The 72,089-nt window shown below is 38.4% G+C and overlaps 1 protein-coding gene across 6 annotated transcripts; it reads left to right on the top strand.

The window, feature by feature from the left end:
* The first annotated feature begins 17,786 nt into the window (after positions 1-17,786).
* On the top strand, positions 17,787-66,999 carry LOC139694891 (zinc finger protein 708-like). Of its 6 annotated transcripts, none has more exons than XM_071593392.1 (7): positions 17,787-17,833; positions 20,947-21,301; positions 46,077-46,247; positions 53,012-53,230; positions 54,594-54,818; positions 62,929-63,049; positions 65,999-66,999. In XM_071593392.1, the coding sequence occupies exons 2-7, from the start codon at positions 21,293-21,295 to the stop codon at positions 66,793-66,795; spliced, it is 1,542 nt and encodes a 513-aa protein (XP_071449493.1). In that variant the 5' UTR covers positions 17,787-17,833; positions 20,947-21,292; the 3' UTR covers positions 66,796-66,999. The 6 variants fall into 6 exon arrangements, with proteins under 6 accessions (XP_071449493.1, XP_071449492.1, XP_071449495.1 ...); XM_071593391.1 differs by having other exon boundaries at positions 17,798-18,298; XM_071593394.1 differs by lacking the exon at positions 46,077-46,247 and having other exon boundaries at positions 17,803-18,298; positions 53,015-53,230; positions 65,999-66,997.
* The last annotated feature ends 5,090 nt before the right edge of the window (positions 67,000-72,089 follow it).

Genomic DNA, 72,089 nt, shown 5'->3' with positions numbered 1-72,089 from the left:
TTACTATGATATGGTGTTCACTTAAACTTAACGGGAGTTAAATATCATAGTATGTGCCTCATGTTATAGCATGTTATGATTTTGACATCAGTTTTTTTTTTATATTCAAGTATAATATGAATTAGAAGGATTTCAATTTCCTTAGAGGTAGAATTATACATTAATTTTCAAAATACTGATTTGGAATAACTTTTCTATATTACTTTAATGCAAAAGATCTTATCTTAGATACCGGGATGATGTTTTTCTCAATTGTTCAAGCAATGCACCAACATTTCATTGGGAAGAATTGGATTTCATTTGAAATCTAACTACTGAAGATGTAACAACGATAAGTTAGTTAATTAAAAGGAAAATAGTGGACTGCAAGCACCCCTGCTAGCCCAGATATCAATGAGTATGATCTGATTGATATTTGTGTAAAGTGTGTTAGTTATGGGAGTACCTTCGAAGACATTGGGGAAAACCGAGGAGAAATTTTTAAAATAATACCTGGAATTTCCGTTCAAGTTTTAACTATCTAAGTTTCATTAAACCCAAATCCAGAAGCATTTCTGTTGGAGGTATTTGTTTTTGTCAAAAGTTTTAAAGAAAAAAAGGCTGCTGTCCAAATAATTTTTAATTTTAATAAAAAAATGTAATAATTTTTCCTTGAGCCGTAAATAATGCTTTACCGAACTGTTCTAAGAAAGAAATTAGGATGGGAATATTGATATTGTTGGGGTGGCTAAAGGGGAAAGGTAATCCATAGCCGGTGATCAGACACACATTCAAAATCGGAAGACGTTTACATTTACACAGACGGGGGATTTTGCCAAATAGGTTAATAAAGAAATTAATCCTATTGCCAAGAACTGTTTCCGGAAGAGTAACACTCACACTCGGGCATTAATGCTTCAAGTGGACGAGGACCCCGAGATAATGAAACAAATTTGTTGAAATAAGTGAAGGTTACAGAAGTTAAATATGAATTATGCAAGTATACAATGAGGAGAGCAGATTATATATGCTAAAACGTATATATTATCACTGCAAGGTCTTCAAACACCGACAAATTAACAATTAGATGCATACATTTGACTCAAAATAGTTTATATAAAGAACTCCATGCATCAACTATAAGTCAGCTCGCAGAAAACAATAATAAAGACCTAATATTAAAAACAGCGCACAAAACCATTGTAAAATTAATCGAAGGTTATATATTAGGAATTTGAATAGAAAATAGTATTTTACAACTCATGACTTTATTACCGCCTTCAACAGACCCTCGAACTTTTTATACAAACACTCAAAGGTACGTCCCTAAATAATTTTCACTCAAATTAAGTTAAGGATATGGTGGGAGTACGACAGATACGCATTACGAACACGATTATAATGGTTTGCCTTCATACCAGTTCAATGTTCACCGTCACTAAAACAATTAAACGATCTATTTTTGGAATGTTAGGCAAAAAGTCTTACGGGATTAGGTTTTCGTGGAAAACATTAAAGGCTGACGACAAGTGATCAACAGTTTTGAATTTACCCTTTGTTTTGCACATACTGCCAATAACCTGATGTATTTCGCTCGCGAGTTGGTGGTTTTTATGAGATTCTCTTATTCCAAGAAATTTGTGAATAATTTGGGCAGAATATAAGAGCTATCAAAAACTTTCAAACAAACGTTTTCCCTCTTCAGCAAAATAGTCGGGGATAGCATTTCGTCAAAAATATTTCTGGAGAAATTTTTATACATGCCTGATTACTCGCATTTTTTGACAATTTTGTGTGGATTTGAACATTTATTTTTATTGGTTACGTTGGAGCCAAGTATATGAAAAATGTACATTTACGTTTATGACATCTGCTTCAATTTATTTTTACGAAAATTTCTAAATGAATCATTAACAGAACTATCATCAGCACGGTTTCCTTTAATGCCACGTTTAGCTACACTGCAACACTATTTATTTAAAATTAATGGTATCTTTTAACTCGTACCTGAGAACAACTACAATTTTTAACTTTAAATTAACGACGATATGCCTTGCCGTTATTTCCAGCGGCTTTATTTTTCAGAGGTCGCCTAGTTGGGCTTACGCTCTGTGTCTGTGTGAAATATTCAGTTCCTATATCTTCCTGGAGCACCACCAGCGTCTTTTCAAATTTTAAATTTAAAATAAAATTACATCCAAACAAGCCATCCAAACCTCCAACCAAATACACTTTGATTTCTAGTACTGGCGACTAATACGAAATGAGTTCCTCAAATGTTTTCAGTCACTAGTTAAAGTTAGTGTTCCTTTTGTGCTATTCCATAACATAATCCATTTTGCGTGACACATACTTGGCATAGTCTTGTTATACTTATTTGTGAGGTTGAAGGTATTGCACTTAAATGTTTCCTTTCGTAATACGTATTAGGTTATCGCAACTTTCTTCCTTTATTATAGTCGATGTATCACCGGGGTTTTGGCAGAGGAACTGCTGGAACCTAAAAGGTGGGTAAGAAAGATGTGTCATTTGAGTTTTACTTTATGGATTATTTTTAAAATTGTAACCCCGGTATCTACATTATCTCCTACTTTTTTATTTCTTTATAAACGTGTGATTTCCTTCCTTTTCCATGTCTGTAACGCGGATGTTATCACTTCATAGTTGTGAGCCTCTGTTTAGTTGACGTGGAAGTTGTAACTGCATTTCATATACTTCTGTCTAGTGTTTGTGGTAACAGTAAACAGATGTTTTATTTTGAGGATCAAGTGAAAATAAGGTGAGTTGAAATATTTTTATGCCTTTTAATCTTATGGTAATGGAATTGTGCCAAGGTAATGTAATATTTACGATTATGATTATTTTTCCAAGCTTGCTTGGTGCGTAAAGCTGATAAATTAGTTATTGCAATGAGTGTGGCGTGCAAATGTAATTTGAAATAGTTGGAGGGTCTTTGTTTGATTCCCTGGCATATCTCTCTGCCTGTCATCTTAGCCTTGTGATTTTCTGGGGTACTATATGTCTTTCACGGAAACTATTGTCACGTGATCTTGGTTCATTGATCTATGTTCAGGTATTCATGCCACAAAGCAGTCACAGGAAGGAAGAAGTTGATAGGGTATGAGATCAGTTAAAAGAGGACATAATAAGGTGTGTATTCCACATTTGATGGTAATGGGAGATTGAAATGCGATGAAAGGCAAAGTAAAATATGATAATGAGGTGGGGCACTACAGGTTAGGCACGAGGAATGACCGTGGAGAGAAAGCAATTGACTTCAAGAGGAGAAAGTGGTTAGTCATCACTAACACTTGCTTTAGACACTACAAAAGACACGTAGGTATACATGAGAAATGCCAGGTGACTCAGAAAGTTATCAATTCGGGGTTATGTTTAGGCATAGATTTAAGAACAATGATCAATTTGCACAGCTTCCCGGGTGCAGATGCGGACTGATCACAATTTTGTAATTATTAAGGGTATAGCGTTTGATTCAGGAAGTTAAGGCAAGGCCGGGGGTTAGAAAATGGAATGTAGAAGCATTAAATGGAATGACAAGGAAGGATAATCAGCAGGGGATTGCGAAAATCATGGATTAGGGAAAAGAGCTGAGTAACATCGAGGAAAAATGGGAATATGTTTAAAAAAAGGATATCTAAAGCTGCAGAAGAAACTGTAGCAACTGTTAATTTGGAACATGACAAGGACACCATGGGTTTATGGATAGATAGATAGATAGATAGATAGTGGTCTTTATTTGGGCGAAATTGAGACCAAATGGTCCCTTCTTCCATTTAACCCATCGTCATATACATATTATATTAGCCATTAAACTTATAAATACAGTCATATGTACACATAAATACATATAGACAGACATCAATTCATTAACACAGATTTGCACATCGAAAAGAAAACAGTATATACATATATATAGACACACACATACACATACATACACATACACACACATACATACCTATATTAATACACATACCTACACATATACATACATATCCACACACACATACACATACACACATAAACATACATACATGCATTCATACACATGCATAAATACATACATAAGTACGCACATACACACCCATACATACATACATATACATATATAAATTAAGAATACTCCTTCAAATACTCAAATTAAATGACAGTGAAGATAGAGTACAATAAAATGAGGAAAGTCTAAGCAAAGAATGAGGTTTGTGGGAAAAGCTAGGGAGAGCGTGGCATTGCTCAACTAGTAAAAACCCACGCAGGAAAAACACCCACGAAGAGAAGTGGGGTGTGAAAAACCTGCGAAAACCCTATTAATTAGAGGAAAGATACATGTACATTGTAACAATCATTTTTACAGAGTATACATATTATTAAGTTACTGAAATTGAATTGGAGAAATTAAATACTTTGACAACACATGAGGAGTAATGAGAAGCGTGATGTTTCTAAAAATAATTATGCAAACTCCTACCGCTTGAGATGACAAAACAAAAAGCAGGGTAAAAAACAAAGTAGACACAGTGATCTGTATAACAGCTGAGTGGAATGACGGAGGGATACTGGTTAAGTTAAGTACCTGAGGAAAATGAACTTGTGAAGTGCTCTTCTAAATGTTGTTGTTGATGAAGAGTTTTTTATGTCATCTGGGAGAGAGTTCCACAGACGGCATGCTGTAACATGAAAAGATTTGTGATAGATTTCCGTGCGATGGTGTGGGACAAGAAGTTTATTATTACCCCTGGTATTTCTGTTGTGGATTGAGTTGATGAAGAGGAAGTTTTTGTATAGATATTTAGGTGTGTGCTTTGAAAGTATTCCGTAGAGAAGTGAAAGAATATGTAAATGCCTGCGGCCTTCCAGCTTTAACCAGGATATTCTATTAAATGAGTCGGAAATATGATCGTACTTCCTAAGATCACATATGAACCGCACACAGGAATTATGGGTCTTCTGGAGTTTGGTTTTTAGTTCGCCTGAAAGATCTTGGTATACTACATCACAGTAATCAAAGTGGGGTATGAGAAGAGTGGACACAAGAAGCATCTTTAAGGAGGGGGGAGCAGTGTGCTTTAACCTTTTCAGTGAATGCAGGGATGAGTTAATTTTTCTGCAGATAGCAATTGCATGATCAGTCCAAGATAATGTTTCATTTATGGTTAAGCCTAAATTATTTACTGTCCTTAGGTATGGTATGATAGATCCTTGCAATTTTAGTGGTGGTAGTTTATCAATACTTATTTTAGAATGTATTTTATGGTATCCAATTATGATGGACTGACTTTTGATTGGGTTTATTTTCAATAAATTTTTTATTCCCCATAGTGACAAAGCCGCTATATCTGCATTAATTTCGTTTATAATTGTAGGTAGGTCTTGAAGGCGGGAATGGTGATATATTTGTAAATCATCGGCATAAAGGTGATGATTGCAATTTAAAATGCATTTACTAATATCGTTTATGTACAGGGAAAAAAGCAAAGGTCCAAGAATGGATCCTTGTGGAACACCCCTGTGTATTTGAAGCCAGTTAGAGGATGAATTAGGTGTAGTGACACTTTGGAATCGGTTACTTAGGTATGAGCGAATCCACAGTAAAGACGAGGAAGAAAAATTCAGGTTTTGAAGTTTTGCTAAGAGAATATCTTTGTCAATAGAGTCGAAGGCTTTGGTAAAGTCTAGGAGAGTCATTATTGTTACCTCTTTGCGATCCATGGATAGTCGGATGTCATCTGTTATTTTAAGGAGAGCGGTAGCTGTGCTGTGAGAGGACCGAAAGCCAGATTGTAGAGGATCAAGTAAGTTATTTTCATTCAGAAACTTTGAAATTTGTTCGTGAATGAGTCTCTCGAATGCTTTTGATAAAGGAGGCAAGATGCTGATTGGTCTGTATTCAGCAATGTTAGTGGGTGTGGATTTTTTGGGGATGGGACGGACGAGGGCACGTTTCCAGAGGGAGGGATATGTTTCAGTTAAAATAGACCAATTAAAGATATGAGTTAAAACAGGAAGTACAATGGGAAGTAACTTTTGTATGAGAATAGCTGAAATTCCGTCAGCTCCATCTGAGGAGGACTTGATTTTTTTGAGGGCCTGGAGGACTTCCATTTGTGTGACGGGAGAAATTTTGAATGAGCTTCCAGCAGAAACTGGAGTTGGTTCAGAATTTTGCAAACTGTATATGTATTCATTTTTTGCATTAAAGTCGATTTCCGTCGGTGGGGTTGTGAATAAACGGTTTAGGTCGTCTGGAGAAATGTCAGCAGGTAGGGAGTGTTGATTTTTAGTTTTTCCAACACCAAGGTACTTCAAGCTTTTCCAAATATGTGACGGGGGCTCTTTAGATATTTGGAAGGCATATCTGATTTTGGAATTTCTAATGACTTGTTTAGTTTTGTTACGCAGTTTTTTGTAGATATTGAATACATTTTCGTTTTTATGTTTTTTAAACAGGCTATAGACTGCGTCACGCCTACGCATCAAGTATTTTATTTCATCTGTTATCCAAGGGGAGCGTGGTTTGGACAGTCGGATTTGTCTAAACGGTGCATGTTTGTCTCCTAGATCATTTAAGAACGTATTAAATAGTTCTACTTTTTTATCTATGTCGTTGATGAATTCTATAGACTGCCATGGAATGGTAGCCGCATCGGATACCAGGTATTTGTCATCTATGGACTTGAAATCGCGAGTAAGAATGAATTTCTGCTTAAATTTAGGACATCTAACTGAGTATGTTAAAAATAACACATTATGCATGGATATTCCTGGGGCAGAAAGTTGCCCATATGTTGTGATTTTGTCAGGGTTGGCTGTAATTATTGCATCAAGCCAAGTGGCTGATGAAGATGTATGATGGGTAGGTTCTAGGGGAAGTATACTAAGACCGAGGGATGACATAGAGCTAGTAATTGTTTTAGAGTCATGAGTTGAGGAAACAAAGTTGGCATTGAAGTCACCAGTAATAATAACATGGTCATAGTTCGGAATGAGGGAAGATAATGCTTCTTCCAAGTCGGAAAAATAACCTATCTTGGGTGGGCGGTAAACTATGCCTAAAAGAATTTTTTGTAGGTTGAAGGTTATCTCTAAGAATGCAAACTCGGGTCTTTTGCAGTAAATGGAAGAACTTTTTGATATAATTTTGAATGAGAGATCTTTTCTCACGTAGACACCTACGCCTCCACCACCCTTGCCGATACGATCATGTCGATAGAAGTTGTAGCCAGGAATGTCGATGGATGAGGTAGGCATATGAGGCTTAAGCCAAGTCTCAGCGATGGAAATTGCATGAACGTCATTGTCAGGTAGAAGTTGACACAATTCGTCAAGGTGCGCAGAGAGACTTTGGGCGTTGAGGTAAATTATTTGGAAAGAACGAGGGTGAGATCTAAAAATGCTGCATAAGGTTAATTGATTGTTAAAGAATTTACTTGGAGCCACGTATCGTTCACGTAGATCAATGGTTGCAGAGGAAAGTCTTCAAGACGTATTTTTACCTTCAAGTTGGAAAGAGACGAATTCCGGTGCCAGAGGATTTAGGGATCTGTGGTGGCTTTTAGGGAAGAATTCTGGTGCAAAAGGGTCTAAGGGCGAAAAGGTTTGGGAAAATCCGAACCGGTATTTTGTGGGTAGCTGGGTAAAATGTAATGACACAAGGTCATTATCGGGGAATTCAGTCGTGTATCGGCGGTGTTGAATATTTTTCAGAGGTATCTCGATCCCTACTTGAGGTGCTTTGTGGAGGGCACTTTGAGTGAGTACGCTGTCCGTCGGATGGGACGTTAAACTGCGGACCCCTTGGCGCCTTTCGTAAAGAGTAGGCTAATGCCGACGCCGGGTTTCTCTCCACCCTTCATCCTTTCCTGTCCATCTCCTATGGCGCAAATGACCTTAGCTGTCGGTCACCTCCCCTCAAAACTACTACTACTACTACGAGGGACAAGGATTAGCGATGTTACCTGTGGGGGTCAAGGTATTTTGAGTGGAAAGGAGTGGGAGAGCATCCTGCGGTGATGGTGTTACTGGCGGGGTATGGCCGAGGGTGTCCTGCCGTGGGGGTAAGGTAGTGGGTATGCGATAATGAGTTTGGGAATTTGGGAAGGCGTAATGGCTTACGGGTGACGACTGGGAAGTTATGTTTTTAGGAACCTGAGAGCCAAAAGAGGGGTTCATCATACTTCTTAGATAAATACTGGAAATAGCGAAGCTATCTAGATTAACACAAGCAGAAGCATAAGAGGAAAGAATTAAAAATATTAAAGATCTAAGTATTTACAAGATTAAAAGCATTGGTACGTTAATAGCGATACACTGTATTTGTTAAGGTAGTCTACGAGATTGTTCAGAAAAGCACTAGATGGGATAGGCGCTAAGCACTGCACTACGCAAAGACTAAACAATTGCGGGAAACAAGTAAATAAAGATCCTGCAAACTCAATTGAAAGGAAGGCACTATCAAGTGAGATATGGATAAGATGATTAGAAAGATAGATGAGAGAAGGAAATGGATGAATGTAAATACAGAGTTTGGAGAAATTAAGTACTAAGAGAGTTAAATAATAAATTAAGATGGGTGACAAATAAAGCAAAAGAAGCATGGTAGAAGGCGCAATGCGAGGGTATGGAAAGTTTGCAGAGGAAGGGTGAAATTGGTGCACTATACAAGAAGTTTAAAACAATATCAGGAAGTAAGAAGGGATGATCTGTGGTAACTGAACTGTGTAAAAAGGGCATTAAGGGAGATGAAACCAAATAATGCCAGTGGGCTGACAAAATTCCTGTGGAACTACTAAAAGGTTGAGGAAACTGTTGAAGGCTATATGGACTGATTCGTAGTATCTATGAGAAAGGAATCTGGCCTGAAGACTTTTTGACATCAGTGTCAACTCTCATTCCGGAAATAGTAAAGGCTATATTATGTCCAGACTACAGAACACCAAGTGAGATTTTGTTTCAGCTTAAATGGTTATCAGGATCATCAAAAAAAAGATGGAGATCAGGATTAATGATTAATCAATTAGGGAATGATCAGTTTGGGTTTAGGAAGGGCAGAAGCACCCACGTTGCCATTGCAGTAATGAGATCACTAATCGAGAGAAATATAGAATGCTAGGACATTTTGGCTGTTTTGTAGATTTCAAAAAGGTGTTTAACATAGTGGTTTGGGAAGCACTAATTAATGTATTGCAGGAAATAGGAATTAATTGGAGGGACAAGAGGCAAATTGGCAAATTGTAGATGTCTCAGATTTCTCAGTTGCGAGTGGGGAACTGGTAGTCTGGATGGGTAATGTTAGGAAGAGGTGTAAGGTAGAGGTGTAAGCTGTGCAACCTGTATGTAGAGGAATTGATTACAGAGGCATGGGAAGAACTGGAGAAAGAAATGAAAGTTGGAGGGGAATTCGTGAAACCAGTTAGGTTTGCTGATGAGCAAGCTTTAGTTTGTCAGTCAGCCAAGGGGTTGAAAGCATTGCTGAGTGAATTGAAAATTCAGTGCGATTGTTATAGTATGAAAATCAATGAAAATAAAACAAAGGTTATGTGATTTCCTGAAAGAAAAAGGATAAGGCTAACAAAATAGGAGGGCAAAAGCTAGAGCAGGTGAAACAGTTTAACGTATCTTGGAAGTGTTATGGACCAACCCGGTCAAAGGAGTAGGGACGTAAGGAGGAGAATTGCACTAGGCAAAGGGGCTTTCACAAGGAGGAGGGAGTTGATGATAGGGACGTTGAGTAAGGATATTAAGAAAAGACTTGTAAAAACTTTGATATGGAGCATGGCTATGTATGGCACGGAAACGTGGACATTGAAGCAGGAGGATAGACGTAGACTGGAGGCTTTTGAAATGTGGATGTGGAGAAGAATGGAGAAGGTGAAATGGACCAAGAAGAAAACAAATGGGGAAGTACTTGGTATGGTGGGGGAAGAGAGGGGTTTGTTGGGAGAAAGCCTATGGAGGCAGGAAAAGTGGATGAAGGAGGTATTGACCGGCAGTGGGATGTTGAAGACTGTAATTGAGGGGAGAATGTTAGGTAAACGGTGAAAGGGGAGGAACAGGATAAGGATATTGGGCGAAATGAAGTGAGGAAGGAAGCACACAGAGATAAAGAAGCACCTGATGCAGAGTAAGGATGTTAAGTTGTGTGTTTTGTTAGGAGAAACAAAATGCTTATTTGATAATTTTGATCATCTAAAACCCACTTTAACCGGTAGATTACTTAATAATTATAAGCAGCGTGTGACAAAAAAGACTTGAATTGTGGTTGATAAACAACTAGTTTTTCCACAATGACAATGCAGCAACTCCGCCGAATGCCAAAAAACACGGCTACCTTGCCCCATGCCCCTTGCTCACCTGACCTCACTCCGTGTGATTCCTTCTTGTTTTTGCAAATGAAGAGGGACATGAAAGAACAAGGTTTTGATGGCGTAAAGGCAGTAGATGGAATAAAAGAAGGCAGAAACTGTCTGGCATCACGACAGACAAGCGTTTGAAAAATGTTTCCAGGAAAGGAACCTCTTATTGGACAAATGTATTAAGTGTAACGGAGAGTACTTCGAAGGTGGGTAAGTTTGCTTGTATAAATAATTTAGTATGAGGGTAGGCTGAAAAATAATGCACACATGATTGTAGAGTGCAAGCCTAAACAAATAGCAAGATCAAGCAAATAGTGCATTGAAGTATGAATATTAAGTTTCAAAATCATATTGTTATATTGTTAATTTTCAACATAGTCACTGTTAAGGCTAGCACATTTCTCCTGAGGTGCAACAAGTTTTTTAATTCCGTCACTGAAAAACTTCCGACTTTTAATCGAGGACTTGACAGCTTTGTTTACCTCATCATGAGGTGTAATGATTACCCTTGAGGTATCTCTTGAATTGAGGAAAAAAGTAAAATCGCAAGGCACAAGAGCAGTGAAATAAGGAGTGTGTGGAATCAGTTCAAATTTCAGGTTTCGCAGAGCCTCTCCAGTCGTGCGCAAAGTGTGTGGACAAGCATTGTCATTGGTGCCCTATTGTTTAATAAGGAAGTAGGCATGTTCCTTGGATATTCCCATATGGATTGCTATATGGTTTTGAGTGATTCATTAGTCATTTGAATTTGAATAAAATCTTTGACGAGTTGGCAATGTTAATTGTGTCTGTGGCAGTGATCGGATGTCTGCTGCCTGGTTCATAACAATTATGGCTTTTCATGGCTTGCAGCCTCAAATTTGTACTATCCATCGATTTACATTAGACTTATCAACGGTATAGTCACCATCATCAGCCTTTATACAACGATATATCTTAGTAGGAGTCATTTTTTCAGCTGTTAAAAATTTGATAACAGCACGCTGTTTAACTCGCGTTGGCATAGCACTAAAACACGTCTCCATACTTCTGCTTCTCATATTATACTGGATAAATGTAATGACCTCAAACCTGCGCATGGGTTTTGAGGGGAAATATTACTTCCACATACCACTGGGAGAGCTTCTGAAAGTCATTTTGTTTGTGGTCCACCAGCATGTGTGCATTAGTTTTCAGCCTACCCTCATCTTTATCCATGGCTGAAAAGTGTGGGCACTGATCTCATTGGTGCATTTATATATGAGCCATATTTTGTGCCTATTTAGTTTAAATGCATATATTTTTTAAAATTATAAATATGCTTAATAATGCATCCATTAGTATATGGACAGTATTGATAGAGTGCTATGTTTCTTTTGCTTGGTTCATGGGCTGCAGCTGTCATGATGGATGAACTGAAGGTGTTGGAAGAGCTGATTGGAATGAAGTATACTCAGGGTGATGGTCGGCAGAGGAGGCATGTGCTACCGATGGATACTTGGCTGCGTGTCAATGAGGTATTGGACAAAGCAGGCACCACTAGACTAATGCGAGCTGTTCAGGATGGTCTATGGGCATGTGTGGACTTCCTATTGAGGTGCGGTGCCTATGTAAATGCTTGTGACAAGAAGGGGCAAAAAGCAATTGACTACTCATTGAGTGGAGATAGGCATGAAGTGACACTGCTTCTCCTCCAATGGGACTCTCACATTCCAGCACGATTTCCAGGAGGGGGGCTGGATCAAAGGCTTCAGAGAGCGATGCAGCAGAACGGTGAGGTAAGGCATTTCATCGAGGTGAGGAATGCATTCCATCATGTCCTGATGCATGAGCCCGTAGAAAGACTGAAGGAGATACTTGCCCCCATGTTGAGTTCCTGTGATAGTCCCCGACATTGGGTCAACTCGAGAGGACACTCTGCCCTTTACACAGCAGCAGAAAATGATATGTGCGATGCGTGGGCTTTTCTGAGGGCATCTGGGTTCATGTATGCCACCAGAGATGAAGAGGAAAGGGTCAGAGCCAAGGAATGCGATGATATGTTTGTCGATGCAATCGGGAACCACTTTGTAGAGCTACCTGGTTGTCACGTGCAAAAGATATTGGCCAAGTCTAAGATTTATCAGGTGGTGGATATGGATGAGGTCAGTTGCAGTAGGGAGGTTAACTGCATGCTCTCAGTCATTGATCGAGATGAGCTCACGTCAGGACTGCTGACTTGTCTACAGGACGATCCGTACTTGGAGATAATCTTCGACTTCTCCTCTGAAGATATACAGTGTATGAAACCCATGGGAAGATTGGGCAACATTTGGGGTCTGACGGACCTTCCAATGAACAGAATATACGTAACGGCAATGGAAAATGAAGAGTTTGATCGCTCAGACATTGTGGGGAATCTGGCTCATGAACTTGCGCACAAAACAATGGATGTTATCTTTGGAAACAATGGACTGCCTTATGGTAAAGAGGACGAGGACCTTAAAAAGGAATACAAGAGTGTAGTGGAGACAATTTTGTCTGTGGGACGTCTTAAAAGTTGTGACAAGATCATTTGCAATGCCTGCGTCAATCCAGGCTTGGTTGAATACGAGCTCATAGTACGAGTTCCCGAAATGATTTCAAAGTACAATGCGGCTGTTGATTTGGAAGGTGTGGCAGATTACAGTGGGATAGACCGATTGAAAGAACAAGCTCCGGAACTACTCGAATATTACATTGATCATGTTCTGGCTAGGATTAGAGGGTTTGTCCAAAAGAACCACACGGCAGGGCGATATGCCAAGAATACATGGTTGAGGGTACCATCTCTGCTGACTGATCACTATGCCAAGGATATTACCATCTGTGGTTCAATTTCGAGGCCTCAGTTTTCAAGGCACAACCGTCTGACATTGCTCAGAGTGTCAAACGTGAAGTTGGGAATCAGTCATTTACAGTCTTTACTCAAAGAAGTCACATTTGTTGACTGGAGTAGGTATTGGAGGCAGCGTGAACTATTTGTGAAATCGGTGCGCAGGAATGAAATACAAAAACTGGTGATAATTTGGGATGAGTCAAAGAAACCAAATCTCTGCAAGTCACGTCTGATGTGCAACAATGAGCTGTGCATTGGTACACAACTTGAGTGTGTCGAGCACAAGGTTATCCTACTTGTGCCAAAGAAGTATTCCGTTACCCAGAATTGCATCGACTATTCATGGCATGATTTGTCCAATTTAACCCAGAAGTGGATAAGGGAGAAAAAGTTGCATTTTGCTGGTAGGACGATGACGTTGAGCGAAGTTCTACATGGTGTTTCTGACATCAGTATGATGGAAGACAAGGTAGGTTTGTTTGAATCATTGCTGGGTCCAGATGAGTTGTCAGTGTTGATCAATGAAGATGCAGTACACATTGGAAGACTGTTGGAATCAACACGGAAACAGAGAGAGTTTGAACTCTTGCGCAAACACCCAGAGTGTTTGATTCCTCGCAACCTTAGGATAAGACGGTTGGAGTTCAACAGAGGCCTGATAAAGAGGAGGCCAAACGATGCTTTTGTTATCCGGAATGCCAAAAAGGATGATATTGAAGGGGCCGGGATCATTCAGGTACAACTGTGGAATGGGAAATGCATGTCAGATGATGTACGTTGCTTTTTGTTGAGCAGGGAACCAAGATCTGGGTGTGGGAATGATGTTTTCTGGGAAATATTTGAGATACTAAGGGAATGGAACTTGTTTAATGGACAAAATTGGCATTTTGTCCACTTCTTCTCATTAGAGAACAAGAAATTTGTCCACAATGGTTCCCTCAACTGTAGGAAAGGTGCTTTTCTGCAAGTAATTGGCTTTGAGCAGTCCTGTTTGAGTTTATTGGGATGTGATGGGAAGCAGGAAGGACAGAATGAGGTTCTTATAGTAGCTGATGCGCCTGGGAGTGGGAAGTCAGTTCTGGCAAACAAGACAGCATGTCAGGTGAGGAAGAGGCTGAGGACGGCATGGGTGGATGTCATTGAACTTCTCTTCTTCCAGAAGCAACTAAAGTTTTGGAGCCATCAGAATTTGGAGTGGGTGAGAGACCATGCTTTTGATTTCTTGTATGACCTGGTCAAGATGGGTGATACCCTGTTGGAGAGGAAGTTGTTCAATTTGTTTTGCCACTGTGGTGATAAAATGATCTTGTTCTTTGATGGTTTTGATGAGGTGTGTCCTGACTACCGAGAGACCATTATATTTCTCCTGAAGGCAATCGTGGATGGTAGTTGCGTAAAGGTCTGCCTCATGACAAGGCCTCACGAGGCACAAGACCTCGAGGACAGTCTAAGAACCCTTGCCTTTGAGTTTGTCCCATTTAACTATGAGGAGCAGATGAAGTTTTTTAACTTAGAGTGGAACGCCTCATTGAAATCATTGCCCTCAGAGGAACGGGTCGACAAAATCGAGCAGATGATCAAGTCAATGAAGGCTAGCCCCAGATTGAAGAGTAAAAATGGAATTTCTTCACTTATCGAGAGCCTTCACTTGTGCAAGACAACTGGCAGTGTTCTGCCAACTGTAGACTTCAGGGAGGTGGCTGAAGAATTAATTGAGGGTGGCATCGGTGTAGGAAATATTGATTTCCTGGAGAATCCACTCCAGGCCTGGATGCTTGCCAGCATTATATTTGAAGAAGGCTTCTCTTTGGGGGATTGTATGAGCTTGTTGGAGCTTTACAAACGATTTGTGGAAACTAAAATAAGTTTGTACAACAAGGAAAAAGACTTGTCTCATGGCTACGTGTCCGGAAGGGCAATGGGGAAACTGTTGGGTACGTCAGTGAACAAATTGCTGATGAAGCTATCTGCCTTCTATTTCCTTGAGGAAGAACAGTATGAGTTGGAAGAGGATGAGATGCATGTCATGCTGAGAGTCGGTTTAGTGGTCCAAGGGAAAAATGCTAACCGTTTTGTCCACAGGACATTTGGAGAGTATATGTTTTTACTCTGGCTTGTCAATAAGTGTGGAAAGCCCAAGGTGAGCAGGGTTTGGCTCTCAAGGGTGTTACTGGAGAAAAAATATGAGAAAGTTCGGCAGTTCATCGATGACCATTTGTTGATGGAAAATGAAATGTTGCCCGACACCAGTGAAAGTAAGAGGAAGCAAAAGGCATCCATCTTGAATCACACAGCATTTAGTTTGGAAGACCTTAAGGTATATCTACAGAAGTGCCTTTATATGTCAATACTGGAATGCCACGAGGGTATTCTCCAGTTTATAGTGAACAATTCTGGGGATATAATTGCTGATATTGTCTTTGGGAAAGTGGATTGGGATGTTAGGAGTTTGGAGTATCCGGTTCGGCATGAAAATAGGGATTGGAATGCTATTACATTCTGTGGAAGATGCCTTCAGGATAAGGAGGCCTTGAAGTATTCCAGACCAGAGCACCCTCTGTTTACGGAAGAGGAGGAAATTAGGGGGTCTATGGAGAAAGTTTATCTGTCTAGACATGCCGAACTTGATTACCTCATATTTCTTCTGAAACTCCTGCTGCTGTTAGAGAAATGTGGCTTAGTAAAGAATATTGGGGAACTTATTCGTAATGAGGGTTTGCAATGGATGGGTTTGGATATTGAGCAACTGTGGATAGAAGATGTGGGACGGGTGGAGTATGAAACCCTGTTAGAGTTCATCATTAGGAACCGCAGTGAATTGGCTAGTGTGGTTAAGGAGAGGCTATTTGATGAGCACAATGAAAAGATGTTGAACAATGCTGCCGTGTTTTCATTTGATAAAGTAGTAATGTTTTTAGAGTCAATTTTCAGTGATGTTGAACTTGAGGGTTTGGTTGTGAGGAACAATATATTCTTGAATTGTTGGACAAAAGTTTTTCAGTTATGTGGTCTTAAGGAAGTGAGGAGAATGTGGAGGTTTCTGGAAAGTAAGCTGATGGATAAGGAGGAAAGAAAGAAGATACTTAAGCAAAAGGATGGCCGTGCAAGAAATGCATTCTTCTCCGCTTGTATCAACTGGGGGAATGTGGATGTACTTCCATATGTTTGGTACTTGTGCCGGACAGAAATGAATAGACAGGAATGTCTCCAATACCTCCATGATAGCTTTAGGGGTTCAATGGATTGGAACATGTTAAAGACAGACCGTTTTCTAAAGTGTTTCATGGACATCCAGGCGGATGGTTTCCTGCTCGCAGATGAGGCAAACCATCTTTTGCTCACTAAAGGAGAATTTGGACAGTGCTTTTTATTAAACTTCAATGGAAAATACTCGCCTGACACACTCTTCCAATTCCAACAACTCCTTGCATCAGAAAAACTGGAAACTAAGACAATACTGCAGAACTTGAGAGGGTTATACTTTTGGCTGGCCCAGTCCTGTTTTGGCCACGATGAACGGCTGTTTACGGACAATAATTTCAACTCTGCAATTGAGCAAGACTTTGAGATCATTCAGTCTTCTTTGGAGTGCTTCCCTTTTGTTAATCCCATCCGAATAGATAGCAATAGTCTCCTCCAGGGTGTCTTAGATGAATACAGGAGTGGTATTAAATGTTTTCGCTTGAAGATGTTTCTTGTGCTGCTTAGAAATCAGATTCGTCTCGAAGACAGGTTTCTTAGGAGTGAAGAGCTTTTAAGACGTCTGAAGGAAGATTGGCCCTGGACCTTCAGGGAATTTCCTTTGTTTATATTCGAGCAGCCTGAAGAAGTGGAATCAAAGAGTTTTCTAATACCATACTTCTTTGCTGTTGTCGTGGAGTTTCTGCCAAAAGCAGATGTGATTGAGATTCTTCTTCATAGTCAGGGTTTCTGGGGGAACTCCTTCTATGATGCTGTGGTGAGGAGAGATTTACGATCATTTTACAGTTATTATGACATAGCCCGTTGGGCAATTGGGGAGGATTCCCTCTGGGCGGTCCATGGTGTACATACTGAGGTTGCAAGGATTTCTGTATGCAAAGCACTGCTGGCAAGTCAAGCAAAATACTCGTCCGAGTGAATAGGATTGAAGTTCACAGAGTTGGTGTTGGCATTGTGATTGATTGTTGCTGACTCTTTTGAGAAACGTTGAATTCTATTGAATTGATTGCATTGGTGCAGTGGCTAATGTACTGGCTTCCCACCTGCAAGGACCTGGGTTTGAATTCTGGAAATGGTAGATGTTTTTCAGTAATAAAAACTTTGTTGCAATTTTCCACAGTTAAAACTTTATTGCCGACCATGGTTTCGATACACTGTATCATCATCAGGTAAACTCAAAACATCACCACCTGATGGTGATACAGTGAATCGAAACCATGGTCGGCAATAAAGTTTTAACTGTGGAAAATTGCAACAAAGTTTTTATTATGTCTCGATTCCACAACATCACGCCTGACTCTTAATTTTTCGTATGTTTTTCAGTGATATCACGATCCATACTTGAGGTACTTTGTGTTGGAGAGAACTTTGACTGAGTACGACATCTGTCAGATGGGACGTTCAGCTGTTTGACCCCTTTGTGTCTTTTGTTATTAAAGAGTAGGTGGGTGTTGCCATCTTCGCCATTCCTTCTTTGCCATATCCATCCCCAATGGCATGCAAATTTTGCAAGCATGCATTAACCCTTTGCATGCATGCAAAATGCAGCTGTCATTTAGCCTCATCCCCAGATGACTACTGCTACTACAGGAATAAAAGTGGTTCAATAAAGCTTCCCTGGGGAAAACCTGAATTACGTATCAATGCAACAATTTCAGAGTGTAAAAATCATTCGCCTTGACCGGGATTCGAACCCAGATCCCTCAATGTCCGGTCGAATGCTTTAGCCAGTTAAGCTATCGAGGCATCCTCTTAAACTTGTTCGAAATAGCTGTCATTTTGGGACTTTTACTTAAATTGAGTTTTTGTACCTTAAATCAAGCAAGTGAAGAGATTTGCAATGACCATTGTGCAAGGAGTCTTCGCACAAGACAGTTTCATCTTGAGAAGCACAGGGAAATTTATTTATGTAAGTACTGGTTTTATTATTTTAAAAACTTGTTTTTTCCCTTCTTGATAATGTTTGTGTACGATTAGTTAGCCATAGAAAGAGAAAGAGATAGAAGTCCAAATAAAATTGATGTTCATTCCTTATATTATTTAATTGTTCTCAAATTAATGCCGATTTGATTCATTTTTTACTACAATATACTGTAACATGTTTTATCTTGAGTGAAAACACCTCTATGTACAATGTCCGTCCCAAAATTAACTAGAATAAACCTGGAGAAAACATTTGTTGCAAATCAAAGTACAAATATACTAAAACTCTTCAAAAACAGCACCTTTTGTGAATCAACATACCAATGCCATCAATGTCTTTGCCATGGATTTGGTACACTTCCTGTAAGGCATCAACGGGACCCTCATTCAAGGCATGTTGTCAGGGCCTCTGACATAATCTCAAGTGATCCAAATTGGTACTCAAACTGGGATTGTTCTTGGGTCATAGTCAAAGGTCCATGTCTTGTCACTAGTGACCACCTGTTTTGAGTAAAATTTGGGTCACTTTCACAGTGGTCCAGGTAGGCAAAGAGGGAAAGATTGCAGACACAAGCAACAGTCTTCTTTTGACATCGCTTTGGGGAGCATCTGGGCAAAATACACCTCTCATTGGCTAAAAAGCCATCTTCTGTAAGGAGAATGCAATGCGCCGTGGTTTATTGTGGAATATATGCAGCACTCTTCTTCTGCTATCACATCTGCTGATGATTTCTGTGGGTCAATCAATTGGAATAGAGCAGCAAGTTTTCATCACACTGTAGTGTTGCATTATTCATCATCCTCAACCTCCTCTCTGCCCTCCCAAAGAGATATCCTGACATGCAGAAGCAGAAAACCATCACTGGGGACGTTTCTCATTCACATCTCAGCATCCTTAATATCATGGTCTTGGTCTATGAACCCAATTTGCAAAATCTTAAATGCACAATTCAATGGCATATCATTGTTCCACTGAAAGTGGCATTGTGAATTGATGATGTGAACGTGGAATTTTGTTCTAGTTCTTGAAGAAATTAAAAGTTGATGTCCGCCCATTGTGTGGGCTTTGCTAGATCAGATTTGCTCACACCTTGTTTTTGCTTTTCAATGATTCAATGTTTTTGGCGGTACTTCAAATGTAATGAAAATGTGACAAAGCGTTATCCTTACATAAATTTGCAGAACATGTAACCACTGCTGTGTTAGGTAGATGCTTGCTTTATGTACAACACAATAGTTTCACATGCTTTTCGCATTTCTCCTACTGTGCTAGAAGATTGTTGATTTCCTGTTATCTCCTCAGACAAACTGTCCTATGCCACTTCTTTTTATGAAATACAATGCGACTCCACAAACTCTTCAAGAGTTACCTTTTCAATGTTCTTGAAGAGAGTGCAAATGGTTGATGTTCACGGATTGTATTTGTGCAAGGGATCAGCTCTTTGCTTACACCTTGCTGTTGTCAATGAATGATTTCACTTTAATTTCTACAGTTATTTTTATTCTCTCATTAGTATCTTCTTGCGGCTTTTTCTTTGGGGATATTGTTAAAATTATTTGTAAAATACGGTGGTAGGCTGAAAACTGATGCACACCTGCCTGTAGACTACAAACAAAATTACCTTCAGAAACACTCCTGGTGGCATGTGGAAGTAACATTCCCCCTCAACATGCAAGCGGAGGTTACATTCATTAAGGTCATTACATTCATCCAGTGTATTTTAAGAAGCAGAAGTATGGTGATGTGTTCTAGTGCAACAGTAACTTTTAACAGAGTCATCTGTTAATACCCATTTCAATGCAGCAATTTCAGGGTATAAAAATCATTCTTCTTTATCTAGATTCAGACCCGAATCCCTCGTTTGAATCCTGGTCAAGGCAGTCCATTAAAAAGTTACTGTTGTTGCATCCCCCACTGTTTCTTTGAATTTCTCGAAGGTAAAAACAACCTAAGTGGTTAAAGTTGGCTTTAACATCTTGGACTGTGGCATGCCTTGTACTACATTGAATGCCTGTGACATTATATGTGCCATATTTCGTCACAACATCTTGTTCCCTTAAAGCTCGCAAAATTTCAGAGTTTAAGAGGAGGCCTCAATAGCCTCACTGGCTAAAGCACTCAGCGGGGCCTCTAGGCATCCAGGTTCAAGTCCCAGTCAAGTTGAATGATTTTTATGCTGAAATTGTTTCATAGAAAATGGTTGGTGTTAATACAAATTTCAGTATCATCAAAATAATATTAGAAGCTAAGAATTATGTTAAAAATTTAAAATGACACCTCTCTTTGAGATCTTATAAAGAGAAGAGATTGTCTTTAAACCATATTGAATTTAAACTTGAATTTAAGAATGAACATTTTGAAATGTAGGAAAAGGCAGCAGAAAAGTGTTTTGGCCCAGTGAAAGCGAATTTATGGGACTGCAATCATAGTTAATCTATGTGAGGATTCTAGACAAAAATGTCTCCATTTGAAGGCAAAAATTTTGCAAATATCTGTTAAAATACATGTTCTGCTCTGTCAATGAATATTTGCTGCTGTAACTTTGACTGTGAAGTGTCCTATAGTAATGTTAACTTTGTTACATGCTTTTGGATGTTTTCCTTGGTTTCTTCTCAATGTTTTCTTCCTTTCAGCTCTCTCTCTCTTCAATGAACTTGAAAACCAGAAAAGTCACGCGGAGCCAGGTTAGGATTGTAAGGGGGCCGGGAGACCACTGAAGTGACGCTCTCAGCTAGGAAGTCAGTAGCAATGAAGGGCATGTGGCTGGGGGCATTGTGATGTTGGAGCTTGAATGTGAGGTGCACTGTGTTACAAAGTCAAAAACACACATGGAGGCACATCTTTCTGTTCAGACTGCTCTGAGAAAACTGGCCACCAGCTCATTTGGAAGGGCAGACCCCCCACAACATTTCGTGAGTGGTTTCATCTTGCTGCCAATGATACTCATGTCACAATAAAACAATCTGAATTACTTTCATTATGGATCAGGTATGTATCACTTTTTATTTTGAACAATTTTACAAGGTATGAAATGAAAATAATTGTAAAAAATGGTTTCACTTTTTTACAAACTGATAATATGTAACAGTTGTAGTTGAAATAATCAATATTGTCACAGTACAACAAATTATACAAAGACTGAATAGTTTTATCTTTTTTTTTTGGAAAAACTACCATGGAGAAAAAGACATTTTTTTGGTGATTAGTTTATATCTCTGCAAAATTTTAGTAAGTGAGTGATTATGGAATCTTGGTGTCGAGAGTTTATTAGTGTATTAATACCATTCTAGTCCACTCTAATTATGTTACCTTAGCACCCGTAGTGAGATGGATGTGAATGTGCAGCAGCAATGTACATCAGTTAGCCTGTGCAAGCAGTTTACTGTGTCTGCTGAGGTTGCTCTTATATGTTAGTGCTTTTGAGCACGATGCACACTTTTAATGCCTTGCGACAGTATGTGTTAAAGAATGTCTCTCAAGGTGGTATTTGCGAGTGAATGCTTTGGAACACATTTCACATGTGCATGATGTAATGGGTGGCAGGTATTAAAATGAAGATATTGTTGGTTGCTAGTCAGTTTAATGTGGACTGAGGTGTAAAACATATTGTTCTGGAGGTGAATGTTGATATCTAGGAAAGTGAGATACAAGTCAGATATAGAAGTGAAAGATACTGAGAAGGAGTTGAGAGAGGAAATAAAGGAGGATAAAGTTTTGCATCTAAGAGACCAAAGGGGGAAAATGTCATCAATATAGCAGGCCCAGAAGAGTGATTTGAGGGTTTATTGGGACCCAATGACCCTTGGTCCGCTGCCATGATTATTATATTTTTGTTTAACGCTAAACGTGTGAGAGCTTGTCTTTCAGTGGAGGAAAGGTTTTCTGGTGGCTTTAGGGAATCTACGAATTTTGGAAATCTTTGTCAGAAGGCGATTGATAAAGATTTCAGTTGGATAGAAGTGGTTTGGGTTCTTTTTCTGAAGCTGGACCGAGTCAGTTAAGTGTTGGGTTAATGATGGAAGAGTTCGAAGGGAGTGCTAATGCATGATTTTCACTATAGAACAATGATGCCAAAATATGGTTAGAAACCTAGCCTTAGCCTACACTAATACTGACAATCTCATTTTTGATGATACTCGAAGCGAAGATATTTACAAGGATATGCTAGATAACCTGGATACCTATGCCAAATAAAATTATCCAAAGAATAATCCGTGCTACTCTGAGAAAAACAATAAATCTTTGGAAAATTTAAAGACCAGTGCGATGGAAAGATGCAGTTTGCGGGTCTCTGAAGTAAACTATCCATTTAAAATGGAGGGTGAGAAAGAGAAGAAAAAAGCAAAGGGTGCAAAAAACCTGTAAAAGATAAATGTACAAAGTTTGATGATTTCGTTCGTTGCCTCCATGGAAATTCTATGGAATTTCGTAAAATGAACGTGATTCGTGGCAAAAAACAAGAAAGGGATAAAGGGCATTAGCAAGTGGCACTTGTACAAACGAGTTCTCGATAAATGTCACGCTACAATTTCTGACATAAAGTTACTCATTGGCATTCCTTTAGTGAAAACCTTGACTCAGAACCAGTCTCCGCAAGATTCAGGAGATACATCCACAAAGCAAGGAAGGTTGGAGTCGTGCGGTAAGGAAATCACTTGCTGAGGTAAAATGGGCAAACGATGATTTAGATAAAGCATGGAATCATACAAACGAACGAATAGAAGCAGTAAAAGGTATTCCACTCGTTGAGGGATCAAGAAAAAGGAAGAGATCAGAAAAAAGTCGTCAACAAGGCCATTGCCAAGACGAAGCAGTCAACCAAGAAAATTAAAAACATTTGGCAGCGAATGGGTGACAATGTGATCGAGCAAGTTTACAACGATCCATCTCATCCTGAAAGTTTTCTACGGTTGAAAAATTACACAAAGCTACAAGAATAGGACAGGTGACTATACAGTGATGGTTGGAAGGTCAAGAGGCACATACTCTTCACAAACCTTTAAGAAGAAAATTTCAGAGAAATAGCCATGTCTTACATTGATGAATGCTGGCAGTGCGCCTTGAACAATATGCGGAATTTAAAAAATTCAATTGTGGTTACGCTTACATATTAACGGCTATTGATTTATATTCGAGGTATGCGTGGGCGAGAGTTGTCAGATCAAAGAGACTGGAGGAGGTAGTCGATGCATTTAAAACTATTATTCGCGAGCGTAAACCATGAAAAATTCAGAGCGATAAGGGAGGTGAATTTGTGAAAAATAAATTTAAGAAATTTCTTACGGATAGAGAAATATAATATTACGCTAGCAATAATCCCAACATTAAAGTGAGTATTGTCGAACGCTTCACTCTTACACTTTAAACAAAAATGTATGAGTACTTTACAAAATACTCGACATATAACTGCATAAATGTCCTCCATAAATTGATTGTTATAATAATAGTGTTCATTCTAAATTAGGCATTAAACCCAGCGACATAAATGAAAAAAATGCATTTGTTATCACCAGTCTGAGAAAAACCATAGTTGTGAACATGTTTTGAAAATTAAAAATTGGTGATCACATGAGGATATGTACAGAACAGCTTATATTTTCAAAAGGATACACACAGAATTACACTAGGGAAATATTTCGCGTCATTGCCGTAGATAGATCGGGACCTATACCGACTTACAAGTTGCTGGATACAAATGTGGAGATATAAAGAGTAGTTTTTTTGCTCAAGAATCAGTCAAGACGAGTGTTTCACACAATGCAAAATACAAGATTGAGGGGTAGAGGAAGTGATTGTGATTTAGAATACTTTGTAAAGTGGCAGGGATACCCACAGTCCTTTAACTCTTCGGCTCTAGCTTCATCAGAATGAAGGAATTCCAAAGAAACTGCGGGAGATGCCGCAACAGTAACTTTTAACGGAGTCATCCGCTAATGTGCATTTTAATGCAACAATTTCAGAGCGTAAAAATCATTCGCCTTGACTGGGACTCGAAACCAGAAAATGATTTTTACGCTCTGAAATTGTTGCATTAAAATGCACATTAGCGGATGACTCCGTTAAAAGTTACTGTTGCGGCATCTCCCGCAGTTTCTTTGGAATTTGTCAAAGGGAAAACACCATACGTGTTTAAAGTTGGCTTTTAACCTCGTGGACAGTGGCGCCTCGTGCACGACTACGAATGCATGTGACATTGTATGTACGGTATTTCGTCATAACATCTAGTTCCTTTAAAAGCCCCAAAATTTCAGAGTTTAAGAGGACGCCTCGGTAGCTTAAGTGGCTAAAGCACTCGACCGGATATTGAGGGATCTGGGTTCGAGTCCCAGTCAAGGCGAATGATTTTTATGCTCTGAAATTGTTGCATTAAGAATGAAGGAGGTTGGGCAGAATTTGATGGGAAGTGCAGAAAAAGCTCGTTGAAGGCAACCACCGTGTCCGATGCCTGACAACCACTTGAACCCATGCTCAGGTGGCCAAAGTGAAAAACTTTTTGGACTCTTACAGGTGTTTTATCATTGCCCTTATCAGTAAAGAGATCAGCCTTTCAATCGGAACCGTCCACACCATTGTAAGAGGATCTTCCGATGAGGAAAGTGTGCGGGAAGCTGGTGCCGAAATTCTTGAGCGAGGAACAAAAACAGAGAGCAGCTGCTGATAAATTCAGCATGGAAATGTTGCCTAACCTCCCCCCCTATAGCCCAGACCTGGCTTCACCTGACTTTTTCTTGTTTTCACGAATAAAAAAGGGGCTCAAAGGATATCAGTTTGACTCCATCGAGGCGGTTCAAGCAGCAATGACCAAGGCTCTCAACAGTATTCTGGAAACTGACTTCCAGCAGGTTTTTGACAAGTGGATACGAAGTGTATCGATGCAGGAGGAATGTATTTTGAAGATTATTATGTAATTGTAGTGATGACTGCAGTAAATTCTGATTTTTGGTACCAGTCCCGATACTTATTGTGCGGACCCTGTATTTCTTAAATATTTTATGTGAAGGATTAAAGACGTACATCCCATCCAAACTGAAATGCGACAGTTATAAACCTAGATGGTACAATGGGGAAGTCAGATCGGCATCAAGAAGGCAAAGAAGGCTACAGCCAAATTTCAAAGAGTTTAAAAAGTGATGATATAGCTTATGTGAATACATCCAAGCAGAAACTAATAGAATGTCGTCTTAAGATGAAAAGTATTGTGCACACAGTGCTACACACTTTTAAATCTAAAATGTTAAGCGAATATTTTGAGGAAAATCCAGTCATTCTGGTCCTATGTTAGGGAAATAAAAGGTGAATGTCCAACTGTGCATTCTTTGAAGATGAAAAACGGAGAAATTGTTACAGATATTAGCAGCAATATTTTAAGGCATTTTATCCAGTGTCTACATGAAAAACACAAACTTACCAAACGATCCTCCACACCCACCCGGGGAACACATAAGCGATATAACAGAGACCGAGCAGGGAATAGAACATCTGCTCTGCAGTATCAAAGCAACAAAGCACCTGGTCCAGAAGAAATATCTGCTAGAATATTAAAGGAAATAGCTGAAGACATTTCCCCATTTTTACAAATAGTTTTTCTAAAATCAATAGAAGAAGGCTCAGTACCATGTGATTGGAAGCTAGCCCATACCACTCCCATCTATAAAGGCGGCAATAGGGATAAACCAACCAATTACCGACCCATTTCCTTAACGTCGATCTCTTGTAAAATATTGGAACATGTTATTGTCACTAACATTATGAGATTTCTTGATGGTAGGAAATACTAACCCACAACCATTGCAGATTTAGGAAAGGCAGATCTTGCGAAACATGACTTGGTCTCTTCATTTACGATATACTTAGATCGGGAGAAAACAACACACAAGTCGATGCAGTATTCCTGGATTTCAAAAAAGCCTTCGACAAAGTCCCACACAATAAACTGTTACACAAACTTAAATGCTATGGAATCAATGGGAAAATTATTAATTGGATTAGAGTTTTCCTGTCAAATCACCAACAAATAGAAGTCATCAATGGGTTGTGCTCAATGGATAGAGATGTAACTTATGATGTTCCCCAGGGAAGTATAATAGGGCCTCTTCTGTTCTTAATATACATTAATGACTTAAGCGCACCGTTAGCAGCATTGCTGAGGTTATTTGCTGACGACACAGTTGCATACAGGGAAATAAGGAGCTAACTAGATGCCGAGTTATTCCCTAGAGACTTAGACACAATCTCGGATTTGTGCAAGAAATGGGCATTAATGCTTAATATACACAAATGCTCTGTTTTGAAATTTTGTATCAAAGGAAGTGGCAAACAGGACATAAACTATGAAATATTGCATTCAGTACTAACTACGGCCATTCGAGTGAAATATTTGGGGGTAGTTCTAACACCACGCATTTCATGGGTAGCACATATCAGGACAATATGTGGATCAGCTTTAAAGAAACTTGGCTTCATAAAATGGATGGTGGGGAAATGTATTGAAAAAGTTAAAGAAAGGTGTTATTTTGCTCTAGTTAGACCTCATTTGGAATATGCTGCTAGTATTTGGGAGCCTTGGGAGAAGATTTGGCAAAAAGAATTGAATAAAGTCCACAGAAAATCCTAACTAATTTATAATCAAGAACTGGCTGGCAATATACATGCATGGAAAGTAATATATAGTCTTATAAAAATATTTTAATCTTGGTCTATATCCTACCTATGGCTGCACTCAAAGATAGGTTTGATAGATAGATAAGAGTTTAGAGCCCAACTGGCATAAAATTTAGATAAAGTCCAGAGAAAATCCGCTAGATTCGTTAAAAATTGTTATGACAAGAACACAAGTGTGACAGACCTCTTAGGGGATTTAGGCTGGGAACCACTCGAAGTGCGGAGACAACAAGCGAGGCTTGGACTTTTAGAAAGGTTCAGAACAAACGAGTTAAACTATGACACTGAAGGAATTATAATGGCCCCACACTACTTAGGTAGATCAGACCACAAAGATAAACTGAGGGAGATAGATTCCAGTACAGATAGGTACAAATACTCATTCTTTCCCCGAACAATCAGAAATCATAATAGTAAGAAACCGAAGTCACTTTAGAAATATTGAAAACATTGAATTTACAAGTTGGAACAAAAGTAAAAATTGCAAAGATGTTAGATATACTTTCAGGTGCATGTGTATGTTAGTTGGTAGTTAGAGTGTTTGCATGTGTGTGGGGTGCAAATGTTCTTGCATGAATGTATGGCACTTTTTTTGTGGATGTATGAATTTGTGGCTTTCACTTGCGGTTTATTTTTCTTTCTTAATTACGGGTGGTGTCCTAACACCCCTGCCCCACGCCCTTGTGAGATTTTCAGTGGATGTGGATGGATCCTTTTAATACGTTATTGAATTGTATTAATGACTTTGTTTTGAAGATAATAATAAATTGTAAAACCAATATGTTCCATTCATTTTCAACCTTTATTTCATATCCTTGATGAGGTAATGGGAATGATGCATTATGCATATAATCGCATTTATTTCAGAACATGTATAGACTTTTTTAGTGTACAAACATTTCATCTTCAATTATGAGCAGAAATTTTATCACCCTTGCATGGGACCTTTGATGTAGTCTGTGGTCCTATAATAATGCACCAGGTTATTTGTGATCCGTGTACCATACCGGTTCCTCACGGTCGACTTCTGCGCTCCCACCAACAAGGCTTGATGCATCTTTGTTCTAATTCTGTATACCATCGACTTCGGTTCTGCCGTATCATTTTGGAACACTTCCTCCTCCTCCTCCACCTCAGGTTTTTGGTTCTGGTTGAAAAGCTTCGTTCACTTCAAGCCAAATCACAGGAACCTGTCCCTTGACCTTTCGTCGTTTCTCTGGATTGTTAATTTCAGATGCCAGGATGATGTGGAATCGTTCCATTCTTCCATTTGAATCTTGGAAGCCTGGAAATTTCACTTTCTGATGTCAAACTCTTGGTCCTGGTGTCAAAACATACAGTAGTGCATTGTTTGGAAGCAAACCGTTGATATATAATCGGTGTTGGAATATTTTAGTAACTCCTTTGGTACGTACCTGTATATTGAGGAGGCATCCTCGTCTTTCTGGCGCTCCACACACATGTACATTTCGCCTAAGTGTACGCTAGGGAGTTTTCATAGACTAGCGACTTTCGTGTTCATTTCTGGGTCAAGTTCCGGTTCTGGCAAAAATCTCACCATTAGCGCCGTGTGTGCTGACGCGTTATTGTGGTGGAAATGCCACGCATTGTTTTTCCACATGCCAGGCCTCTTTTTGGCTCACTGCGACCGTCAGCCTCTTCATAACTTTTAAGTAGAAATCTTTGTTGTTGGTTTGAACTTGAGGGACGTATTCGTAATGAATCAGCCTTTGCCAATTGAAGACACTCCAACATGACTTTCACATTGGACCGGGGCATGCAAGCTTTCTTTGGTCGCGAAGAATGAGGACCTTTCCACTGAGAAGACTGGGCCTTTGTCTCAATGTCATAACCGTAAACCCAGGTTTCATCACTGATTACGATGGTTTTAAGAAACTATGGGCCTGCATTGGCTCGATCCAGGAGTTCCTGACTAATGTCCACACGTTTTTGTCACCGATGGCCTTATTTGATTTCATCTCCCTTAGAGCCCTTTGTATCTCATTGTTGAGTATGCCTGGACCTTTGATATCTTCATCTGCATCATGTGCCTTTTCTATTTCTAAACTTGTTGGTGGAAGTGCTTTATCATAGTGATCTTTTCTGTGTCAACTGTAATATCTTACTGTTGAACCAGATCTTCCCTTTATACTTTCACTTATAACCTTGTATAGCGTACTTATTTACCCTTTCTCTGCAAACTCTCCTTATCCTTGCATTGCGTCTTCCACCACGCTTCTTTTATATTATTTGTTGCCCGATGTGACATTGTAATAACTACGTACGGAATCTGTCCCTGGCGAAGCAAATGCTTGAACAGATGAAACAGGTGTTGTTACATGTTAATCCGCTTGAAAAAGGTTTCTTATAATGCTGATTCTATCATGCGTAAATATTTTCACAATGATACATTTATAATAGGGTACATGAGGTAGCAATTCAAACTTCTATTCATGAATTTTGGCCATTGCAATAACGGAGTTGTGAGCTGATGCATTATCTTGATGAAGCAACACTTTCTTCTTAGCCAAAGCGGCCGCTTTTGCTTGATTTTTTCACTAAAACATAGCAATAAGTTTGCATAATATTTGCCATTGATAGTTTTTTCTTTTTCAAGATAGTCAATGAAAATTATCCCACACCCATCCAAAAAAACCGATGCCTGAATTACATTGCCTGCAGATGAAATGTTCTTGGCCTTCCTTGGAGCTGGTTCTTCATTTTGGATCCATTGTGCTGATTGTTCTTTTGTCTCGAGTGTGAAGTAATGGACTGATGTTTCATCCATGGTAATGAAACGGTGCAAAACTTCTGCTTTGTTGCTGTGAAAGTTTGCTAAACACTCAACTGAAACATCTTCACGTTACTGCTTTTGATCAAGTGTGAGCAAACGTGGCGCCCATCTTGTGCACAGCTTTCTCATGTCCAAAATTTCAGTTAATATGCAATGTACCGCACTTTTTCAGATCCTAGCTCGTGCGCTTTCTGTCGACAATCATCCAGTATCACTTTTAGGATTTTCCTCAATGTTTCTGGAGTTGTCACCTCATTTGGCCAACCAATGCAATGCTTGAGTTGATAGCTCATACGGCTTTGTTTAAACTCTGCTTCCCAGTATTTTACTGTTGTAAACAAACAAGCAGACTCACCCAGAGTAGAATCCCGTTCAGCTTTCATATTGGTTGGTCTGAGGTCAAATAAAAGTATTGCATCACATAATGATGACCAATTTTCACAAATTCACTGAAAACATTCACTATTAATGGCTGCCAAACAAATACTAAACAATGTACCGTCTTTAAACTTGAAAAATATGCTTCAAAGATTGTGTACTTTGTAATACAGTGATAAATTTAAAAAACTCCCGCCATTTCTAGCTCAGGTTGGGTTCTTCTGGGCCTTCCCATGTGTACACACATGTATATAACCGTAAAACCATGAACACAGTAATCAACCCAAATCCGGTTTGGTAGATGGTGGTGGAGTAAACCCAGTACTAAGCCCAACGGCATGTGAAATTCACACATCAGGGTAGGGGGGCCTGTTCCTTTCCCTGTGCCAGTTATGGTTTCCGAGGAAGATCTGGTACCCAAAAAATCACATAGCTTGAGTAGAGCTGCAGGTGCCCAGAGACTTGCCAGGGAATCAAACTCGGCCCCCTCCAGTCAGTAGTCCAATGCTCTACCCACTGGACCACCGAGACTCACAACATGCCAGTCATGTTGTCGAAGCATCAAAATTATGCATGTAAGTGTCCTTTATATTTGTGTGTTATATTAACATATGTATATATATATATTAATATAAAAATATCTCCTCAACCGGGACTCGAACACCGGATCTTTCCACTTGCCGGGCGGATGCTCTTAACCACTTGAGCTATCGAGGATATGTAATTTACCCAGGGTAAATTACATATCCTCGATAGCTCAAGTGGTTAAGAGCATCTGCCCGGCAAGTGGAAAGATCCGGTGTTCGAGTCCCGGTTGAGGAGATATTTTTACTCTTGTGATCCGTTCGATTCCGCCTTCCCCACCTCTATTGTGTTCGTCCTTTATACGTGTTCCTATCCCTTTTCCTTATATATGTTTCTGTATATATGAGTATTTATTCGCCGTTTGGCGGGATTTCGTGTTTGAATGTATATATATATATATAAATATATATGTATATATATATATTTATATGTATATGTATATATATGTATATGTATATATATGTATATGTATATATATGTATATGTATATACTACCTTGATCAAAAAGTTCCCGGAATAACCGCCGTGTGGCGCTCCCATCGTTCCGATTTGAGTTCTGTTTTTTTTGTTAAATTGGTACATCTGTTGTTGATATTCCCTTTAAATCTTAGTGTCATAACTTGACATTTGAAAAAGTTACGTAGCCAAGAGTACATCTATCTCTGTGTGTGTTGGCGATTTTTTACAATTGCAGAAATGGATTTAAATTTGCAACAACGAACTTGTATTAAATTTTGCGTAAAAAACGGATTTAGTGGCGCACGGACGTTGGAAATGTTGGAAAAGTGTTTCGGCAACGATTCTCTAAAAAAAACGGTCGTTGAATATTTTTCAGAGGTATCTCGATCCCCACTTGAGGTGCTTTGTGGAGGGCACTTTGAGTGAGTACGCCGTCCGTCGGATGGGACGTTAAACTGCGGACCCCTTGGCCCCTTTCGTGAAGAGTAGACTAATGCCGACGCCAGGTTTCTCTCCACTCTTCATCCTTGCCTGTCCATCCCCTATGGCGTAAATGACCTCAGCTGTCGGTCTCCTCCCCTAAAAACTACTACTACTGATAGCCCTAACATATAATATGCTTTTCTCAACATTTTCATTCAATGTTATTGGCACCCTGATATTAAATGTCATGAATATTCAGGGAGTTGGGCTCAGTGTTTCATTATGTCAAGGTCCAACTAGGATATTCCCTCATGGAAAAGGTTTTACCAACATGTTTCAATGAATACCTAGAAGTTTTGATGGTATGTTATCCATACATGATAGTTCTTGACTTGAATGGTTGTAGTAGTTCAAAGGAAGATTTAGTAGCAAATGTTGCCCCAGTACTCAAGGAGCAGAAAAGAGAATTACTTACCAAAATATATGTGCTTACAGTTTATCATACGTCTCAGCTATACTTAAAGTAGCTCTTTTACACTCTTAAGTTCGGTTTGTAGCAAGCACTATTGAGACTACCTCTTCGTTCTTGTCCTGAACACTTCCCTGATGATACTTGACAGTAAATTTCAATGGAAATAAAGCGTTTTATCTTTGTCCATGGCATGTGATTCTCTGTCCGTTGTAGTCCGTCTTGGTTTTGGTTTGCAAGACTAAAAGTAACGATGGTAACTGAATCATTTCATTCTCTTGGACTTACTTTAAGTCAAAAAAAAGCCAAGACCCTTTCTCAGAGTTTCCTGTTGGAAGATTTTGATCGAGAAGAAGCAGTAGCGGATTCCCAGGAAGAATGTCGGGTGAAAATCCATGATTGCAGAATGTAACTATTTAAAGATTATCTCCTTCTAACATTTCTCTATTTGAAGATTTTAATTTGAGAAGCATTAGTGGTTTTACGGGTGAATATCCGTGATTACAGGATGTAACTACTTAAAATATAAACTCTTAAAGCATAAAACCGTTTGTGCCAGCTAAACAACGGTGGTAGGAACTAATTATGACAATATTATCAATGCAAAAACAATATGATAATTAAAAATTTACTAATATGAGAGTAAAACTATACACTTCCAAGAAAAGTTAAATGGATTTCTAAATTATTATGTCATTTCCCCATAAATTTTTAGACAAGGCAACAAGATCATTGAATTATTTTAAACTTATCTGTAACTATTTGAAGTGTATGCAAACAAGAAATTATTGAAAACATATTAATAATAGGCTTTGTATACATTTTTTAAATTTGCAAACCAGCTAATTTATCAAAGAATCGCAGTTGCAATTCTGTATTTGCAATTTTTCGCAACAGCTTCTACAGAAAGACCACCGACTCTGCTTACGATACCTTCAGCAAAGCAAAGTTAGGCTAATCTTATGTAATTATCATTCACGTAAATTTAAAATATCCCAAGTAAGTACCAGGGCATTGAAAGATTTCCCTCGACAAAAAAGACATGTGAATTCTCTTCTAATATCTTGCTGTTATTAAAACCTAATGGCTCAAACATGTCATAATATTCATCAGAACTCTAGATAGGCTGTGCCTTTGTTGTAGGAAACATGACAACAGTAAAGCATGCAGAAACAGCTTCTTCAAACATTCGGTGTCTATCCGCTAGCTAAGGTACGTTTCAGATGGACATAACCACCAAATAAATATCTTATCCTTCACCTAACAAAACAAAATACAGAAATCTACACTACACAAAGTCCATCTTAATCTCTGCGTTCTTCCTTCATCCCATCCAATGTCCCTATTTCCAGTTCCTGCCCTTTCCTTATCTGCTATTAGCATTCTCCCCTCTATTGCAGTCGTCTTATACATCCCAGTATTGTTGGTCAATAGGCCCTTCATCCATTCTTACATCTGCCTCCTCCTCCTTAGCAATATCTCCCAACAAACCCCTCTCTCCCATCCATACCTATACTAGACTTCCTCATTTGTTTTGCTTTTTTTGGTCTATTCTCCATCCTTCTCCACACGCACATTAATATATGTATCAATTGATGAGTCTATCCTCCTGCTTCAATGATACCTATACTTTACTTCCTCATTTGTTTTCCTTCTTTCGGTCCATCCTTCTCTACACACACACATATTAATATATATCAATTGATGAGTCTCCAATCTACGTCTATCCTCCTGCTTTAGTGACCACGTAACTAATAAAATGCAATTAAAGATGTGATAATGATGATTGGGGGGGAACATTGTACGTGTCATATCAAACTTTGGGGCACAGACGAGATGATGATAATATGAAGTGTGGAGAAGAGACAGAAAATAAATAATAATAATAAAGCAAAGAAGAAACGACGATATGGAAAACTACTACTGATGATTAAATAAGAAGAACCTTAATTAGAACTGAACTGCCTTTAAATAAGAGGAGGAGGACTTCCAAAGGGGAGGGTGCTTTATTATTAAACAGTGGAAATGAATATAAGAACAAGAAGATGGAATATATAATAATAATAAGAAGAAGGCATAGATAGCCATTACTACGAATTAACAGAGAGAGTACTTTGAAGAAGGTATAAAGAACAAAATTATTGAAATGTATAGAAGACTGAATTCTTAAACAGAATAAGGTTTTTAATGACCTCTCAGTTCGCATACCTATTGAACATGGTAGTATATTGTCAATATCTCTTGTTATATGAAGTTATATACTCCTCCTCTGTTTAAATTTAATAATCAATCCATCTAGGGCATAGACAGCCAGCAGTTTATTTATTAATAGCATTTGAATGTTTGTTGTAGTCCTCCTATGATGTAGCCTTTATATTTTTTGTAATTGGAACTAACACAGATCTCAAAAAGTCTTCCATTGCCTAAAGCCTTCATCTCTCATATACATGTTACGAATCTTTCCATGTAGAACATTCCTTCCAATATTTTCCTAAACCTTTAGAAGTAGTTCCACTAATAGAACGTTGTCTACCCTATCCACAGCCTTATATTTGATATCATCTCCCTTAATGACCTTTCCATCTCATTGTCTAAGAGTGTGCCTGGACCACTATTAGCTATCTTCATCTAATTGATCAGTATTCTCTCCTTATCTATGTATGCATCTAACCTTGTTGGCATAAGTTCTATTTAACACCAAACAGGTCTTCTTCTTCTATATATTCCTTCCATTTCCCTCTCTTTAAGGATATTAAGAAAAGACTTGTAAAATCATTGATATGGATTTTCTAGAAAGAAAAAGGCTAAGCTAAACATTAAAATAGGAGGGCAAAAACTAGAGCAGGTAGAACATTTTACGTATCTGAGAAGTGTGAGGAGGGACCTGATATAGAGTAGGATGCTGGATTTTGTGTTTTGTTAGGAGTCACAAAATATTTATTTAGTAGTTTTGTCCATCCAAAAATCTACCTTAACCGGTAGGTAGATTACCTTAATAAATTATAATTATTTCTCTCTTAGACCTTTTCTGTTTCAACTAGTATATCTTAACCAACTTCTAAGCCATAATGCTGTTGAAGTCCTGATTGTATTCTATATTCCTCTCTAGATTAATAATTTCATTACTGCAATGGCATCACGCGTACCTCTCCCCTTCCTAAACCCAAACTGATCATCACCTAAGTAATCATTTGCCTTAATCTTTAATCCTTTTGTTCATGATCTTGAGAACAACTTAAGCTGCGTGGGATATAAAAACTTATCGTCCTGTATTCCTCACATGATGTAGCCTTTACCTTTTTGGGATAGGAACTAAAACTGATCTCACAAAGTCTGCCGGCCAGATTCCTTCCTCATAAATACTACAAATCAGCCTATATAGCCTCTTCCTCCCACATTTTCCTAAACATTTCAATAGTTCCGGTAAGGGAATGTTATCCACCCCCACGGCCTTATTTAGTTTCATCTCCCTTAATGCCCTTTCTATCTCATCATCAAGTATGCCTGGACCTAAGCTGTCTTCCTCTACGTCATGTTGCTTTTCAATGTCTAACTTTGTTGGTCTAAGTTCTTTACTATACAGTTCTTCTATATATTCCTTCCATCTCTCTTGTACCTCTAACGTTTCAACTATTATTTTACCAAACTTTTCTGTTACTGTTAATGCAGAAATGCCTTTCTTACTTCCTGAGAGTGTTTTGACCTCCTGGTATATAAAAGTGCACCAATTTCAACCTGCTTTTGCAAACTCTCCATATCCTTGATTCCACCATGCTTCTTTTGCTTTATTTACAACCCGTCTCAATTTAATAATTAACTCTTTGTACTTCCTTCTATCCAACACTGTAATTATACTACCTTGATCAAAAAGTTCCCGGAATAACCACCGTGTGGCGCTCCCATCGTTCCGATTTGAGTTCTGTTTTTTTTGTTAAATTGGTACATCTGTTGTTGATATTCCCTTTAAATCTTAGTGTCATAACTTGACATTTGCAAAAGTTACGTAGCCAAGAGTACATCTATCTCTGTGTGTGTTGGCGATTTTTTACAATTTCAGAAATGGATTTAAATTTGCAACAACGAACTTGTATTAAATTTTGCGTAAAAAACGGATTTAGTGGCGCACGGACGTTGGAAATGTTGGAAAAGTGTTTCGGCAACGATTCTCTAAAAAAAACGGTCGTTTACCAGTGGCACGAGCGGTTCAGAAGTGGTCGTGAGTCAATCGAAGATGATGAACGCAGTGGCAGACCATCGACATCGAAAGTCGGTGAAAAAATTGATAAAGTAAAAGAAATGTTGGTCAATAACCGCAAATTAACCATCAGAGAAATAGCGGAGGACTTGAACATTGCCTATGGATCCGCCCAAGACATTGTGGTTAATGATTTGGGTTTCCGTCGTGTAGCAGCAAAGTTGGTGCCAAAAGACCTCAATTTCATGCAAAAAAGAGACCGTGTTGACGTCGCAAAAGACATGATTTGCGAGGCTGAATCCGATCCCACATTCATCAAAAGGATCATTACTGGAGACGAGACGTGGGTTTATGAGTACGACACGCAATCCAGACATCAGGCAAGTGAATGGCGTTCACCAAATGAGCCAAGACCAAAAAAACCACGTCGTTTTCAGTCAAAAAAGAAGGCAATGCTGACGGTTTTCATGGATTACAACGGTGTAGTGCATCATGAATTTTTGCCAGAAGGCCAGACAGTAAACAAAGAGTATTATTTGGGCGTTATGAGACGTTTGCGTGAAGCAATTCGCCGAAAGAGACCAGAAATGTGGGCAGAAAACTCGTGGATTTTGCACCATGATAACGCACCGTCGCACAGTGCTATCATTATTCGTAATTTTTTGACGAAAAATGCAACAAATACCATCCAACAGCCACCGAATTCACCTGATTTGGCTCCCTGTGACTTCTTTCTGTTCAATCGAGTTAAAAAACCATTACGGGGAACGCGTTTTAGCAGCCGAGAGGAAGTAATGGAAAAATCGCAGGAAGCACTGATGGACATACCGAAAACCGAATATAAAAAATGTTTCGAGGATTGGATCAAGCGCTGGCATAAGTGTGTTGCAGTCGATGGGGATTACTTTGAAGGGGACAATATAGATTTAGATGAATAAACTTGTATTTTTAATTTTCTGAATAAATTCCGGGAACTTTTTGATCAAGGTAGTATATGTATATATATATATATATATTTATATAAATATGTATGTATATAGTATATATGTATATATATATATATATATATATATATATATATATATATATATATATATATATATATATATATATATATATATATATATATACACACAAACCAATATGTATATGCATATATGTACACACACATACATATATATATATATATATATATATATATACACACACATATATACCCCTCCCTGGACTACAACCTTGACATGTAAAAGGGCTTGTGCATTCCGATGACCCCTAGGGCTGTCTGGCACGAGTAATAATAATTGCTCCTGGTAAGGTCACCCATGCCAGATAGGTTGAATGTTAAGAGCCAGACAAAAGGTAGTCCACGCAGCATCTGTTCCTCCATGAGGCGGCTGCAACGGTGTCTGCCATGAGTAGGGCGGCCATTAAGTAATGGTGTCGCGTTAAAAACTCTATTGAGGAAGGCAATGGGAAACCATCTCAATTATCATTCCCAAGTTTTAAATGATGGATAACACAGAGAATATGAGTCCTGGCAACAATGGGGCTCGGCCCAATGGGCCGTGTGTCATGCCTGGCAGTGGGGGAGGCAAGGCTTCCACGGTCGTCATCCCACAATACCCTTGCACGGAAAAACCAAAAGCAGCAGGAATGAAGACGCCAGTGAAGAAAACCAAATTAGATAGAATAAGAAAGTGGAATGTTAGGACAATGATGAAGCCAGGGAAATTGGAGAATATTAAGCGAGAGATGGAAAGGAGAAAAATAGATATTTTAGGTCTATGCGAGGTGAGATGGAAGGATAGCAGGGATTACTGGAGTGATAATTATAGAATAATATACAGCGGCGGGGATGAGAGCCAAGGAGGGGTTGCCATAGTATGAAATGAACAGGTAGGAAGAAGGGTAATGAGCTTAGAACAGGTAATGGATAGAATATTACATGTAGAGATAAAACAAGAACTGACAAACTTAGTTATTATTCGGGTATACATGCCACCGAGCAACCAGACGGAGGAAGAGGTCGATAGGATATACAATCAATTAGCAGATACAATTGTGAGTGTTCCTGCAGGGAAACATTGGATAGTAATGGGGGATTGGAATGCGACGGTAGGCAAAGGAAGGGATGGTGATGAAGTGGGAGACTATGGTTTAGGCATGAGGAATGACGGTGGGGAGAAAGCGGTTCTGCAGGAGACAGGGGCTCAATATCACCAATACTTAGTTTCGACACCACTTAAGGCGCGGATATACATGGAAAAAGGCAGGTGACGCAGAAAGGTATCAGTTAGATTATATTCTGGTTAGACACACATTTAGGAACAGTGTGATAAATTTGCACAGCTTTACTGGAGCGGATGCAGACTCTGACCACAATTTAGTTGTTATGAAAAGTAGTATCCATTTCAAAACAATAAGGCAAGGGCAGCAGGCTAGGAAATGGAATTTAGGAGCTTGAAATGGATTGACAAGGAAGGAGTACCAGCAGCCTGTAGAGGAAATCATGGAGGATGGTAAGGAGCAGGGTACTATCTAAGAAAAATGGGAATATATCAAGAAAGGGTTATCGATAGCCGCAGAAGATGCTATTGGAACTGTTAACGCGAAAAAGACAAGAAAACCGTGGATGATGGATGATATGTTCGCAAGGATGGATGAGAGGAGAAAATGGAAGAATGTAAGCTCAGAGTTAAGCAAAATGAAGTACAAAGAGTTAAACAATAAATTAAGGCAGGCAACAAATAAAGCAAAGGAAGCATGGTGGAAGACAAAGTGTAAAGATATGGAAAGTTTGCAGAGGAAGGGTGATATTGGTGCGCTCTAAAGCAAAGTTAAATCTTTACTGGAAAGTAAGAAAAGCTGATCTATGCTAACAGTTAAAGATAAGGCAGGTAAGATAATAGTTGAAGCAGGAAAGATCGAAGAGAGAGGGAAGGAGTGTATAGAAGAACTGTATAGTAAAGAACTTAGACTAACAAAGTTAGACATAGAAAAGGAACATGAAGTAGAGGAAATGGCTTAGGTCCAGGCATGCTCGACGATTAGATACAAAAAGCATTAAGGGAGTTGGAACTAAATAAGCCCGTGGGGGTGGATAACATTCCCGCGGAAATATTGAAATGTTTAGGAAAATGTGGGAAGAAGAGGCTATATGGGCTCATTCGTAGTCTCTATGAGGAAGGTATCTTGCCGGTAGACTTTGTGAGATCAGCTTTAGTTTTTATTCTGAAAAAGGTAAAGTCCACATCATGTGAGGACTACAGGACAAAAAGTTTGATTTCCCACGCAGCTCAAGTTATTCTCAGGATTATAAATAAAAGGAAAGAGAGTTGGGCAAATGATTACGTCGGGTATGACCAGTTTGGGTTTAGGAAGGGAAGAGGTATGTGTGATGCCATTTCAGTAATGAGATTATTAATGGAGAGGAATATAGAATACAATCAGGAAGTATTTGCCTGTTTCATAGATTTTTAAAAGGCGTTTGATAGAGTGAATTGGGAGAAACTAATGATTATATTGCCAAAAATAGGAATAGGATGGAGGGAAAGGAGGCTAATCGGCAACCTGTACACGTCTCAGACAGCACAGGTGTGAGTAGGGAACGGGGAGTCCAGATGGGCAGTGTTAGGAAGAGGGGTAAGGAAGGATTACCCATTATCACCATTGCTCTTCAACCTATATGTCGAGGAAATGATTAAAGAAGCATGAGAATAACTGGATATAGGAATGAAAGTGGGTGGGGAATTTGTAAAATCAGGTAGGTTTGCTGATGAACAAGCCTTAGTTTGTCAGTCAGCCAAGGGGTTGCAAACATTGCTGAGTGATTTGGAAATTCAGTGTGATTGATAAAGTATGAAAATAAAACAAAGGTTATGTGATTTCCAGGAAGAAAAAGGATAAGGCTAACAAAATAGGAGGGAAAAAACTAGAGCTGGTGAAACAGTTCACGTATCTTGGAAGAGTTTTGGACCATTGCAGTCAAAGTGGTTGGTACGTAAGGAGAAGAATTGCACTAGGCAAAGAGGCTTTCACGAGGAGGAGGGAGTTCATGACTGGGACGTTGAGTAAGGGTGTTAAGAAGAGACTCATAAAAACTTTGATATGGAGCGTAGCTATGTACGGAGCTGAAACGTGGTCATTGAAGCAGGAGGATAGACGTAGACTGGAGGCTTTTGAAATGTGGGTGTGGAGAAGAATGGAGAAGGTGAAATGGACAGAGAAGAAAACAAATGAGGAAGTACTTGGTATGGTGGGCGAAGAGAGGGGTCTGTTGGGAGAAATCCTGTGAAGGCAGGAAAAGTGGATGAAGGGATTATTGGCCGGCAGTGGGATGTTGAAAACTTTAATAGAGGGGAGAATGTTTGGCAAACGAGGATAGGGAAGGAGTAGGATAGGCATGTTGGATGGGATGAAGGGAGGAAGAAAGTATTCAAAGAGGAAGAGGAACCTGATTTATAGTAGGATGCTGGATTTTGTGTTTGGTTAGGAGTCGCAAAATATTTATGTAGTAGCTGTATCCATCCAAAACCTTACCTTAACCAGTAGATTACCTAATAATAATAATATTTATCTATATCGGTCGGTTTAAATAGTGTCCCCGATTTTTAATTTTCGCAGGTTACACAGCAGGGCATCGAAAGCAGAGATGAACAAGATCACAAGAAATGATTTTTTTGAAGGGCTTTGAGGATTGGAAAAAAAGTTGGCAAAAGTTTATAATATCTAATTGGGATTACTTTGAAGGGGAAAAATAGATTTTCATGGATAAATAAATAATTTAAAAAAAAAGACAGAAGTCATGATAATTTTTGAACAGACCTTGCATTAGCACTTACCATATTCCCAGCGCCTTCATTGTGTGACCAATGACTGAACCTTCCTGTAGTGATTCAACCATTGACGAATCAATATCCTCTACTGGAGAAGCAGAGCATCCACTGACAGTGTCAATCTCCTCATTGACAATGATGATGTCATTTGGAAGTCCACAGGACCATTGTCAATAACGGCACTTGGACCGCCTGGGTGAAAATTCAAAGGACCTGCCTCAGAAATGTATGTTCTTCAGGCATATTACTCTTATCTTGGTAAAGGAAACAGCATAAATTTCTAATAATATTAATGGCCACCTAAACAGTAATTTTGCATAATGTAAGTCAGTCTGTGTGTTCCTTGTGGAATAAAGGTAAACAAGCTGCCAATGTATAAGTAAATAACTGTTAATTTGAATGCATTCACAGATATCTGCATAGACATATTTCCAATTTTTAAAGCAGCAAAACCGCGTGTACGCCCAAAGAATTATTGGAAGTTGTATTTCATACTTGCCAGAGGTACTTAATGAAATATAGCATCAGGAAGGAATCTTATTTAATTACGACACAGTAGAACTTGGAATATTCCAAAGAAACTGCAAGAGATGCCACAACAGTAACTTTTAACGGAGTTATCCGCTAATGTGCATTTCAATGCAACAATTTCAGAGTGTAAAAATCATTCGCCTTGACTGGGATTCGAACCCAGATCCCTCAATAACTGGTCAAGTGCTTTAGCCACTTAAGCTATCGAGGCATCCTCTTAAACTAAGAAATTTTTGGGCTTTTAACCTTTTGCACTCAGATGTCGAGTGTGACTCAACACGGTTAGCAATGGCAGCAGCTCGTATGTCGAGCCACACTCGACATGAAGTTTCACCACGAGGGGAATTGGGATTTCTGTCTATTTTTCTAATAACTTTTCTTTTAATCATCTGCATGGAAGGAAAAGTAAAGTTAAAGCTTAATTAATAGCATGACTTGTTTTATAAATGAATAGTATCGACCGATTATGTCATCGTCGACCTAAATGCCGTCTCCCAAAGGATGCCACCACATACGCAGATGTTTTTTGTTATCTATTTACTGTATTGTAAGTTCTTTTTCATTTGCATTGTTTGCTCTTCATTACTTGGAAGTCAGCTAAATGTAAAGCAATGTCTTTTAAAGATTATCGGTGCCTGAAAAAAGATTGCAAGAATGTAAAGTTACTTCAGTCAGCTGATCCTTAGTTCATTGCTTTCTAGTTTGGACTCTTTCATTTCCTTTTCTTCCTAGTGTCCGCTGTCTCATCAAACATTCTGCCTGCTCTTTTCCTATCTATTGCATAGTCAGGAATCTTGAGTAGGAGGGTCCAAGATATGATCTATTATATTCATAGTAAAACACTAACCTTAGGCCTTTTCCTGGAGTCATGCTTTTTTGAGGTTGCATCATCATTGTTTGAGGAGTGTCCAAGACATGAGTCATTGATTCATAGTAACTAGAACCCTAGCACCTTTCCTTTGTCGTGCTTTTTTGAGGTTGCATCATCCTCCTGTGGTAAAGAACCTTCCTTATCTTAGTCCCCGAGGTATGCTTACGTTTCTAGAAGCATAACGCAGGTGTTTTCCCTGATGACAGAGGGTTCTCTTACAACAGATGCTTTCCCTTTAGTTGGACGAATGCTTTGCCAGCTAATAGTTGCTCATTCTGAATGATTTTCACCTCCTCACGATGGATAAGTATTCCAAAGAATTAGAAAGCAGCTACGAAGAATTTTACATCAAAACTTATGGATTTATTAAAAAATATAATAGTGACAAAAGTGAGTTATCTGAGAATGCGTTTGGAGATGATGAACCAGTCGCTGGTCCAAGTGGAACTATGGAAAGGAAAACGTCCAAAGATCAGGGTGAATGTAGTGACAGTGATGTTGAATTCACAACGACAAAATGAAGACGCACAATTGTTTATTCAAGAGATAGTGATGGAATTATAGGTGATAGCATTGTGCATAAGGCCCAGTGAAAGTAGTGTTTATAGTGGAAAACCGGGAAAAGAAAAGTGGAATGCTGTATCTGTGGATGACCATGAGCCTAGCAGAATCCCCTTCTCCACTGGTCAGTTACGTGTTGGACCTCAAGTTCCTTCTGGATGTGCCACACCAACAGAGTTTTTTCAGTTGTTTTTTACAGACACATTGATACAAAATATAACAGAAGAAACTAACAAGTATTCTAGGCATAAAAGTAGCCAGAAAGAAATATCGCGGCGATCCACTTGGAATAATTGGAAAGATGTGACGATGGCGGAAATGAAGGCTTTTCTTGGCGTAATACTAAATATGGGTGTATTGAATCACCCTAACTTACAGAGTTATTGGTCCACGGATTTTGAGTTTCATATACCATTTTTTCGAGCTGTTTTCAAAAGAGAAAGTTTCTTGCAAATATTTTGGATGTTACACTTGAAAAATGATCAAAAGTCAAGTAAAAATTTGAGAACAAGAACCGAGAAGGTAAACTGTTCCCTGTCATACCTTGAAATGAAATTTAGGGAAAGATTCTGTCCTGGAAGGGAGATTTCTGTAGATGAGGCTGTTGTTGGTTTCAAGGGATAGATACACTTCATCACGTATAATCCTAAAAAGCCAACAAAATGGGGTATTCGTCTATATGTCCTCTCAGATTCCAAAAGTGGTTACGTACATTCATTTGTCCCTTATTATGGTGGAATAACAACTGAAACATTGGTGAGACCTGATCTCCCTTTTACTAGCAGAATAGTTTTAGAACTGCATGAAAGATTGAAGAACTCAGTATCTGGTTCTCAAGGCTATCATTTCTTCACTGACAGGTATTACACTAGTGTCACTCTTGCAAGGGAATTGCTAAAGGAAAAAACACACTTGACAAGGACAATAATGCCCAATAGGAAAGATAATCCACCTGTGATCAAACATACAAAGCTAAAGAAAGGAGAGACAGTGGCTTAACGGGATGGAAATGTAATGCTTCTTGCATGGAAAGACAAGTGGATGGTCACAATGCTCAGTACGTGGGACACTGCAGACACTGAGTCCGTGGAAAGGAGAGTTCGTGGTGGTGGGAATGAAATACTGTTCAAACCCAAGGTTGTGACAAAGTATACCAAGTTTATGGGGGGAGTTGACATAGCGGATCATGACATAAACACTTACTGTTTCATGAGGAAAACTCTAAAATGGTGGCGTAAATTGTTTTTTTGGGGGCTTGAGGTCAGTGTTGTAAATTCATATATATTGTATAAAGGATGCCAACAAAGGAAAAATGAAAAACCGATCTTGCATGTGAAATTTATTAGGAAGCCAGTACATGATCTCGTTGGAGAATTTCAACATGGTACACAAACTTCCAGGGTTAGATTACCATCCACAAGCATAGAGCAACGTTTGGATGGAAAACTCCATGTAATCACACCTCACCCTAACAAAAAACATAAAGATTGTGCGGTTTGCTTTAACCAAAAAATCAAAGGTGGAAGAGAGACGATACATATCTGTGAGAAATGTGAATGTAAACCAGGTCTTCATGTTCATGAATGCTTCCAAAAATATCATACCATGAAAAATTATAGCATATAGCTTAAGTGGCTAAAGCACTCGACCGGTTATTGAGGGATCTGGGTTCGAATCCCAGTCAAGGCAAATGATTTTTACACTCTGAAATTGTTGCATTGACATTACTCTGGAGCTACGACAGCTATCTGTATGGTAACTGCTGTATTTCTGGTCCTAATCTGCAAAGTAACAATATCCAAATAAATTATCTTTAGAAGACTTTATATATCTCCACCTGGATTCCAAAGTTCATTGAAATGCTTTCAACACCTTTAAGCTTTGATCTACTTTTCTTTTTCGAAGGCCATATGGTTCATAAAAACATTGTTTTCGTAAGCTCGACAATGTGATGGGCAAATAATGGTGCATCAGTTACTTTAGTCCATGTATATTCAAAACCAAATAAAGGTGAATATTTTTAACCATTAATAATAAAATGATTAATGTTAACTTTAGACCATTCAAAGGTCTTTGAATAGACTTCAGCCCATGTATTGCCTTTTAAAATCAGCGGGACTGCGTCAACGTTCAAAGAATATTGACGTATATTTAGAAAGGAACTGTATGGAAAAACAGCACAGCAGAAATTATAATATTTTCATATAACTCTAGAGCTACAGCGCCTAATATAATTCATTGTTATTATTTCATGTTGACATTGTAAACAAGACCTGTGTTTCTTTTGACCCGGGTCTTTCAAATGAATGAAAGGAACATTGACGAACTAATTATTTTTTTGATGTCAACTTACAATCAATGTCATACTTAATCACCTCATAAACATCCAAAAAAAGGCTAACTTTTATTTCCCTTTACCAAATTGCTAGTTTATATCTAAATATATGTGACCTGGATTAAGATCCTCTCTTTCCATATCATTCAATATCATTGCGATTCGAAAGACCTTCTCAAAAGAAAGGAACAGATAAGAAACGAAATGCAAGCGCCCACCTGTAAAGTTGTTTATTTGGTGTTTTTGGCTGTTCTACTAACTTTCAATACTGCTTCAAGTAAATTGTGAAAGATGTCATCGTACTCTTAACGTAAGGTTGTCTAGTAAATCATTCCGAGTACTTGAAACCTTCAGAATGAGCGATACAGCCGAATTTGAAGTATGCAGATTGTGTTTAAACAGCCGCGGACTGTTGATCAGTGTTTTCGGCGAGAATAGTAAATTACAATTCATGCTGGAAAAGACTATAGAAGATTTAATAAATGTTAAAGTAAGTTTAGTTGTCTGTATTTTGTGTTTCTTAAATTATGTTTATAAGGAATCTCAAATGAATTAGTAGTTGGTTTATATATTCCGTACACTGCTGTCAATAGGTATAGTAATAATTAGGCCAGAGGAGTTTCGTTCATTCCATTGTTAATATCTGTTTATTACATATTATATTAGGTCGTGCAGGATGCAAATCATCCCTGGTTGGTGTGCTCTAACTGTATGGAGAAGCTTACGGAATTTCAGCTGTTTAAGCGTCGATGTGGAGAGTGTTTGTCTGTTTTCTATAATCGCATCCGAATGGGGCGGAATCCCGCTACGAAAGACTGGATAACCAATCGAGAGGAGGTCAGTTTATTAAATTGAACGATATCAGTAACGAAGACACATTTTGCCAAAAATTAATATTTCGTTGCATCTTCCTTGATGAATATACGAAAAAACCATTGTCACCGTGCACCGTGTGCACCGTGTCAGTACGAAAATTGTGATTAATCGTCATTATTTTAAAACTTAGCGAATATGGTATTTCTTCCGGAAGGGAAAGTTGGATTTCTTGTACTTGATTTCATTGATAATTGACTACGAGAGGATTTTTATTTAAGTTTTGTAAATGTAATTTCCTTAAATTCCCTAAATAAACGGAAAAAAAATCGCGATAACATTTAGTAAAGAATAGGTTTTTTTGAATGAATAATTATCCGACGAATTTCCACTCTTACTTCCCAACCTTTCATTTATTTATTAAGTCCAAAGCAGTACCACACCATATACGTTGGACATATATCAATCAGTCTGCCTTCGTGTATAGTGCACCAATTTTACCCTTTCTCTTCAGAAATTACATATCCTCACACTGTGTATTCACAATGGTTCTTTTTATCTCAATGTTATTTTACTCAGTTTATTATTTAACCATTTGTACTTCTTCTGTTTAACTATATTAACATTCTTACATTTCCTTCTCTAATCTATATTTCTAATCATCTCATCCATAAATTCATGGTTTACTTGTGTTTTTTCTATTAAATGTTCCCACTTTTACGTTTGTGGGTATTGTAATTTCTTTTTTAATGTATTACAATTTTTCCTTGATAGTACTTAGCTCCTTTCCCTCACTCATGATTTTCTCTATAGTCTGCTGACCTCCTTCCTTGTTAATCCAGTTAATGACCCCACTTTCCATTTCGTAATACACCAACCCAACCTTATCTTTATGAATTGGATGCTACAATTCATAAATACTAAATTGTGATCAGATTCTGCATCCACTCCTGGGAAATTGTTCAAATAAATAATGATGTTTCTAAATCTTTGCCTAACTAGAATTATAATCTGAGTGATACCTTTCTGAGTCACCAGAAAACATTTTCCATGTATACCTATGCCTATTGTGGTGACTAAACCAAGTGTTGGTGATGACTAACCCCTGTTTCTCTCCTGTAGATTTCAATTGCTTTACCCTGTGGTCATTCCTTGTACCTAAACCATGGTCTCCCACCCCATCACCATCTCTTGCTTTGCCTGTTATCACATTCCAATCACTATCAAATGTTTCCCTGCAGGAACACACATCCTATTATGCCCTCTAACTGATGGTAAATCCTATCTACTTCTTCTTCTATATGAATCATTGGTGGTATGTAGACCTGAACAATGATCACGTCTGTTGGTTCTGTGTTTACTTCTACCAATGTGCATAATGAATGTGTGTCTCTCTGTATGTGTTGATGTACAGGCATACGCATACGCATGCATGTAATTATAATTTTTATGCCCAATATACAAGGGTAGGCTGGAAACTAATGCACAGATGCTTGTAGACCACGAACAAAAGGAACTTCAGAAGCACTCCTGATGGCATTTGGAAGTAACATTCCCCGTAAGAAAAGAGACGTTTCAGGTGTGGTATGGTGGAATATCATGATAAATTAAAAATGGGCAATTTTCTACAAAATAAAATTTAATAATGTGACTGGTTTCAATATAATGACATCATCGTCAGGTGAATTCCCCCTCATCAAGCATGTGCAGGATTTAGGTGATTATATTCATCCAATGTAGTATTTTGAGAAGTGGAAGTATGGAGACGTGTTCTAGTGCTGTGTAAAACGAGAGTTAAAAGCATGGTGTTATCGAATTTATAATTGCAGAAAAACAGACTCCTACTGAGATTTATCGTTGTTTAAGTACTGTTTATGGTGACGATGCTGTTGATAGGTCTACTGTAAGATGATGGGGAATAAAATTTCGTGGCTTTGAGCCTGAAAAAGCCATAATTGTTGATGAAACACGCAGCGGATGCGCAATCACTGCCACAGAAGATAAGCCTAGCAAGCTCTTTGAAGATTTGATTCAAAATGACCGGCAAATCACTCAAAACGTATCACAAACTATATTAGAATATCCAAGGAAGGTATTGGCTTCATTATTGAACAATAGGGTACCTTAAAATCTGTGCACGATGGGTACCATGCCATCTCACCACACATCTGGCGCCCCACTGGTTAGATGCCCAACCCTCCTCATTCCCCAATCTTGTGCCTTGTTATTTTTATTTTTTTCCTCCACTCAAGAGACACCAAGGGTAATCATTGCACATCAGTTGATGAGGTTAAGGCAGCTGTCAATTCCTGGATTCAGGAAAAGTTGCATTGACATTGTGCTAGAGTACGGCTCCATACTTCTGCTCCTAAAAATACTATACTGGATGAATGTAATCACCTCAAACCTCTGCATGGGTGTTGAGGGGGAATGTTACTTCTGCTTGCCTTCAGGAGTGCCTCCAAAGGTCATTTATTGTTTTCTACAAGTATGTGTACATTATTGAAATGTAATGAAATAATTGACTTTGTAATTCCAGACACTTTTTTAAAAAACACGACCCCGGTTTCGACGTTGAACGTCATCATAAGGTGGTCCTCATAGAAGCACACTGGCTATATATACCTTCTGATCATAGGAGGGGGGGGGGTTGGTCAGAGAGGGAGGTTGGAGGGGTAAAAAGGTTACAATGTAGCTGGGAAGAAAAGAGAATTACATTTTTGACTTAGAAGTGTGGTCTAAAAGTGGGGAGTGGGAGGGATACAAAATTTCGTTGGCAAGTTCATCTTTCCTTCGGACACATTTCAAAATTTCTAACTGCTCCAAAGCATCGAGCCTTTGACCTTTTTCTTCAAAATGAATAATTTTTGTCATAAAGTCACTTTTGTGGTCACTTTCGATGAGGTGCTTTGCAAAGAGGGATGTTATGTTCTTATTTTTTACACGTTTCGTGTTCTTTAACCCTTTCTTTAAATTTCCGTCCTGTTTGCCCAATATACTTTGTGCTACAATCTGAGCACTTTAACTCATACACTCCACTCCTCTCGTTTTTGGGGACTTAGTCTTTAGTGTGAGAGATCAGGTTCTTAAGGCATGAACCACTGTAAAAGGCACATTTAATTTTTTTTTCTTTAGGAAAACTTTTAATTACTTATTGAGAAATATAGTAGTCCCAAGATATAGTATTCTTCGCCATTTGGCAGTGGGATCTTTTAAATGTTCGGGGTTGTAAATGTGGCTTAAGGCTATTTTTGTAAGTTTATTCCGGTAAAGTTTATTTATTAGATCTTCTGAATAACCATTGTTTACTGCTAACGTTTTAATTACATTAAGTTCGTTATTTACATTGAATTTTGACATAGGGATAGCGGTTAAAAGGTGGATCATTGCATGAAATGCCGAAAGCTTTTGGGTGAAGCAATGCCTTGAAGAGGAATTAATTAATTGGTCTGTATACATTTCTTTCCTAAAAATGGAATACTGTAACCCGTCTTTGTCTTTAGAAATGGATAGGTCGAGGAAATTGAGGGAACCTTTTTCCTCTTTTTCAAACAAGAATTGTACATTAGAATTGATAGAATTTAGATGTGCTAGAAACTGATCTAGTTGCCTATCAGAACCTGTCCACACACAGAAAACATCATCTACATATCTTAGCCAACAAAATACATTATTAATGAGAGGGTGAGCTGAGGAGAACAAAACTTTTTCAAAATTGTCCATATAAATATCGGCCAGGAGTGGGGACAAGGGCGAGCCCATGGCTAAACCATTGGGTTGTTGGAAATGTGTACCATTAAAAATGAAATAAGTTTGGGAAACACACGTCTTAAGTAATACACAAAGTTCACTTATAACTGGCACTGGGATGGATTTCCGGATGAGGATGTCTTCGGCAAGGTTCACCGCTTCCATGGGTGGCCCATTGGTGAAAAGGTTGCGTACATCGAAGGAAACAAGCATGCACTTTTTCGGGATGACCTTTTTCATAAGTTTGTTGACAAGGTCCAAGGAATTCACTACACCATATTCCGTGGAAAAGTTGGAAACCTCCCTGAAGAGTAAATAAAGCCTTTTCGCTAGTATGTGGTTGGGAGCTGACATATTTGATACTACAGGTCTGATCGGAATCCCATTTTTGTGAACTTTAGGCAGCCCGAAAAACCGTGGTGCTGAGGGATTCATTTGCACTAGTTTCAACATTTCACAACTTTTGAATAACATATCACAAGATTTAATCATTTTCTTAATTTCTTGTTGAAACTTGGGGATTGGGTCTGAACAAAGTACTTCAATGTTATTGTCCCTGATGAAGTCTTCACATTTGGTGATGTTGGTATTTCGTTCTAATACAACCACTGCGCTGCCTTTATCTGCTTTCTGGATGATCAAATTTTTATCTGTCACTGAATGTTTAATGGATTTTAAGGCCTCGTACTCGGTAGAATACTTTTTCTTTTTTACTTCTAGTTGTGAGAATTTAAGGAGCTCCTGGGAAACAACTTGTTTAACCGCGATATTTTCTTTCTGAAGGGCAACTTCAAGGTTAACCGCCAGTTTTTCAAAGTCTTTAACAGAAATAGGAATTTTAGGTACGTACTTAAGGCCTTTTTCTAGCAAAGAAATCTCACTATTAGAAAAGGAATGTCCGGAAAGGTTAACGATACGAGGCCCAAACTTATGGTCACACTTAGAACTTGTTGATTTTGAACTGGACTCCTTATTTTTCCGTAGTAACTCAAGCTTATGGTTCATTTTCGCTCTCTTTTGAAAGGAAATCTCACTGCATGTCTGACGGACATCATTATCAAAGTATAGCCACTCGATCCAATGAAGTTTATGGGACAATTCCACGTATAAAAGTAGTAAATAATGGGATATAGCATCTCGTTTAACATACCATTCGTGTAACTCCCTTTTAAGCCAGGCTTTCTTGGCTACTCCTATAGCGAACTTTCCTGCCGAGGATTGGGTTTTCTTACACTGAAGGTTGATGTACTTCGGGAAAACTCCAAGGGAGATGCAGCGGCTGTTGAAGAAGATGTTCAATGACGCATTCCGGTATTTTATGGAGAGTCTTCTGTAGAGGCTTGCCATAACTGCGTTACTTGTGCACTTAATAAAATTTGTTGTCTCAGGCGTAACTTTGTGGAATTTGCAGAACATATTGAAATGTAATGAAATAATTGACTTTGTAATTCCACACACTTGATTTAAAAACACGACCCAAGTTTCGACGTTGAACGTCATCATAAGGTGGTCCTCATAGAAGCACACTGGCTATATATACCTTCTGATCATAGGAGGGGGGGGTTGGTCAGAGAGGGAGGTTGGAGGGGTAAAAAGGTTACAATGTAGCTGGGAAGAAAAGAGAATTACATTTTTGACTAAGAAGAGTGGTAGGTCTAGGAGTGGGGAGTGGGAGGGATACAAAATTTCGTTGGCAAGATCATCTTTCCAACGGACACAGTTCAAAATTTCTAACTGATCCAAAGCATCGAGCCTTTGACCTTTTTCTTCAAAATGAATAATTTTGAAGAAAATAATAATAATTAATAATATTTTAATAATAATTATATAATAATTATAATTGTATAATTTATAATTATATAATAATTATAATTGTATAATTTATAATTATATAATAATTATAATTGTATAATTTATAATTATATAATAATTATAAAAATAATATTTTAACAATAATTTAAAATTATTCATTTTGAAGGAAAAGGTCAAAGGCTCACTGATTTGCAGCAGTTAGAAATTTTGAACTGTGTCCGTTGGAAAGATGATCTTGCCAACGAAATTTTGTATCCCTCCCACTCCCCACTCCTAGACCTACCACTCTTCTAAATCAAAAATGAAATTCTCTTTTCTTCCCAGCTACATTGTAACCTTTTTACCCCTCCAACCTCCCTCTCTGACCAACCCCCCCCTCCTATGATCAGAAGGTATTTATAGCCAGTGTGCTTCTATGAGGACCACCTTATGATGACGTTCAACGTCGGAACTTGGGTCGTGTTTTTAAATCAAGTGTGTGGAATTACAAAGTCAATTATTTCATTACATTTCAATATGTTCTGCAAATTCCACAAAGTTACGCCTGAGACAACAAAAATGTGTACATTTGTTTTCAGCCTTCTCTTGTAGTATGAATACGATGATAGGTTAAATGGAAGGAGAGACCATTAGGTCACAATTTCGCCCAAATAAAGACTTCACCTTTATCTATCTATGTATCAATAATACCCTATCACTTGCTGGGTCTAAGTGTACTATGGTTCTATCAACCTTTTTATTGAATGCTATTGCCACCCCAATATTTAGTGTCATGAGGATTCTGGGTTGTAGGGGCTCAGTATTTTGTAGTACCAGGGACCATCTGAGATATACCCTCATAGCAAAGGTTTTTTCAATGAAAAATTAGAAGTTTAATGCAGTGTTATCCATTCTGAATGGTTCTTTCATATCTGCATGTGATTTAAATGATGTGTAAGTGGGAGATAGGGACATGGTAGTCAAGGGTTAGAAAATAGGATTCTTTACTGTAAGGCATATGTTAGATTACTGGGCATGCTCTGCCAGTATAATACTTAACAATGTGCCAGATGTCTCTCTGGGAAACCATAGATGGCACAGGGAGGGGATCTGTCCTTCTCGCCTCATTAATAACCTGCTAATGGGTAAATATCACATGACGTCATATTGGGCTTAGTATTTGGTGAACCCTATCATCATATATGAAATGGACCTTCTCTTTAATTTGTGTGCTTATGATTTATAAGAAGGAGAGTGATGTCCCATACCACGACAACAAGGGTGCAGAGAGCCCTGGAAAGGAATTCGTTGAAGGAACATTGAGCAAAGTTTGGGTGTTGAGTCGTACCACGGAATCTGTTGATCCTTCAGTCCAAACAGCAATGGTTCAGATGGAAAACTCTGATGCAGCAGGCAATCGACTAAATTTTATGCCTGATAATAATTACAATGAAGTGAAGATTGAGGTGAGTAAATTAGGTAGTTCTTCTGTAAGTTTGCATTGCAGTCAATACTTAAAATGTTTCCTAAAGTTGATTATTAAGATGTGTTAATGGTATGAGGTTTTATATCTTGTAGACAGGGTTAAGAAATGCTTTAAAATTCATTTTCTGTGCCCCCACCAAACCTTACACTTAAATGGTAGGCATACAGGGTGTGTTTTGTAAGTAATGCATTTATTTTCTTTAAAGTATATTATTGAACAGATTTGCACAAACATTTAAAATTCTTCAAATTGCTTTCCAAGAGCCTCTGCATATATTTTCCAGCAACTCTGCCATTACCAGTACACACCTTGGAAGGCTTCTTTGTGGACCTCCCACAAGGTCTTCATCACGGCTGATTGGATCTCTTCTATGGATGAAAAATGGGTTCCTTTCAGGACTGCCTTAAGCCTAGGGAGCAAAAAAAAGTCTGCTAGGGCAATGTCAAGGGTGCCAACCCTTCCCCATACCCCTATGGGGAGAGAGGAAAGGGTTGACACCTGGTGTTTGGCCTGGATAGGCCTGGAACTTGTGGGCTCATACCACATTATGGCAAGGAATGTCGTTGTGATAGAGTTACCAGGCAGCGGAGATGTATTTTCTGGTGCTGATGGGCCTTTTTCGTAGTCTTTTCAGCATATGCACACAGTATGTAGCAGTAGCTGTCTGTCCCTGAGGAAAAACTCCTCATGGTCCATTCTTTTACTGTCAAAAAAAGGCATTGTTGGTTTTGCTGGTTGCCGGCCACCCAGAGCATTGTTCATAGTGAACCTCTTCCTGGCCCTCCTTAAAGGCCTATAACCACCTCAAAACTTATGAGTAATACAGAGCAGAGTCCTCATAGGCCTCACAAATCATTTTCTTAGTCTCCTCCAGAGATTTTTTCAGTTTAGCACATAACTTAGTAATTGTGTTAGGTTACTTGATTGTTGATTCCATTTTTTTCACACATTTGGCATGCAGAGGTTTACAATAACTGACACCATGCCATTTTCACATCTTGGAGAGCACTGATACCAGTTTTACAGCCAAGCTTAGCATGCTCCTTACCTACTCTTAGTAGTTTGATTCAACTCTAATCAATAGGAGCGGCATGGGAATTTCAATTGCATTACTATCGGAACTCACTCTGTATAATTATATATAATCCCTTTTATGAATAGTTGATACAAACAATTTAATTGCCATCTGTCTTATGCGTTATTAGTTTTGCATAATGAATAACTCCGACTTGGTGCTAATGCTAGAATTAGATGAAACAAGTTGACCTGGAGGTTTGTTGCCTTTATGGAAATGCTGTCCCTATGACATTGTTAAATTATAACGTTTGTGTGCTTTGCATTAGTTTCCCAGTGAGGTCAAGAAAGAGATTGATGACGACACAATCGCCAGTGACACTGTTGACAGTAGCACTGTGGATGTTGGAGATGACATGATAATTGTCAAAGAGGAGATAGATGCTGTCAGTGGATATTCATCTTCTCCAGTAAGGGATATTAATTCGTCAATGGTCCCATCAATGCAGGAAGGTTGCAGTCATTGGTCAGATAATGAAGAAGTAGGGAATGTGGTAAGTGCACATATTTTTGTCATGAGTGAAATTTGCCATAGTGTCATTCAAAGTCAAACTTTGTAGCTTAAGCCACTCTCTGGCCCAAAGCGTGTGAACAGTGGATTCTGTGAATGCATTTTAGAAGGTACCCAGAATTTTAAATATGCTTAATGAGTGAAGGTTGGAAACAGATGGTTTCCCTGTGGCTAGTTGTAATCCAACATAAAATAATTCAGTAATTGAATTGCAATAGGTGTCATTAAGGAGTACGAGGGGAGACCCCGGCATTGGGCTGGGGTGGGAAGTGAGATTGGGCCTTTGTTTGGCCGGTCATACGTCAGGCTCATGCCTCCTGCATCAGTATGCACAGTGCCATCGCTGTGACTGGATCGGTCCGTCCGTGCGAGAGCTGTTTCATTGAAGCAACTTTTTCTGTTTCGGCAAAAAATGTGGTTACGACAAAACGTTGGGGAAATCGGCCAGGAAACTAATGCTCAAGACTGCTTATAAAGAAGCTGCCCTCGGCAAAACCAGAGTCTACGAGTGGTTTACTTATTTCAAAAATGGTGAAATGGTAATTGAAGACCAACCAAGTTCAGGCCGCCCTTCAACATCAAGAACTGATGAAAACGTCGACAAAATCAATGCCCTCATTTGTGAAGACCGTTGCGGAACCATTGATCAACTCTTTGAGATGTCTGCAGTGTCATGGAGTTCAATTCAGAGGATTCTGTCTGAAGATTGGCATATGAAAAGGGTTGCTGCCAAATTTGTCCCTCTACTGCCCTCTCCGTGATGCAGTTTTTGACAAAAAATGACATGAAATTGATTGCCCACCCTCCCTACTCACCGGATTTTACTCCCTGTTACTTCTTTTTGTTCCGCAGACTGAAAAGGGACATGGAGGGAAAGCGTTTTGACACTGTAGAGGAGGTAACACAAAAATCGCTAAAGGCCTAAAGGACATCCCGATAAATGAATTTCAGAAATGTGTCGAACAATGGAAGCATTGTTTGGAGAAGTGCATTGTGGTCAATGGGGATTACTTTGAAGGGGAACTTAATTTTATGTAAATATATTGAGAACTAAAGAATCTATAATGACATTCCTGTTATTTTTGGGTCCCCCCTCATACCTAATTATTGACCTGTTATTTTATTATAATATATTTATTATATATATAATATAAAGGGTAATAATATAATTATTACCCTTTACTTTTGTTTCTTTAGTTTTTTGTGAGTACATGTGGCAAAACCTTCCATTTTCTCCAAATTATAAAAATGCAGTTAATGGCAAGCTATTATGTCCAATAAATATGCAGGCTAAGACCATAAATGCTTAATTTTGCAAAAATTAGTCTACAGCAATTTCGTTCCCTTTAAAGTACTCTCCATTTGTGTCTATGCACTTATTCCATCTTCTTTTCTACTGTTTAAAGCACCCTTGGAAGCCCTCGGCAATTTGGGTTTTTAGTTTTCCTGTCTTTTTGTAGTTAATTATTTATTTATTTAAGAATTTATCATTGCAATTAGGTGATTGCCCTGGTGTCCATGGTCAAGTATGATCAATGATCACTCTTGAACATGCATACATACACGCACAAGAAAAACAGATAGGACACAAAATATTCTTACGTACAATGACACTTCCACATCATATACAAAATGCCGTCCACATCACATAAAAACAATATTTTAATAAGTACAATAGTATAATAATCACTGATCCATGAAGTTTATCACTCACTGGCTGCCTTAAACTAATTCCAAACACTCCTAAAATTGGATAAAAAGGGCTTGAATAAACCTCCTGGCATCTGGTTCCACTCAACAATAGTTCTGTTTAATAACTAATATTTTTCTTATTTGTTTTTTGCGTTCTGTATTTTATTGTAAAACTGTGGTCGTTTTATCCCTTTATGTTTGGTTTTTTCTATCTCTTTCCATAAAGCTTCCCAAGCTTGTCATTTTTCATAATTTTATGCATCGCACTTAGCGTAATCCTTTTTCTTCTATTTTTCAAACTCTCCCATTTCAGTGCATCCAAATTTTCTGTGACAATATCTGTTCTTTTGAACCTTGCGAGTACATCTTGCTTCCTTTCTTTGAACTTTTTCTATCTTTTTAATATGTCCCACCTCATATGGATCTCATACTATGGATGAGTATACTAGGATAGGGCTAACCAGCACCTTATATGCTTTTTCTTTTGTGGCTATGCTACTTCATTTTAAATTTCTCATTACCTAATGCAATACTTTAAATGCCTTCCGTGTCATATTATCTATTTGGACCCTCCAGCCAAGATCCCTAGTTAAGTAAATGCCCAAATATTTGCAATGACTGCTACATGAGATTCTTTCTCCAAAAAGGATTTAAATGTCCTTTTCTGCATTCTTTTTATTTGAAAACTTTATATGCTTACCCTTAAGAACATGTTGTAGTATTACGCCATTTAAATGCTCCACCCTTTCGTATTTTATGCATTCATCAGCAAAGATTCTTATTTGGGAAATAAATTGTTTGGTAGATCGTTTACCTAAATTAAAAAGAGTAAAGGCCCTAAAACAATGCCTTGTGGAACTCCTGCTGTAAGTTTTGCCTCTTTTGAAAATGCATCCCCTAATTTTACTTTTTGAATTCTGCCTGTAAGAAAATTTTTCATTCATTGTTTTCCCCTCAAATCAAATGATAACGACTCCAACTTTGACAGTAATTTATCATGATGCACTCAGTCAAAAGGTGCCTAAAAATCAACGATTACTGCATCAACATCCTTTCGTTGATTTATTGTATTGCCGATATATTGGCTGAATCCTAAAAACTGCGTTCCACATGAGTATCCTGTTCTAAACTGATGTTGGTGTTTGAATAGCCATCTATCTCTTGTCACCCATTCCCGAATGTAGTCAGCAATATTTTTTTCCATTATTTTGCTAACCACTGAGATTATGATTACTAGTCTATAATTGTAAGATAATGTTTTATCCCCTTTCTTGAAAATTGGTATAATATTTGCTTTTTTGCTATCATTAGGCAAGGCATCATTATTTAAAGTTACTTTGAATAGATGACTTGGGTACAAAGCTATTGTGGTGTCACCCGGTTTTAGAATGTCAGTTGATATATTGTCCAGTCCCACTGACTTATTTTTCCTCATCTTCCTAAGTTTTTTTCGCAAAATACCAGTCCTCCACGATAATACTGTTTGTCGAGGTAAGTGAGCTGTTTGGTACTGTCACCCTGATAAAGTTCTGTCATTTCAGAGCTATTTAGGCAAGCCTTATTTTCCTTTTTGTTTTCTATTCCCGAGAAAACATCTGTAGAGCAGGAGTTGAAAATATTTGCTATTTATACAGTCTCTGTTCTAATGCCATTTTCCTTAGATTATAATATATTCATGTGCTTCCGGTTGTCTTTCTTCGTTATCATGTATCTGTAGAATTTTGTTGCATTGTCTTTCAAAATTGTATTAAAAAGAAATTTTTCCTTTGCCTTCTTCTTTTCCCTATTTAGGTTCTAGACCAAGGTGCTGTAATGCTGTGACATTCCTTTGCTTTCATTCTTTAATCTGTGTGCCATTCTTACCACTTTCTTGAGTTTTTTATGGTTTTGTTGTAGTACCCTGGATCCGTGTTCTGTTTAAATATTTTATGGGAACATACTTTTTTTATCCTTCTAGAATTATTTCTTTGAATGTTTCCCACATTTTCTCCACGGTCACCCCACTACCTCTGCCCATCCCAGAAACTTGCCCCTTAAAAATTCCTGAAACCCTTCCCTATCTGCCCGGGTATATTGCCAAATTTTCCTTTCATCCCCCATACCTCCTTTTGTTGACCTATACCAATCTATTTGAACACACGCTGCTGCATGATCACTTTTTCCCTGAAAGGTATCTATGCTAGTAATAAGGTTTTGAGGTCTAACAAGAAAAATGTCGACTGTGTTTGCTCTCATAGTGGGCTTATTTATTACCTGAGTTAACCCTTTTTCGTTAATGAGGTGATTTACCAGGTCTTGCACCTGCCCCCCCCCCCCCACCTTATTTCTGGAAGGTTTAAGTCCCCGGCTATGATGATATTATCTTGGGGATTTTCAGAATAATAGTCAGCAAGGATCTTAAATGAGTGCATACCTTTGCTTGGACTTCTTAAAAGAGCAATTATCTTTAACCATTGGCCACTTTCTGCTTCATGTATCCTTGCACACCTTATCTCACAGTCACTTTGTTACCAATCTAAAAAGCTTATTTTGTTGCTTCAAATACAAATGAATATACCTCCACCCTCCCACGTTGATCCATTCAGTGGACATTGTAATTTGACAGAAAAATATTAGCCAATGTAATGCTATCGTTAAGTTAAGATTCTCTGCCAATTATAATATTGGGATTAAATGCATCTATTGCAGTCTCAAATTCCCGAGTTTTGTTGAGGATACTTCAACAGTTCACCCAGAGGATATTTAAGGCCTTACCTGCAATTTTACCATTTATACCGTGCACACTCTGGGGTCTGCTTGTAGAGCCACTGGGCAACATTCTGCTTGCCAAGCATCCTGTTGTTCCATGCCATTCCCCATCTTCCTGCTTGTGTAGTATCCTCTGCTCTCCGCTTCCAGTCCCTGCTTCAGTTCTTCTTCGTCATCTGACAGACTCTTGTGTGAACCCTCTCCCATAGAATGTCCACACCTAAAAGTTTCCCTGACTTGTATGTGTGTATTAAATTGCCTAGTGATTTTCCATGCTTATGGGAGCCCCTTCTGTTAAAATGGACACCATATATCCCAAAATTGCCATCATTAATCCAGCCGTTTGCATCAACAAAGAATAAACCCTGTCTTTGACACATCCAGTCTAGTTCATTTGAAACACTCTTTTCACATTGTTCGCACTTCCATTCTTCTTGAATACACTCCTTCATGGTCTTCTTACTGCTCTTGAAGTGAAACCAGCATCCACAATCCGTGCGTTGGGTACCATTTTTTAATTGATTTTACAGATTTGTGGCAATTTTTAACACTGTGTCCACATCTTCCCAGTGTCCCGTCATTACATTTTTGCCTTGTGGGAATAGGGAAAAGTTGCAGAGGGCAAGATCTGGCAAATAAGGAGAATAATCAAGGATGGTGATTGAATATTTTACCAGAAATGGGTGAAAAACCAATACTGAATATGCAGGTGCATTGTTATTATGAAGTATCCATCCATCATTTTCTGTTAAAATAGTGTGTACTGTTGATTTCCTTAAATTCAGTTCATCATCTATCATTTTGACAGTTTTTTGACAATCAGTAAAGACTTGACCTCACACGATCAATGTTGTTGTCAACACAGACATTTGAAGGTCATCCTGGCCTTGCATCTTCCATGGTGTTTTGTTGGCCATCATTAAAATGCTTTATGCATTTGAAAAAAATGTTCTCTTCAGAGCATTATCACCGGAAAGAGCTCTCAACATTTCAGTAATTTCTTGATAACTGCTTAACCAAGACTTTATGTTAGCACCTGACCTAAAACCCTCATGTTGGTTCGTTGCTCCGTGATTTTGTCAATTTCCAATTTTGGCCAACAGTAAAAGTAAGGAAAACAGAAACTAGCATAACTGATGCCATACGTATGGCTTGACAATCCACCAAGGACAGACAGCTCATTGGTCTCAGGCAATTAGCACTGCTAGTGGGCGAGGTTATATAACTCCGTGTCATGGCCACCAGATTGCACCATTTGGCACATTTATTGCACAGGCACATGTATGTGTCTTGCAGAAACATGTCTGGATCTGTATATTTAAAATAATGGGAAAATAGCCTCATTTTCCCAACAAAACATAGCCAATTTATCAGGAAATGGTTGCCTTGTTAATACGAGGGTTGGTATTCATATTTTAAGCCTAATAATGAATAGACAGTAATTTATCGTTTGAAAATGGCTTTATTGTTTTTTGAAGTATTCTCCATAATAATCAATACTTGTCCATGTGAACCGAACCAATTTTTGTAATACTTTTTCCACTCCGATTGAGGTACCTCCAAATCATGGTTTTTGAATGCATCAACGGCTTCTTTAGGTGCCAAAAAAGGTTGGCCATGCAATTTTTTCGTGATAAATGAGATTGAAAAGTAGCCATTTGGTGCTAAATCAGGACTTCACGGAGGATGACCCATCATTTGACATTTTGGCTGTTCAAATAGGTAGTTGTTTCAGCCGATCTGTGAGAGTTCGCATTGTCATGATGAAGAATGATCCTTTATTGCTGTTTCTTTTTCCATATTTCACCAAGCACTTCTGGAAAACAAATGCGCAGGTACCAATCAGAATCCATGGTTCTATGTTACTTTAATGGTATGGTTGCCACATGTCCAGTTATTCCAAAGAAACAGGTGATCGTTTGCTTTGAAGTGCTTTGTGCATGAATCGCTTTTATCATATTTGGCTCATCCTTGGAAGACCTATATAGTGGATTGCTGTTTTGTTTTGGGGATCATATGCATAGATCTAAGATTCATCGCCTGAAAAACATCAGGTGATGCCTAAAGCACTTAGTGTTGTTAAGGCTCAATATATAAATAGCAACCCTCATAAATGTTATACTCTTAAGTCACATACATTGCAATATATTTTAAGATTTTGGTTACCATGAGCCACCATTGATAGCTCCTTATACTATCTTGAAGATTGCTATGGCCACTGAAATATTAAGTCTTCAGTTTAGTGCAACAATTTCAGTGTTAAGTCATTCCCCTCGACCAGGATTTGAACTCAGATCCCTCGATGCCCAGCCGAGTGCTTTAGCCAGTGAAGCTACCAAGGCGTTCTCCTAAACTCAGAAAAAGGGCGCCATGATAGCTTAAGCCAGACATTGAAGGATCAGGGTTTTAATCACGGTCAAGACGAATGAGGGGATCGAGATGGTGTGGGGGCTAACATACTGACTTCCCACCCAGAGGGCCCGGGTGCAAATCCCGGCGGTATTGATTATTTTTCAGAAGTATCTCAATCCTTACTTGAGGTGCTTTGTGGAGGACACTTTGAGTGAGTATGCCGTCCGTCGGTTGGGGCGTTAATCTGCGGACCCCTTGGCACCTTTCCTTATTAAGAGTAGGCTAATGCTGATACTGGGTTTTTCTCCACCCTTCATCCTTTCCTGTCCATCCCCTGTGGCGCAAATTACCTCAGCTCTTGGTTGCCTCCCCTCAAAACCACTACTATTACTGCTACTCAAGGCAAATGATTTTTACCATCTGAAATTTTTGCATTGGAATGCTTATTAGTGGTTGATGTGGTTAAAAGTTACTGTTGTGGCATCTCCAAGAGGTTTTTGTAATCTGTCTAAAGTGGTTTTCTGTTTATCTCATCTGATAGTCTTTTCTTCTTCTAGAAGTTTCAGTGTTTTCACCTGTGTTGAGGCAATAAGTGACTTGCCTCCCCTTACAAAATAGAGCCTGATACCAAATCTAGGACAAGCCCATATTCACCTCGGCATACCTTCTTTTTCCTTTTATCCTGTTCAGCATCACACTCTGTGTATTTCTGCTCCCTTATATATATATCTCAGTCTTCAACATTACACTGCTAATCAATATGGCCTTTGCATCCATCTGTATCCTTTCCTAATACCCTTGGATTCCTCTTAACAATCCCCTCCCTTTTCCCCTCTTGCCATGCCTTTTGCACTCTCTGGTTTATTTTCCTTTCATTCCATTTCACCTCTAATGACCCAAAAGGACTGCAGGTCCTATTGTTCTGATTGTATTAGTTATTAGGAGAATATTAATACTTCTGTCAACCATGTAAATTCCATAAAATTACATAGTTACATTTACTTCACATCCTTGAACTCTGTTATACCTCAACTCCTGTTAACTTGAGTTTAAAATGCGACCAATATTATAATATCAGAGATATTGAAAGGTTAAAATCATGACGAGATACGAGATAGCGTGTTAAAGAGAGAAATATAATTGATTTCAATTGAGGAAATACTAGAAATATTTCAGATTTAAACATGAATCATAAATCTTTGCACAATTTTTAATTCAAAGTATGATATTTGGGTGGGCATTTGTTGAATGTTTTGCCTGGATATACTCTACATCTGAATTGTTTGTATGTGATTTCTCAGGAAAGTTTGAGAGATGAAGAATTATGTTTGTCCAATAATGTGGATGTGGAAATTAAGGAGGGTGATATTGACATTCCTCAGGAGAAAGGATCCCTGGAAGAGGATTCGTTGCATTGGCAAGGTAAGGAGGGCTCAGGAGTCTACTGCGTTTTCACTTTTGTTTCTTAATGGTGATTTAGAACTGCTGTAGAATTAGCCACAAAAATATACACAAAATTAAAATGCATGTACCTTGTTTTCATTGGTAGTTTGTAAATGCCATCTCAGTGCCTGATCGTAACCTTATATTCACATATATGAACATTTATTGTGATAAACAGGGTGTGTTCTGAAAGAAATGCAATTGAATTTCCGATGCCACCCCTATAGGTCAGGGTGGGATCAAACTGCTTGAAGTAGGTGGAGGATGCTTAGCTTTGCCGCAAAACCGGTTTCAGTCCTCTCCAGTCTGTGAAAGTGGCAGAAAGTCAGTTATTGTAAACCTCTGTGCACTGACCATGCCACGAAAAAAATGTAATCTACAATTGAGCAATGTTATGCGATTTCTAAGTTTTGTACTAAACTGAAAACATTTCATGATGAGAGTGACCAAATGGTTTATGAGGCTTATAGAGACTGATCTGTCCTACTAACATGTTTCAAGGTGGTTAAAGGCCTTTGAGTAGCACTGGGAAGATTTAGCAATGAGAAAATTGTGCCCAAGGTGTTTGCCACAACGCGATATGAGTCTACGAGTTCCTGGCCAAATAACAGGTGCCAAAATGCCTCATCCCCGCTAAAGTCTTGATGACATCCCAGCCGACTTCTTTTTGTTCCCTTGGATTAAGGCAGCCCTGAAAGGAACATATTTTTCGTCTATAGAAGAGACCCTATCATCCATGATGATGGCCTTGTGAGAGGTCCTGAAAATGTCTTCCAAGGCCTGGACCAGTCATGGCAGAGTCACTTGAAAAAATGTATAGAGGCCCAAGGACAGTACTTTGAAGAATTTAAAGTGTTTGTGCAAATCTATTCAATAAATTACTTAAAAAGGTAATTGAAATACTTTCAGAATGCATCCTGTAAGGGCAGTATCTTTGCTTTTGATTGTTTGATTGAGGAGCACGCTGAATCTATCCTTCCTACCTTCTTTGGATTTCTCCCAGCAGCCCTCTTCCCTCTCACCATGCCATTAGCACTTCCTCGTTTTTTTCCTTTGTGTTCATTTCATCTTTTCCAAAGTTAATTTTCAAGAGCATTCAATGTACACCTTTCATCTTGCTTCAGGGACCATGTTTCCACTCAGTATAAACTGAAACCAACACTTTGAACTAATTGCATTCCAGCTGCAAATTAAGAAAAACCTTAATTTGTAGATGTTGTATGCTTACACTTGTAATCATCAATACCACACATCCTAGTGAGTGTGGGAAGTAGCCTTGTTGGATAGAAGTAATAGGTGTCCAGTGGGTCTTTAGGCCTCAATAATACCCTACCACTTCAAAACTTAATTATTTGTTCAAATGGAATATGTATCCATCGAGGAACATTTTGAAGTTGGGAAAGAAATGGAAATCTGATGTAGCCAAATCAGGTGAATAAGGCAGTGTGGCAATAATTTATATCTTAGTTCATGTATTATTGCCATGGCAGCAACACTACTTTGATAACGTGCCTTCCTTTTGTTAAAAGATGAAAATTTTTCTTGCAAAATGAGGCATTTTTTTGTTTCTTTGGGTGTTCCACTTTGTCCAATTAATGTGATATGTGAACTGAGGCCATAAAAACTTAATTTTGCAAAATTTAGGCTACATCAATCATCGGTGAAATGCGTTGTACCATATAATAAAATCTGTGGAAAAGTACGAGTCTTTCTTTTAAGTATGGATACATCAAATTTGTCGTCCCCTGTTCAAAGTGCTCTCCGTTTGTTGCGATGCACTTATTCCATCTTCTTTCCCACTGTTCCCTTTAGAAGTCCTCGGCAGTTAGGCTTGCTCATCATTTCTTGCTTTACTGTGTTCATATCTTCCCAGTGATGTCCTTTTATTGCATTTTTGCATTTTGGGAATGGCAAATAGTCACGGGGTGAGATCTGGCGAATAAAGTGGATGATCAAGATGGTCATTGAATTTGTTGCCAGAAACTGGTGAACAATCAATGCAGCTTGAGCATGATTTTTGCACACATTTTTTAGACCCATATGTTTGGTTAAAATAGTGTGCACTGTTGATTTTTCTTAATTCAGTTTATTAACTATCATTCGGACAGTTTTTAGAGGATCGGTAAGGACAAGTGACCTCACATAATCAGTTCTGTCATCAGCAGGTGGTTGAAGGTCATCCAGGCCTTGCATCATCCGTGAGGTCTTGTTGACCATCTTTAAAATGCTTAATCCACTTGAAAATGGATATTTTCTTCAAAGCATCACTGTAAACTGCTGTCAACATTTTCATAATTTCTTGATAACTTTTACTGCACTTCAGAAAAAAACTTATGGTCCTTTGTCCCTCCATGATTTTAATTTTCATTTTCAACAAACAGTAAAAACGAGGACAAAGAAAACTATCATGATTGGCACCATAAACATAGCTTGACTATCCGCCATGCACAGACATGGCTCATTGGGTCTCAGGCAACTAGCGCCGCTAGTGGACAAGGCTATAGTTTCTGTCCTGGCTCCCAGATTTAAACAGTTTGCACATTTACTGCAAACTATGCATATAGCTCAATAATTGCGACACTTTAAGATATCATTTTAGTTTATGTGGCACCTGCTGTCAAGGCAGAAATGACTGGCTTAGCAGGACCAGAATGAGTATGCCATGGATACATTTTTAAGGTATACTACTACTGTATGTTATGAAAATCATACCACTATGGTATATGATAAAGCTATCTGTAATTTTACTTTGTATTGATTGTCTAAATTGGATATCATATATGATGAAGATTTTACTCCAATAGAATGTTGATATGTAATAGATAGATATGGGATTAAAATTAATATAGATATATGGGTGTGTGAGGTAGAAGAGCACACAGCTTTTCAATCACAGGATTAAATCACTTAGTGATTCAACTCTTTCAGATGGTGGCCATGCTCAAGATGTTACAAGTGAGGGAGGTGCTGGAAATCCCGTGCACAAATGTCAAATTTGCAACATGGTATTTGAGGAATTGAACCTTCTTGAAGCTCACAAGATGTGTAAGCAACTCAAGGAGGAGAAGCAACTGAAATGTGATGTGTGCTCCAAGACATTTAAATACAAAAAAGCCCTCAATACGCATGTGAAATCGGTGCACAGCATGAAAAAGGAGCACCAATGCCAAGAATGCTTAAGATACTTCAAAAATCAGAGTGAACTTAGGATTCATATAATGAGACATACTGGAGAGAAGCCCATCAAATGTAAGATTTGTTCAAAAGGCTTTGCACGAAATAGTGATGTTAATAAGCACATGGTGACACATATGGATGAGAGGCCATTCAAATGTAAGATTTGTTCGAAAGGTTTCAATCATGGTGGTAATCTGAAGACACACATCTTGATACATACTGGTGAGAGGCCGTTCAAATGTGAGATTTGTTCGAAAAGTTTTTCTCAAAAGAGCTCTCTTAGAGGGCACATGTTGACACATATGGATGAGAGGCCATTCAAATGTGACATTTGTTTGAAAGGTTTCTGTACAACATACCACCTGAAGAATCACGTGTTGACACACACTGGTGAGAAACCACACAAATGTGAAGTGTGTTCAAAAGGTTTCCGTAAGAAGCAACACCTTGACTATCACATGTTGACACACGAAAGATTCCCATATCAGAGAGTAATTGTTAAAACATTGTATACAAAAAAAAACATGGACCTCAAATTTAAATGTTAATTTTCACAAAAAAATCTTTACAAAAAGGAATGTTAAATTTTGATTGGTAGTATTATATTCTTCCAAAGATACTTCCTTATTTTCTGGTAACTGGCTCTGTAATAAGTGAAATGAATTATATTAGATATCTGGTATTGTGCAACGAATTGTCCGCCTATTAGAAATGTGTATTATACCTGATAAATAAAAGTCATGAAAAAAATGACTATGATGGCTGCAATTACAACAAAAGTAATTAAAGATGGTGGCAAAACAAAAAAATTAGTGATGAACCAATATTCTACTATCATCCATGAGGTTATTGGCTTAGTAGCAATCCTCTTATTTTATGAGAAAACCAATGTCGAAAATAAAAGGGATATAGGAAACTATCAAGTAATGCCAGTAGACTATCCACTGCCTGAATAATGTGAAAGACAGTACGAGATAATACATATATAAACCTAAAATAACTATATGCCAATATTATTCATGTCATCTTTGGAATATGTTAGAGAAAATAACTTAAGAATATCCGAACAATTAGAAACATTGTGAATTAATTCTCAGGCTTATTGAAGACAGGCAATGTACAAATAATCAATTAATTTACTCATCTCTATAAAACCTGCTTTGATTAACTGAAATGAAAAACTCGAATAAGTTAAGAGAAAAACAAATTGCCCTTTTCCACAGATTTATTATTAACACATTATTTTCAGTTCATCAAACCAACTTGAGGTACAAGACAAGATTCAAATCATGATTCATCATACTTACACCTGTTTGAGGAAAGGGGAAAAAAGAAGAAGAGGGAGGAGTAAAAATATGGAAAACCCAAAGAAACAGAAAGTAAAGAAATGGAGAGGTAAAAAGAGGGGATGGAAGATTTGCCCTGGTGGTCATTATTTGAGAGGACAGTGTCAGGTAGCTGGTGTCCTGGTGGTAGGTAGGAGGGAATAATAAAGAAGGGGTGAGCAGGAAGGGGACACGAAAGGGATAGAGGCAGTTTGAGGGATAAGTGATTTTAAGGGGGACATCATCAGGGAACCTTTGCTCAACATATACTGAGAGTGATGATTTGGGGCTGATTGGATGGGAAATACACAAAGGGTGGGTTCAGTAGGAAAGAGGAAGTTTCACTGTTTGATTTAAAGTGCAAATTTGTTTTCATCATAATGAAGAACTTCCACTACATCTCACTTGAATCTGTTGATCATGCTCGAAGTAAAGTCTCTGATTGACTATTGAATATTTGAAAATCAACTGCTTTGGACAGTATTGGGATTATAAAATTGGCAAATTTTTCCTGTAGCCTAATTGTGTCCTGACCTGTTTCATGTCTAGCTGCGGTGATCCTTTAACAGAAAGAAGCTCCAGAGGAGCAGATTGTTTTTTTGGTCATCCAATAGAAAATCCTAAAGTATCCTGTAATAAAATTGATTCTGTTGTAAGGGTTGCTCTACATTTGTCACAAGAATGAGCCTTGAGAAATGTTTATATCACATGAAAATAAACCTTTTTTTTGTTACTTACATTAACTTTTCTTTGTCATTAGCACTTTTCTTATTTCAAATCAAATAATTTAATGAATAAGATTCTATTGATAACATTGACTATGGGATAAATTAAGTAGGATGGCTATCAAGAAGTTAACAAATATTTTAGCTTAGCCTAATGGTGATGAGTAGCACTAGAAACAGCAACTTGGTGTCTAAATGTCCTTACACCTACAGGGTGCGTTCCGAAAGTATTTCAATTATTTTTTAAAGTAGTTTATTAAACCGATTTGCACAATCACTACTTTACACTTAAGTAATTAAACTTATTCCACTACCTAACCTATGCATTGGCCTAAAAAATATCTACATAGCTCGAAGATCCTATGAGCCACCCGAACTGAGGCCTCAGGGGTGCATTGGACCCCAGAGCGGTTCAAGGGAGCGCGACAAGACCCGAGCACCGGTCTCAAGGCCACAAACTCGGCCCCCATGTCCCGACAGAATTTCCACAGCCTTCTGTTTAGAGACTCAATACGACTCCAAACATAAGCACCGAAGTCAGTCCGCGGGACAATGCTGCATATGGACACCAATAAGTCCACACCAGATGCATCTCACACACGATCCACTTCGGATTTTAGGTCCCCAAAGGCACCCAAAATCTTTTCGGATCCGTACCTGGAAGCATCGTTGGTGCCGACATGGGCTACCAACCACAGCATGGAGCAGTTCGTGCCCCGGACCGCCGCCCCGACTGCAGCCGTGGCATTTCGAATTAACCCCCCTTGGCATACAGTAGGAGGTAACCCTCTGGTTTCTCACGTCCCTATCCGACCTCTCCTGCAATGGGGTCACCAACTGCCGGACGTTGGAACTACCTAGCAATAAGATTCCACCCCTCATTCCCAGGATTAGGGTGCACTCTTGGCTGTGCAAACAGGTGTCTTGATGCCATCCTCGGACAGCGCCACGAAGCCATTGCTGACAGGGATGGGTCGGCCTCCACCACCCCCTCTCCCGGAATCCACCTCGCGGCTGCTACGCACCTCTTGGTTGCCACCTTCGACTCCTCTGGCCGATGGGAAGAGGTCACCACCGGGCGAGAAGGGCCGGCCACCATCGCCTTCAAGACCAACTTATTAGCATTTGCACCCGGGACACCAAACTGGTGCTGCTTGCGGTGCGGGAGGCAATGGGGCGAGCCCCCGGACCCGAGGCGGCCGCATACCCAGTCAGCCTGGAGCAAAGCTCCGCCAATATCCTCTCTAGCTTGGTGACGCGGGCCTTTGAGAGCCATCGCTCTTACGATTCATGGACGGATGACCTTTGGGTAGATATCCTATTCCCGATTACTTTTTAAAAGTTAATATAGGTTTTAATGCCTAGGTTTTACACTGTTATAACTCCAGTGGTGTGGAAGATGGGCTTGCGAGGTTTATGTAGCTCAAGTAGGTGGGTAAGTTTGATGGGTGCCTAAGTATAGACTGATTGCAAATTAGTGGTCGAGTGAGGGTCGAGTACCCTCGGAGTGGGAGGTTCAGTAGCTGGTGGGTGACCCAAGGGAAAGGCTGTTAACGCGGGGAAGGTGACCTTGGTTAAGGGCAAGGGGAGGGTATAATTGAGAGGGGAAACTAAGGAATTTAGGGAGAGTAGGAGAAGTGCAAGCGTGCTACTATTGGTTTCGCGTGAGCGTTACAGCTAAATAGATTAAATACGAAGAGAAATGACAGTGGTCAAACTATATGTATAGACCGTGAGGAATACAATTACATCTACTTAGGCCTAGTATACATAAAAAAAGAAGCGGCACTCAAACACAACGGAGACACAAAACTATATTTATATATAATAATAATAATAGATATTTATAGTGTGTCCCTCTAGAAATATACTTAAGAACTAGAAAGGTTAATTAATGCAACACTCAAACACAGGGGAAACATACCAAAACCTGGTAGATAGACAAGTACGAGCTAAATACACATGCAAACTACAAGCAGCTCTCTACACTTATCTCATAATTTATCTTAAATTTAATGCAAATTCCCTCCTACATAAGAACTAAGAATTTGATTCACCAAGTTAAGGTAGTTGAGCAGAATATCCAACACAAGAAAAATATGTCAAAAATAATATGCAAGGGTAAAGGCAACTGGAACAATAATGTCACTTTAACAACAAAACACGAAGATGTTACTTTGTAAGGCCAAGTGATAATGTAATAATTTAAGAGACTCAAACAGAACAAATACTTAAGTAGAAAAAAGTTAAAATAGCTATCTAAGATAAGGACTACAATAAAATGACTGGAGCAAACGATCAACTATCATGGTAAAAAAGTAAATAAGAGGAAACAGTCGATTCATTTCAATTCAATTTATTCATTCACCGTAAGCATAGAATTATGCATGGCTTTGTCAATACATGTTTTACCCTTCATATCAATAAAAAAACATTATGCAAAATATCAAAACAATATGAAATATACAAATACATACAATTTACAATTTTTTTGGGATTAACACATTTCAATTATACATTTAAAATGGTATGCATTAGAAAATCATCTACACTATAGAATAATTTACATGAAAGTAGTTTTTTCACGGCGCACTTGAATTTAAAGGAACTTTTGATATTTTTAATATAAGCAGGCAATTATTTGTACATAAGTATTCCCTGATGATCTATCCCTTTAATCGTTTTATTTACTCTGTGCTGACTTACATGGAATGCATTTTGGCTTCTCGTATTATGACTATGAAGGTCACAATTTTTAATAAACATGTCTTGATTTTTGTTAATAAGAGACACTGTTTCAAGAATGTACATACAAGGAAGAGGTAAGATTTCTAGTTTTTCAAAAATAGGTTTACTGGGAGCTCTATTATTAGAATTTGTAATTATGCGAATAATCTTTCTTAGCAATTTAAATAATTTTAGAAGGAAGATAGAAGAGCCCCAAAAGGGAATACCATAATTGAGAAGTGACTGCACATAGCCAAAATAAATAGTTCTCCATACCTGAATGCAAATGATTTGCTTGAGTACACAGAATGCATAACAGATTTGTGCCAGTTTTTGAGTTGATTTATTAAAATGTTCCTCCCATGAAAGATTAGAGTCAATCCAAATGCCTAAAAACTTTGTGGCCTTTAGTTCTTTTATGGGGAAACTGTTAATTATTGGATTAAAATTTATTAACTTCTTCTAGAGATTGAAGTTTAAATAATGGGTTTTACTAACATTTAAAGATAGCTCGTTGTCAGTGAGCCAGTTCATCAAATTGTGTGTAGTTTCTGTTACCTCGTTCATTAACTGAATGGGATTATGGTTATTAAAAATTAAGTTAGTATCATCAGCAAATAGTAATATATTGGAGAGTGGTAAATTTGCAGGTAAATCATTTATGAAGACTAAAAATAGTAGTGGTCCAAGAATGGAGCCCTGCAGAACTCCACAAATAACAGAAGTTGTACTTGATACAGATGAATTCATTTCAATATATTGTGACCTATCAGTTAAATATGATTTAAACCAGTCCTCTGCATTGCCTCTTATACCATATGTTTCTAATTTTTTAAAAATAATTCCATGGTTAACTGTATCAAAAGCTTTTTTCAAATCAATAAAAAGCCCTGCAACATGAATATTACTATCTAAGGCATTCCGTATATTCCTTGTAAATGAGAAAAGGGCATCATTAATGGACTTATTCCTTCTGAACCCAAATTGATGATTGTCAATGACAGAGGATTTATCAAAAAAGGAAATCAATCTCAGATACATGACCTTCTCCAAAATTTTGGAGAA

The sequence above is a fragment of the Hetaerina americana genome, unplaced genomic scaffold, assembly GCF_022747635.1.
Source record: "Hetaerina americana unplaced genomic scaffold, ioHetAmer1.1.p SCAF_59, whole genome shotgun sequence".
Classification (NCBI taxonomy): Eukaryota; Metazoa; Arthropoda; class Insecta; order Odonata; family Calopterygidae; genus Hetaerina; species Hetaerina americana.
The sequence above is the reverse complement of the archived record's forward strand: the minus strand, read 5'-3'. Positions and strand labels throughout refer to the sequence as shown.

Excerpts from the sequence above, each read along its gene's own strand:
- LOC139694891 (XM_071593389.1), top strand. The coding sequence starts at position 45,766 with ATGAGCGATACAGCCGAATTTGAAGTATGCAGATTGTGTTTAAACAGC. Across the intron at positions 45,901-46,076 it reads AAGATTTAATAAATGTTAAA|GTCGTGCAGGATGCAAATCA; the intron begins GTAAGTTTAGTT and ends ATATTATATTAG. Across the intron at positions 63,050-65,998 it reads GGATTCGTTGCATTGGCAAG|ATGGTGGCCATGCTCAAGAT; the intron begins GTAAGGAGGGCT and ends CAACTCTTTCAG.